At 34.5% G+C, this 71,483-nt stretch overlaps 6 protein-coding genes and 1 long non-coding RNA gene across 11 annotated transcripts; 5 read left to right on the top strand and 2 right to left on the bottom strand.

Moving 5' to 3' along the window:
• Positions 1-204: 204 nt before the first annotated feature.
• LOC110227370 lies at positions 205-2,521 on the bottom strand. The gene is made up of 6 exons (XM_021021456.1): positions 2,281-2,521; positions 2,066-2,134; positions 1,241-1,828; positions 927-1,054; positions 611-840; positions 205-523 (listed from the first exon to the last, which is right to left on the bottom strand). Exons 1-6 carry the CDS (start codon positions 2,519-2,521, stop codon positions 205-207), a joined length of 1,575 nt encoding a protein of 524 aa, XP_020877115.1.
• A 17,319-nt stretch (positions 2,522-19,840) lies between these two features.
• On the top strand, positions 19,841-22,827 carry LOC9308375 (probable serine/threonine-protein kinase WNK9). Of its 4 annotated transcripts, none has more exons than XM_021021252.1 (7): positions 19,841-20,267; positions 20,364-20,401; positions 20,814-21,041; positions 21,123-21,343; positions 21,431-21,579; positions 21,656-22,130; positions 22,207-22,827. In XM_021021252.1, the coding sequence occupies exons 1-7, from the start codon at positions 20,190-20,192 to the stop codon at positions 22,554-22,556; spliced, it is 1,539 nt and encodes a 512-aa protein (XP_020876911.1). In that variant the 5' UTR covers positions 19,841-20,189; the 3' UTR covers positions 22,557-22,827. The 4 variants fall into 4 exon arrangements, with proteins under 4 accessions (XP_020876911.1, XP_020876910.1, XP_020876912.1 ...); XM_021021251.1 differs by having other exon boundaries at positions 19,845-20,267; positions 21,422-21,579; XM_021021255.1 differs by having other exon boundaries at positions 20,211-20,267; positions 20,887-21,041; positions 21,422-21,579.
• A 20,148-nt stretch (positions 22,828-42,975) lies between these two features.
• Positions 42,976-44,415, top strand: LOC9310484 (40S ribosomal protein S24-2). Its single transcript, XM_002874371.2, has 5 exons — positions 42,976-43,155; positions 43,405-43,446; positions 43,571-43,741; positions 43,957-44,043; positions 44,140-44,415. Exons 1-5 carry the CDS (start codon positions 43,084-43,086, stop codon positions 44,167-44,169), a joined length of 402 nt encoding a protein of 133 aa, XP_002874417.1. The 5' UTR covers positions 42,976-43,083; the 3' UTR covers positions 44,170-44,415.
• A 345-nt stretch (positions 44,416-44,760) lies between these two features.
• LOC110227354 lies at positions 44,761-45,444 on the bottom strand. Its single transcript, XR_002331129.1, has 3 exons — positions 45,388-45,444; positions 45,213-45,266; positions 44,761-44,924 (listed from the first exon to the last, which is right to left on the bottom strand). It is a non-coding gene; the product is annotated as an uncharacterized LOC110227354 (long non-coding RNA).
• A 3,463-nt stretch (positions 45,445-48,907) lies between these two features.
• LOC9310483 (guanine deaminase) lies at positions 48,908-50,924 on the top strand. The gene is made up of 5 exons (XM_021021313.1): positions 48,908-49,182; positions 49,695-49,751; positions 49,945-50,135; positions 50,244-50,348; positions 50,439-50,924. Exons 1-5 carry the CDS (start codon positions 49,167-49,169, stop codon positions 50,625-50,627), a joined length of 558 nt encoding a protein of 185 aa, XP_020876972.1. The 5' UTR covers positions 48,908-49,166; the 3' UTR covers positions 50,628-50,924.
• A 1,451-nt stretch (positions 50,925-52,375) lies between these two features.
• LOC9310482 (probable transcription factor At5g28040) lies at positions 52,376-54,164 on the top strand. Its single transcript, XM_021021270.1, has one exon. The coding sequence runs from the start codon at positions 52,541-52,543 to the stop codon at positions 53,819-53,821; it is 1,281 nt and encodes a 426-aa protein (XP_020876929.1). The 5' UTR covers positions 52,376-52,540; the 3' UTR covers positions 53,822-54,164.
• A 14,373-nt stretch (positions 54,165-68,537) lies between these two features.
• Positions 68,538-70,698, top strand: LOC9310481 (bifunctional cystathionine gamma-lyase/cysteine synthase). 2 transcript variants are annotated; one of them, XM_002874368.2, is made up of 10 exons: positions 68,538-68,595; positions 68,743-68,821; positions 68,931-69,098; positions 69,312-69,575; positions 69,654-69,791; positions 69,879-69,930; positions 70,005-70,084; positions 70,156-70,215; positions 70,300-70,380; positions 70,481-70,698. In XM_002874368.2, the coding sequence occupies exons 2-10, from the start codon at positions 68,753-68,755 to the stop codon at positions 70,568-70,570; spliced, it is 1,002 nt and encodes a 333-aa protein (XP_002874414.2). In that variant the 5' UTR covers positions 68,538-68,595; positions 68,743-68,752; the 3' UTR covers positions 70,571-70,698. The 2 variants fall into 2 exon arrangements, with proteins under 2 accessions (XP_002874414.2, XP_020876949.1); XM_021021290.1 differs by lacking the exon at positions 68,538-68,595 and adding an exon at positions 68,634-68,652.
• Positions 70,699-71,483: the final 785 nt, after the last annotated feature.

Genomic DNA, 71,483 nt, shown 5'->3' with positions numbered 1-71,483 from the left:
TGCAAACTTAGAATCGTATCCAAACGTTTTACCTTTTAAAAAAAATATATATATATACATAATGGTGTTCAATCACACTAATCAAAAACAAAACATTTCTGTCAAACGGATTAGTCCTTATGGATGCAGCAAAACAATTCTTTAAGAGCGTTCCCCTGCCTCAGGAGAACCCTCGTGTGGCCGAGAACCTTCACCTACCTCGAATTAAGAGGGAGAATCTCCAAATACCAAAGAAAATTGTTTCAGATCGAGAGTAGGACGGTAAGCCGAGGATAACTCGGATTCAACCACAGCGAGTTCGGCAGCAACTTCGCTCCTCTCGCTCTCGATCGAAACTCTTCCAGCCTCTAGTTCCTTAATCACGTCTAGATTGCTCTTCAGTTCGGCTCGATCTGTTAGAAGTTTAGACAAGATCTCTTTGTCCTTGATGAACTTCGTAACAGATTGAATAAGTTGCCTACCGAATCCCCTCATCTCTTCTCGAGCATTATGTTCGGCTTCAGCGATATCGCGAGCCCTGTTCCTAGTTAAAAGCTCGATCTCTTGATTCACTTATTCGAACAAAGCCGTATTCTCCTCTAGCTCAGCCTCCAAGCGAAGAGCATTAGACCTCGCAGAATCTCTTTTAGCATTCGCAATTCTGATGCGTTGCTCGTTAGCTGCTAGAGTTTTCTTCATATTTTCAAAAGACGACTCGAGTGCTTTTTCCCTCTCAAGTCGCTCAGATTGGTTGGCTAATCTAAGTTCATCAACCTCCTTCTTAGCCTTTGCGGTCTCTCTCTTCGCTTGATGAAGAAGGTTCTCATAATGGAAGATCATTCCATTAGTCTCCATAAACGCCTTCAGAGTAAAAAAAAAAACGTGTCGTTTAGACAAAAAGCTTTTACCTAAGGAAGGGAGGTTGTCATAATCTAAAAGATCCGAACTTGGGATAGGTAGCAAGCTCGATTGGCGAACATCTGACGGATTTCCGGCCTCCAAACCGAAAAAGGAGGAAGGGACGCCCCTTCCCTGGTTTGGAATCTTTGGAAGATGTCTCCAATCTCTTCTCCACCTGCGAAGCAGAGGAGAATAGCAGATTAATAAAATAGATGCAATCTGTAACAAGTTTTGCTAATGCTCGCTTTCTAAGTAAAAACTTACCTTAAATCGAAGCGGGTAAAGGATTTTGAGTCCTAACACTCAGTCCTTGAGATATGGGAGCCTCCGGTCTCGGCTCATCTATTTCCTCTGAAATTACTCTGTCTCCCGGAAGAGGGTTCTGAAGAGGGAGAAACAGAACGTAGAGGGCTAGAGACTCGTGGCGGAGAACTTAATCTCACGGTTTTAAGTCTCTCGTTTGATAGATTATCGGAATCTGGAGCCTTCCTCTTTATACAAGGAGAGGAGGTTATTTCTCCCTCACGCCCTGGTTCGGAAGGGCAAATTGCGGTGGCAACTGGAGGGTCGTTAAGTATCTCGGCTCCATGAGTATCCACCATGGTTGACAAGGCCGCTTCTAATGAACCGTCATCAACCAAGAGGGTCTTCCTGTGGAAGTTACCAACCCTGGAGATTGCAGCTATCCCTTTCTTTCTCCCGATTTCGGATAGCTGATCCTTAAGAGCCTTGATTTCAGCCTGCATCTTTCTTTTATCTCGAGCATTCAGGCTCGAGACGTCTTTCTCCTCGGGAGGAGGATCGAGGGGGTGAGTCTGACCGTCTTTAATGGCGAGCCCCGCTTTATGAATGCGTTGAAGGGTGAAGGAATTCCAATTTGTTTCACCCTCGGAAACGATTCGAAAGAAGGACAAGAAGTCAACAGTTGGGCGGGGGATCGTCTGGTTCCCTGAAACAAAGTGTTGGGTTAAGAATTCTATCTCTTTTACATAATACAGTGGAAAGTAATAAAGGTTGGATTTTTAACCAAATTTAGCCGACCAATTGGCGAGAAGAAGACCGGAAAGACCTTGAACGGAATGGGGATTGACTCGGAAAAAGAACCAGTATTTCCTCCAAGGCCCATCATTCGAGGGCATTCCGTCAATCAGGTTATGGTCAAGGGTAGGGTTTATAGAAAAAATACTTTCTGCTGCGGATTCACGGGCTCGAAATAGCCCTAAGAGTTCGCTGGTGTAGAGGGAAAACCCTGCTTCTGCCGAAACAGTCAGGGTGCTCAGAACGTATCGAAGAAAGTTGGGAACCATTTGGGGAAAGACAATCCCTAGGTGGAGGAGGTATAAAAGAAGAACTTCCGGTACGGGAAAAAACAAACCACAACCTTTGAAATAGACTTCGTACGCACAACAGTAACCCTCTCGCACCACTTCCGGAGACTCGTTGGGTCTAGGAAGAGAGAATTCAATTTCATGGGGATGTTACAAAGGCGGCGAAGAGCGCCAAGGGAAGCAGAGGTCGACTGAGACCTGAAATGCGGACCAAATTTGTTTCCCCTTTGGGTGAAGACTTCGTCCTCTCTGGGAACAGGGATTCCTTGACTGTCATCTTCGTTGTCCGAAACATAGACGGCTGGGGAAGACATCTTTTACTAAGAGGTTTCTCTTTTTCTGGTTTGGTAAAAGCTTTTAGAAGTAAATGTACGCTGTTGTAAAACCCGTCGTTCCATTTAACCTTATTTAGTAGAAAACCGCCTCGAGAATATTGGGAAGTGGGACGGTTTTTCCCGCAGTATTAATATAAAATTAGAAAATTAATGATGACGGTTGTCAGAGATATCAAATCATTTGATTATCCGAGATCGGCGTAATAGAGTTAAACATGGAATAATTCCGGAATGTTAAAGATCTCGAGTAATTAATTATTGTTTACTTAAGTCTTCCAAGCCGAACACTCAGCTCGCAAGACTTGGGGGGCTAAATGTTGGGGTCAGATCCCACACATTTTCGGTAGGATCCACTTGGATCTGTCCACGTCATTATTACATAATAATCCTCTTGGAGTTAAAGATATTTTATTATGGGAATCAAGCTTAACCAGTCGGGAATTCAATCCGGTTTACTAAAAGAGTTCGATCTTTACCAGTACGGAGTTCGTTCTTATTCAACATACAGTTCGCATAGAGAAAGGCCGAAGCGAGGAGAATATTGTTCGAGGTTCGCGGCAGCGTCAAGACGCGGGAGTTCGGAGTCAACAAGAAAGAGTTCGGAAGATCTGCGCGAAGCCCAAGATAGTTCAAATTCAAGCCGTTTCGGTCAAAATGTAACTTACATGATTAATGCGGATCAATGCAATTATGAGCAGTAAATGACCGCATTGATCATGTTTTCTCTATAAAAACAACCTCAAACGCATGTGTTTGGGGGGGGGGATCAGATTATTCATTACTTCTGAGCAATACAATACATTTTTCTCTCTTTACTATCTTTCGCAAGGCATTTTGTACTTCGTCCTTATCAATTTTTTCCTCATTTCTTTTCTTGGTTGATTTCTTTTTCAAATTCTCATATTCATTTCCTGATTTTACAAGAGGTTTTCTCCACAAAAATACTTAAAGATAATCGAATGTGAGTCCTACATCCACAGTCAACAATATCATCCAAAACCAGATTCCCAAGAAACTTCCAGACCCCGGAAGCTTTGTCATTAACTGCAGTATCAAGAAGGTGCCCTTTGAACGAACCTTTTGTGATCTTGGCTCCAGCGTTAATCTAATGCCGCGATCAGTTGCAGCCCGTCTTGGTCTCACAAATCTTGAGCCTACTAAGATCACTCTCATCCTTGCCGACCGTTCAGTTCGGGTACCCGATGGCGTTTTATTCGATGTTATCGTGAGTGTTGGTGATTGTATAGTCCCTACGGATTTTGTGATACTACCATATGAGAAGGAACCTAAGGATCCTCTAATCCTTGGACGTTCCTTCTTAGCTACTGCAGGCGCCATCATCGATGTCAAAAATGTTAAGATAGGTTTACATGTCGGCGATCTTGCGATGCAGTTCGACATGAATAGACTGGTCAAGAAGCCTACTATCGACGGACGTACCTATCTAGTCGAGAGCCTATCCACGTTGGCAACTGGTATTTACAGAGACTTGATACCTTCCGAACCTCTAGAGAGAGCACTAATCACTTCTGCAAAAGATATTAGTCATTTGGATGATGAAGCTGTTGAGTATACCAAGTTACTAGATATAACAGAGCATGTTATGCAGTTGGTTGTTCAAGAGGAATTGCTAACTACATCAACAAAAGCTGCTACACTTGGGGATTGGAGCATTGAGAAAGCTCCAAAGATCGACCTGAAGCCACTCCCTGCAGGACTAAGGTACGCATTCTTAGGCAAGAACTCTTCTTATTCTGTCATTGTTAATGCTTCTTTAAACAACACAGAGCTCACTTTTTTGCTAAGCAAGCTGCGCAAGTATCGCAAAGCTCTTGGCTTTTCTCTTGATGATATTTCAGGTATTTCTCCGGATTTGTGCATGCATCGGATCCATCTTGAAGATGAGTCTAAGTCGTCAATTGAGCATCAAAGGAGACTGAATCCGTACATGAAAGACGTTGTTAAGAAGGAGATCATGAAATTGTAAGAAGCTGGGATCATCTATACTATTTCAGACAGCGATTGGGTTAGTCCAGTACATGTGGTTCCTAAGAAAGGAGGCGTTATAGTGGTTAAGAATGACAAAGATGAATTAATTCCTACACGGACTGTCCCCGAGCATAGGATGTGTATCGACTACTAGAAGTTGAATGCTGCGACCAGGAAAGATCATTTTCCTTTGCCGTTTATCGATCAAATGTTGGAGAGGTTAGCCAATCACAAGTACTACTGCTTTCTTGATGGATACTTGGGATTCTTCCAGATACCAATTCATCCGGATGACCAAGAGAAGACCACTTTCACGTGTCCGTATGGTACATTCGCTTATCACAGGATGTCGTTTGGTCTTTGCAATGCTCCTGCGACGTTTCAGAGATGCATCATGTCTATTTTCACAAACATGATTGAGAATTTCATGGAGGTATTTATGGATGATTTTTCTGTCTATGGATCCTCATTCGATGATTGTTTGGAAAATCTCTGCAAGGTGTTGGCAAGATGTGAGGAAAAACATCTAGTACTTATCTGGGAGAAGTATCACTTCATGGTGCAAGATGGTATAGTCCTCGTTCACAGGGTTTCAGGTGATGCTGTTGAGGTAGACCGAGCTAAGATTGATGTCATGACAAGCCTACAACCACCCGATAGTGTCAAATCAGTTAGAAGCTTTCTTGGACATGCAGGTTTCTACTGGAGATTCATCAAGGATTTTAGCAAAATTGCTAGACCTCTAACAACTCTACTTTGCAAGGATGTGAAATTTGACTTCAATGCTGATTGCCTCACCACCTTTAATCAGATCAAGCAAGCTCTAGTTAGCTCTCCTATAGTCCAACCTCCCAGCTGGCATTTGCCTTTTGAGATTATTTGCGACGCCAGTGATTTTGAAGTGGGAGCTGTTCTAGGACAAAGGAAAGACAAGAAGCTTCATGCCATCTACTATGCAAGCAGGACGCTTGACGAAGTACAGTGAAACTATGCCACGACAGAGAAAGAATTAATGCTAGCTTTCGTCTTTGCCTTTGAGAAGTTTCGACCATACTTAGTCGGATCGAAGGTGATAGTCCATACAGACCACACAACACTTATGTACTTGATGCATAAGAAAGATGCTAAACTGAGACTGTTGAGATGGGTTCTTCTTCTTCAAAAATTTGATATCGAGATACGGGACAAGAAAGGAGTTGAAAACGGAGTTGCTGATCATTTGTCTAGGATAAAGGTTGAAGATGATGTTCCTATAAATGATTTTCTGCCAGAAGAAAACATTTACTTGGTCGAATCATGTTCGCAGGAAATTCAGTAAATTTTTTCAGCGATTCTCGATCATAAATGGCAGTTTCGACCGACACCAGCTGGGTGTCGCTCGACACCACCTACATTCCAATGGACACTTGTCGATCGCCACACGAACTTGTTGATCTGTCGCTCGAGATGTCAACGAGACACGTTGAGGTGTCGATCGACACACCTGGTGTCGCTCGACACCCTCTAATATCAGACACTTCCACGTTTCTGAATGAGACTTGTATGGCTGTCGCAGCCACATCCGATCCTCCATGGTATGCTGATATCGCGAACTACCATGCTGCCGATGTTGAACCCGACGATTTCACGGATTACAACAAGAAAAAATTTCTTTGGGAAATCCGCAGATACCACTGGGATGAGCCTTACCTTTACAAGCACTGTTTTGACGGGATGTACAGGAGATGTATTGCTGAGTCCGAAGTTCCAGATGTGTTATTTCACTGCCATAGTTCAGATTATGCTGGTCACTTCGCTACTTTCAAAACAGTGTCTAAGGTTCTTCAAGCTGGATTTTGGTGGCCTACGATGTTTCGCGATGCTAACAAGTTTATCTCTCAATGTGATACTTGTCAAAGGTGTGGAAAGATCAGCAAGCGTAATGAGATGCCACAGAAGTTTATTCTTGAGGTTGAAGTCTTTGATTGCTGGGGCATTGATTTTAATGGGACCGTTTCCTGCGTCCAATAAGAACAAGTATATTCTGGTTGCTGTGGTTTATGTCTCTAAGTGGGTAGAAGCGATTGCTATTTTAAGCTGTTTATGCAATGGTTCTTAAGCTGTTTAAGACCATTATATTCCCATGTTTTGGATTGCCTCGTATTGTCATCAGTGATGATGGCAACCACTTCATCAACAAGGTTTTGGAAAAGTTACTTCTAAAGTACGGAGTTCATCATCGCGTTGCTACTCCCTACCATCCACAAACGACCGGACAAGTTGAAGTTTCTAACCGGCAAATCAAGGAGATTTTAGAGAAAACTGTTGGTAAGTCAAAGAGGGATTGGTCCTACAAGCTTGATGAGGCACTTTGGGCGTACATGACTGCGTTCAAGACACCACTAGGGACAACATCGTTCCATTTGCTTTATTGGAAAGCATGTCACCTACCTGTAGAACATGAACACAAGGCAGCCTGGACTGTTAAGATGCTGAATTTCGACATTAAGTCTGCTGCAGAGAGAAGGTTGATTCAGCTGAATGAATTGGATGAAATAAGGATTCACGCCTATGACAACTCAAAGCTTTACAAGGCGTATCATGACAAGAGAATCATCTCCAGGACATTCGAACCCAATGATCATGTACTTCTGTATAACTCTCATTTGTATTTGTTTCCTGGTAAATTGTCTTCTTGTTGGACAGGTCCCTATACAGTTCAATCAGTTCGACCATATGGAACTCTTGTCTTGAAGAATGCTAAAGGTGGGGAATTCACTGTTAATGGGCAAAGAGTGAAATATTATTGGGCGAGAGCCGAGATTCCAAAGAGAGATGAGGTGCCTCTGCAAGAAGTCACCTAAGCCTAATGACCTGATGAGTCAAGCTAACGACTTTAAATAAGCGCTTCGTGGGAGGCAACCCATCGGTAGGCTGTATATATATCATTTTCTTTTCTTTCTTTTCTTTATTTTTCTTTAATTTTTTTAATTTTAGTTTTTGATTTTCTTTTTTTTTACTAATTATTTAACATTTTAATTGTTGTTTATATTTGTGTTTTGATTTTCTTAAAAAAAAAACAAAAAGAGACGCGATATCTGGAACACGGAGTGGTGTTGGTGTCAGCGACACCACCGGGATCTAGGTAAGTCGACAAAAGCCCTCAGCCGCTTCTTCTTCTTCATTTTTTCTCAAAACTTCTGAATTCACTATTTTCTCTCTAGAATCTTCGATTCTTCACCGGTTTTTTGCGATTTTAGTGTCTAAATTCATTAGATTTTCACCCTCTATCCAACCCAAGTGTCCAATCTTCCGATCTGCAACATGGCTGGGCAGAAAAAGTGAAAAACGCAATCCGGCGGAAGTGGCTCTTCCTCCTCTCGCCGCCGTGAGCTTTCGACCACAGACCCAACGCCGGCGTCGCCTTCTTCCGCCTCTCCAGAGGCTCCTCCAGCTCTCAATTCTAGTCACCCATGGCCACGTTTGGAAGGAAGAAGGATTTGGTGTTCTCGGGTATGAGATGATGACGTTTGGAAAGAATTTGATATAAGAGTGAGTACATAAATCGTCCTTTTTCTCAAGATTGGGATGATTATGATACTTTGTTTTACAATGCTTGGTTGGGAGTAGTGCTTAAGCCTACTAGGATAGCGGATTTGGATTTGATGCGAAGAATGGGAATTGAGAATTCGGTATTGGAAATATTAGGAGCTATCGGCTTAGGAACGATATGCACTAAGCAGTACGACATGTTTCTGGAATTGGTTAGGCAATTTATAGCTACTATTAGGGTCGGGTATGAGAAAGAGCGAGAGAAAAATGCTAAAGATGGTTTTCTAAGTTTCTTTATTAGAGGAGTGCGCTACAGTTTGCCTTTCCGTGAGATAGGCTAGATTTACGGCTTTGATGGTGAGGCTCCGCATGACGCCCTTCCCGACCGCTTTGATGGTATTCAGAATTTTTGGTCTTATATCGGGAATGGCGTTTATGACTCCAAGGACTCGGCACAGACGGATATCAGGCACCCAGCTTTGAGATATGTTGCTAGGCTTCTTGGCAACACTCTGTTGTGCAAGATGGAGCCTGGTAAGATGAGACATACTGAGGTGACACTCCTCAATTATGTTGTTGGTGACTCTTGTATTTCAGGTCCAGATGAGGATGAGTGCGACCGGAATGTAAATTTCAGAGCTGTTTTTGCACATCAGTTGGAAAAGCTTAAGTACAGGCCTTTCAATGGTACTGGAACCAAGGCCGAGAGTGTTGGTAGTCTTCTCACTCCTATCTTCCAGCACCTGGGTATTAGCACTGACGGGGTAGCAATTTCGACCGCGCGTTCTACTATGGATGAGGTTTATCTGAAGCATGCGCAATGCTCAAGGCTCGTCCAATCACAAAGATGAAACCAATCTCAGGCTCATCAAATCGCCAGGCACGAAACCAATCTCAGGTTCAGCCAATTACCAGGTACGAAACCAATCTCAGGTTTGCCCATCACGAGACACAAAACCAATCCCAGGTTCGTGACCCCATCACATCAACCCATATCATATCATCACACATCATCATGTTATATATAAAGTCTACATATCATTCATCAAATCATCCTACCTAGTTTCTAAGCCTATACAAGCAATTCTTGAAGAATATGTTTAGAAACTAATCATTGTGTTTCCACGATTACCACCCTCACCTTAGTCTTAACTTGTCGGAGACACTACGGTTTCAACGTGGATTTAAAGCTTGGTTTTCCATCAACTGAGACATATATCTATGCCTCATAAATGCTCCTGCAGAGCTTCAGCACATTTTACCAACCAAACAATAAATCTCATCACAATTTGCTCTATACCAGACCATCTCGGAAACGTACGAATAAATCAGAAACTAACCATTAAAAACTCAACCCCACTGTTTAATCCGTAGTCTGTAGTAAAATGAAGAACTCCACAGAGTTTCGGCCAGATCAGACAACGTTTTGGCCTCCAAACGTTTCCTCAAAGAAGCCATCTCAGATTTGTCTTTTAGGGTTTCTGGGTTTGAACAATTTCTGCAATTACTTGGCCAGAAAGCAACAAGCATAACTTCTTGAATATAACTCCGATTCAAGATCCTCAAGTTGCTATGTAATCATGGGTTTCTAATAATCGTATCCATGCTTTTACTTTGCCAAATTGACGTCAGATTCTACACCAATGAGCCTCCAAAGTTGCCTCCTCCACATTACTTTTATTTCCTTCTTCCTCTTTCTTATTCTTCTCTCCTTGATAACAATAAACTTCAATCAATCGATCAACACAAATTCGAATTCAATATAATTGGACTTACGTTCAAGACAAACGCAAACCAAATTCCAAAGTGACAAAGATCTTACAAGAGGAGAGATCTCGATCAACAATGGTGATTCTCCAGAAATTCAGAGCTAAGAGAAAGAGATTACAAAAGGCAAAATTATTTTGTGTAAACTCAAAATTGAAATTGTGTTCTTATTTGTTTGCCGTTAGTCAACAGTCAACATCTTCTCAATTCGAAGTTGGCCAATCAACGCTCTCCGTGTCATCATTAATCTTTCCACCAATCACACTTCAGTATCCCTCCACGTCAGCCATCACTCTTCTTCTTTACTGTAACAAATCTTCCCCTCCGAGAGAAACCTTGTCCTCAAGGTTCAAATGATGGAAAGCGCCTACGCAGGTCAAATAAGTATTCCCACGTTGCCTCTTCGATTGCTGAATTAGTCCATTTCACTAGAACCATCGTTGCAGCCCTTCCCTGCCTGTTCACCAATTTTCTTTCCAACACACGTTCTGGTTCCTTAATCAATGCATCATATTGAACTGAAGGTAACTCAGTAGCAACAGAGACAGCACCCACTAATTCCTTCAATTGAGAAACGTGAAAAACAGGATGAATCTTAGAAGTAGGAGGTAGATCCAACCTGTAAGCCACAGCACCACATTTATCCAAAATCTTATAAGGACCATAATACTTTGGAGATAACTTCTGATTAGAACGCAGCACCACCGATTGTTTTCTGTAAGGCTGCAATTTCACATACACCACATCTCCTATGTCAAAACTCCTTTCAGATCGATGAAGATTCGCATTCTGAGTCATTCTGTGCTGAGCACGGAGAAGATGAAACCTGAGAAGCAATAACATATTTTCACGATCCTGAAGACATTGAGCCACCACTGCGACCTTCGATTCACCCGGTAAATAAGGTAAGTGGACTGGAGGCGGCTGACCATAGACAGCTTCATAAGGAGACATTTGAATAGCCGTATGATAGTTGGTATTATACCAAAACTCTGCTAATGGAAGCCACTTACTCCACAGGTGAGGCCGATCACTACACATACAACTTAAGTAAGTTTCCAAACATCTGTTGACCACTTCAGTCTGGCCATCACATTGAGGATGATATGCACTGCTGTAGTTTAAGGAAACCCCCTACAGAGAAAACAATTCTGTCCAAAAGTCACTGAGAAACATTGTATCTCTGTCACTAACAATTGTCTTGGGAAACCCATGTAGTTTAAAGACATGATCCATAAAAACTTGTGCCACAGACACCGTAGTATATGGATGAGTGAGAGCCATAAAATGAGCAGCTTTGCTCAACCGATCTACCACCACAAAGATAACAGTTTTACCAAAAGAAGGAGGCAAACCATCAATAAAATCCATGGAGATATCAGTCCATATTGTTTCTGGTATTGGAAGAGGTTGTAATAGCCCTGGAGAAGCCACTGCTTCATACTTACAACGCTGACATACCGAACAACTGTGAATGTATGTATGAATGTCTTTAGCCATACCCTTCCAATAAAACAATCCCTTAACACGCTGACAAGTTACATCACGTCCAGAATGACCACCACTCCCTGAACTATGCAACCACTGAAGAATATCATCTTTAAGCTTTTTATCATCAGGAATCACAATTTTACTCTTTCTTCTTAACACTCCTTGTACCCAAGAAAAATGTTTTTTAGCCAATGGATCTCCCTGCAACGACTCCACTATGCCCTTGAGTACAGAATCAGTAGCATAACTAGCTTTAATCCTCTGCATAAGATCACAATCAAGAACAGACATTGCCATATGCAAAACTTCAGCCCCTTCAACTCTAGATAAAGCATCCGCAGCAATGTTATCTTTGCCCTGTTTATATTGAATCTCATAGTCAAACTCCAACAATTTAGGCAACCACTGTTGTTGAATAGGTGTATTTAACCTTTGCTCCAAAAAATACTTCAAGCTTCTTTGGTCTGTTTTGATAATGAAATGGGAAGACAACAAATAGTGTCTCCACTTTTGCACTGCAAACACGACGGCAAGCAACTCTTTCTCATAAATAGAAAGATGTAGTTGTTTTCCCTTTAAGTGCCGGCTAATATAAGACAGTTAATTACCCTCCTGCATCAACACTGCACCAATGCCATCCCCACAAGCATCGGTCTCGACAACAAATAGTTTATCAAATTGAGGTAAAGCCAAAACAGGCGCCTCACACAAAACCTGTTTCAACCTCTCAAACGACTCAATTGCAGCCTCATTCCAAGCAAATGAGTCTTTCTTAGTTAAATCATGAAGAGGACGAGCAATCACCACAAACCCTTTGACAAATTTCCTGTAGTAACCAGCCAAACCCAAAAACCCTCTCAACTGTTTCACTGTTTTAGGGACAGGCCAGTTTTTAACCGCTAAAACTTTATGTGGATCAGTTGATATCCCCTGAGCTTCAATAAAATGCCCCAAATACTCAACCTTTGTCTCTGCAAATGCACATTTACTCCTCTTTGCATACAAAGCATTAAGCCGCATCACTTGAAACACTTCTCTTAAATGTAACAAATGCACCTCCAAATCAGGACTATAAATGAGGATATCATCGGAAAAAATCAGAACAAATTTCCTCAAGAAGTCTTGAAAAACTGTATTCATTAAACTCTGAAAAGTGGCTGGAGCATTAGTTAAGCCAAAAGGCATTACTAAATACTCATAATGTCCACTATGAGTCTTGAATGCAGTTTTATGTGTGTCACTAGGGTCCATACGCACCTGATGATAAACCCGCACGCAAGTCAATCTTAGAATAGATAGCAGACCCGCCAAGTTCATCCATCAAATCGTCAATTAAAGGTATAGGAAACCTATCCTTGACAGTCATTCCATTCAAACCCCTGTAATCAACACATAACCTCCAACTGCCATCTTTTTTCTTTACCAATACCACTGGTGAAGCATAGGGACTGCTACTAGGCTGTATAGTACCCTTACTCAACAATTCTTGCACCATCTTATCAATCTCATTCTTCTGGTGCAAAGCATAACGATAAGGCCGCTGACTGATAGGATTAGAGCCTTCCAAAAGAGGAATTTTATGATTATGGTTAGCTCTAAATGGCGGTAAAGCAGTAGGTTCCTCGAAAATATCTGCAAACTCCTGCACCAAATGCGAGATTTTTGGATTCATCGCCTCTTGATGACTAGGAATCTCCAAAGAACAGATGCTTGGCTCAGTTGAATCTGTACATCATTCTCCCTTATTTTTTTGAGTTTTGTTGCTTTAACTTCCCTGACAGACCCCTGCTTTAAACCATGTAACATAACAGTCTTCAGTCCCCACTTAAATCGCATTTCCAGTTTCTTGAAATCCCAATTAATGGACCCTAGGGTAGCCAACCATTGAACCCCTAAGACCATGTCACAACCTGCCAAAGGAATCACCATAACATCTCCTTCAAAAGTGGTTCCCTGGAGCTGCCATTGGAAATTCTTAGCCTTACCAGACACTCCCAACTGACGACCATCAGCTACTTTAACACGTGTTAGTCCTGAGTGTTGCAACTGAAGATTAAAACGACTTGCTGTTTTTGGATCGATGAAGTTGTGTGTAGAACCTGAATCCAACAGAAAAATCAGTGCTTGTTTTCCAGCATAACCCCTAACCTTCATGGTCCGATAGTCTGAAACCCCTGAAACTGCACTAACAGAGACTTGTGCATGTTCCTGGTTAACTTCAGAATCACCTTCATATGCACTATGATAATCCATTGTTTCTTTTGACTCACATTCATCCACATCCATCATATATAACTGCTTCTTCTTATGAGTGAGATAATGTTCAGGTGAATACTTTTCATCACAAAAGTAACAAAGACCTTGTGACCTTCTTCTATTCAACTCTTCCGTGGATAAGAACTTTCTTGGTTGTGTTCCTAACTCTCTTGGTTTGGATGCTACATCCTGTTTTGGTTTTGGTTGTCAACAAACAAAATTAATCGGTGTCCTAAAAAAGTTGGTAACAACTAAAAGATTTTGGATAATAGTTGATTTAATATTACTTACAAAATTAAAATATGTATAATTCAAAAATAATTTGTTGCATTTTAATTAATGTATGGGGAATTGTTAAAAATACCCTTTTTGGTGTGCCCCTTTTCAAAAATGACCCTTTTAGATGTCCATTTTCAAAAATGCCCCTTTTTAAATCTGAAATTTTTATAAAGTTTTATTAGGTTTATAAGGCACTTATGGATTGTAACTACTACTTGAAGACTTGATCCAAGTATTTATAAGGTTTTATAAGGTGTTTTTAAAGGTTTTACAAGTTATTTTAAAGGATTTTTAAGGTTTTTCAAAGGTTTTACAAGATATTTTAAAGGTTTTTAAAGGTATTTAAAATGCATTTATAAGGTATTTATAAAGTATTTATAAGATTTTAGATACATAGAAATGTAGTTTGTGTATGTTTTAATAATATTACATACATATTTGGGTAAATCTTATATTTTTAAGAGCATTTTTTATAAGGTTTTAAAAAATGGGTATTTTTGAAAAGTGGCATTGAAAAAGTGGCATTTTTGCAAAAGCCCCTTAATTTATTCAACAATTTCGAAAAGTATATATATTTAAATACAGTATATTTCTTTCATACTAATTACAAATATAATTGTATAACTTAAATTTAACTGTTTTAAATTAAATTATTATTTTAAAATTATAACAAAAAATAATTATCTCATCTTTTAAAAAATCAGCAGTTCAAAAAAATCGACAATGTAAAACATTAACTAACCAAAATATAAGTCGATTGTTTTAATATTAGTTGATAGAGAAAAAAAGTTAAGTCGATTAAAATAAAATATAAATCGATAGTTCAAAAAGTCTACTATATTAATAAATGACCGTAAAATAAAATAAGTCTACCAAGTATAAATAAGTCGGGGAAAAAAAAAATTATAAAATCAACAATAAAAAAAAAGTCAACAGTTTAAAAAAGTCTTCTATGTAAAATAATCAATCAACCAAAATATAAGTCGAATGTTTTAAAATAAGTCGATAGAAAATAAATTTATTATACGAAAATGAAATATAAGTCGTCAGTTCAAAAATCGACCTTATTAATAAGTCAACGTAAAATAAAGTAAATCTACCATGAATAAACAAGTCAACCGAAATAAACTATAAATCAATGAACAAAAAAATTAAGTCAGCAGTTAGAAAAATCGACTATGTTATAAATCAACGAGCCAAAACATAAGTCGACGGTTTTAAAATAACTCGCTGGTACAAAAAATTAAGTCAACGTAAGTTAAACATAAGTGGATAGTTAAAAATTGACTTTATTAATAAATCAACATAAAATGAAATAAATCTATTGAAAACCATGGAGAAAAATATATAAAAAATTATTATTTAATTTATTATAAATTATATAATTTTAAATTACTTAATTTTGAATAAATTAAAAATATAATAATATTATCAAAAATAATTTTAATTTATTCCAAATTTTAGATTAAGATTAATCAAAACATAGTAAATAATATTCTTATAGTTTTTCATTATTAAAAACTTAATTACGAAATTTTTTTAAACTTTTGAAATATAATCATTAAAGAAATAGTTAGAAATTTAAAATTTAATTTTTATTAATAAAATTAATTTATTTAAATCATCTTAAATTAATACAAATGGTATTATGGTCAATTTTCAATAAGAAAAGAGTAGCTTTCAAATTACTATAAAATTGAGTGTAGTTTTCAAATTTCTTATAAAATTTAGTATATTTGTAAAAATCTCCCATTTTTATGTGTTCAAAAATTCTTGTATTCCATTCAATCAATCCTTAGAAAGGAAAAGTTTACAAATTCTTTCAACCATAAGGTTGGGTACAATAATTTCAAAGGAATAAAAGCTTACAACCTAGATATAAAGACAGATTTGATAGATCATAGAGAATCAGAGACAAAAACAATCAAGCAGCATGCCACAAACGAATTCATGATGTGTCCAAGACACTTCCGCGATCAATTCAGAGAATTTAGTAATAGTCACCGTCGAGAGATCTTGTGACGATGAGAAAGAGTTATTTGTCATTTGGATCGTCGGCACAAAGCACAAAGACAGGTTTGAGCAAATGGAAAGATTAATATTTCTTCAAAACCAAGCGGATATGACTTTATGCATAGGGTTCGAGATAGTTGAACATACTAGTAGACTAGTTTTATCGAATCAAGGCTAGATCGGTGTCCTAAATCGAACAGCTCGAAAAAGCGAAAGTAGCGCGTAATGAATCAAATGATCTCTGAAAAATCAGTTGAGTTTTGGTTGCAGTTTACATTAAACAAGTTTGATATAATAATTAAAAGGCTCAGCTGAATATGTGATTCTAAGTGAAAATATATTTATCTACTAAAAATATAGAATATAGTGCTATATTTTTAAATATTGATTTATCATTCTCTTTTATGCATTTTATAAAACAACGTGTTATTCTATCATAACATATAATATAATGTTTACCATCTTTCTGAATGTTATAATAGAGACAAGCTATAACATTTTATTTAATGTTTAATTAATAGACTATTCTATTTTCACTTACATAATTGTTTTTCGAATAATTTGTGTTTTTTTTAGAAATTCAAAATATGAAATAAAAAGGAAACAATATATATATATATATATATATATATATTTTTTTTCTGTTTTTTTTTCTCAAAACGATGGTTCGGGTAAAACCCGTTCGGGTTAAATGGGTAATGAATTTACGACCCATTCGGGTATTTCTAAACATTCGGTTCCGGTCCGGTTCGGGTATCGTCGGGTTCGGGTCGGTTTGGGTAAAACATTTTAGACCCTATAAATACCCGAAAAATATGGGTACCCGTTCGGTTTGGGTATTTTATATGTAAAATGTCGGGTTTTATACGTAAAATATCGGGTACCCGAAAAAAACCTTAAAAATTGGTTAAATTTTAATAAATTTAGTTATATTTGAATAAATTTTGCTAAATTTTGACAAACATAACAAATAATTTTTGATAGTTTGGTTGTTTTGGGTATTTAAGTCTAAATTTAATTGACATATTTAGATTTATAATTGTAATTCTAGATAATTAAATATTTTTTTTTTTCGCCGATAATTAAATTATATAAAAATTATATATAATTAATATTTTTGATATTTAATTATATGTTCGGGTATTCAGGTACTCTGTTTAGGTAACGGGTATTATCCGGACCGACTCGATACCCACGGGTTTTCAAAAACTGTACCCAATAAGGTAATTTTCTCTTACCCGTACCCGCTCCGAACCGGTTTTTTCGGTCCGGGTATCGGTCCGGGTTTCGGGTCCGGTTTTTTTCCCAAGCCTAGCATAGAGAAAGAAAGGTTGATGTAGATTAATTCTTACAAATTTTTTTTTTTTTTTTATTATACATGGTCAAATAGTCATTAACTTAATTGTAGAGGTCATATGATCAGTGAAAATAATTATTGGTGATTTGATGATCATGTAATCTAATTTTTATATAAATTAATTTTTTAATTATCATTACCTGTAAAGTGACTCTTTCTCTTTTTCCATCTTGATGCTTATCTTAATCATATCATATTTGTCATCTAGGAAAAAGTTTAGTTTTGAAAAGAATGAAACTAATATAAACAATCTACAAAAATATCCGGTAGTAGTTGGACAGCGTGTTAATCGACGTATTCCACCATCGCATTTCATTAGTTATAAATGAACTAATAACTTTATAAGCTCACCGATGTTTATTTTAATCTTTTGGAGGAGATAATGGATTTTAGTTTTTAGATTGCATTCTATTATTAAAAATAATAAAATAAATAGATGAGACATATATTTCTCATATATTTTAAGAAAGTTTGTTTTGGTATGAAAATAAAATTTTAAAAAGATTTTCAAATAAACATGAATTTAAAAAGAGTTCTATTAATAAATTAAACGGGATATTAGAAATTTCATTTCATACTCTCAATGAGCATAACCGCTAAGAGAAGGCAAGTTGTTGGAGGCTAGATTTCAGTTTACCAAAATCAGTAAATCAAGTGGTAAAACATAATTAAGCAATAGAACTCTTTGACCTGATGCTTTCCAAAACCCTTTGCTTTGGTTCATACACCCTAAGACCATCTCCAATGTAAAGCTCTATATTTTTGCTCTAAAATAGAGTAACTCTATAATAGAGTAGAATTCTCTCCAATGTGTTACTCTATTCCTTGCTCTAAAATAGAAGTAGTGTAAAAAATAGAGGAAAATTATAGAGTTGCTCTATATATAGAGCAATCTTCACTTTTACTCTATTTTAGAGTAGAATATAGAGTAGGATTGGAGAGAATTTTGCTTTATATTAGAATTTAGAGGAAAAAATAGAGTGGGGTTGGAGATGCTCTAATGCAATAATTCTTGGAGTTCTCGCCTATAGCTCAATGCAATACTTCTTGGAGTTCTCGCCTATAGCTCAAATCAAAATGGAATCTCGATCATGGCATCTACGAGAAGAACATAGTTGTAGAAGCGAAAATGTGGCTAGCCAACTTATGTCTTTAAGGCCACACCAATCGTTTGCGATACAACTAGTACATCCAACTCTAGCCTTAATTGCCGAAACCTTTTCTGGGTCGCATATCATATAAATGGTCGTTAATTCTAGCCACATTTGGCCAAATGTTTGAGCTAGATTCTTCTCATATGGTTTTACCTGATTAATTTTTGCGTAGTTGTTATTTCATAGGTGTGTGTGGTTTTTTGGTTTTTTCTTGCAAATTTTGTATTTACCCATTTTATACTTTTTTTTATGTCCGAAATGATTATGATTTAATTCGTTTGATTCAAAGAGATAAAATTAATTTCTGTAGCACATGAAAGAGATAAAATTGATTCAAAATATATAAGGTTTATAGTGGAAGCACCTCGTCTTCTTAAGAATATCCTAAAGCTTTAAAGAGTGAGAATGATTTACTTGATATTTGTATCAGATTTCAGACAAATGGTTAGGAGTCAACTGTTTGATCAATCACTCAGTCGTAATCGTTCTTTGTAGCGGGTAGTGGTATATTCTCTTTTTTTTCGGCAAAACGGGTAGTGTAGTCATGTTATATACACAAAGGAGTGACATGTCGTTTAATTCTTATTTTTGTAAAATCAGGATTTAGTGAGGCTCAAAAGATTTTAGAAAGAAAAAAACAAAACTAAGCAATAATATTTAGTGATTTTCCTAGACTAAAATTTATATGGCACAACAAAATTGGATAAATTTGTTTACAAAAATTATGAGCAATACTTGGGTTCACCTGTTGAATCTTTTTATTCAATCCTTTTATTTTAACCAATTAGAATTCGTCACAAAATCACTAAATATTAAATCATTTAATTATTAAATCTAACCGATATATAATCTCGTTTATTTACAAAATCTAAATCCTAATTCTCCTTTATAAACCCAAACTGACATTTAAACTCGTTTAATCGTAAAAAATCTAAACCCTAATCGTACTTTCTAAACCCAAACCGATATTTAACCTCATTTGATTGTAAAATCTAAACCCGTTTATAAACCCAAACCGATATTTAACCTTGTTAATCATAAAATCTAAACCCTAACCTTTTCTAATAAACTCAAACCGATACATAATTTCGTTTTAGGGCAAATTAGATTTTATAATTAAATATATTTTTTATTATTATTAAGTGGCAAATTTTGATTGGCTGAAATAAAATGGATGAATAAAAGAGTTTATCCAAGTATTTTTCTGAAATTATTACTATTATACAGTGTGTAATTCTTCTAAACATGAATAATATTGAATACGAAACTATCTTTGAAAAGCACCACGCGTCTAGTTAGAAACTAATACGATAACGAATAATCTCCTATATCTTTGATTTGATATACAGATAATAACTAAGGAAAATGTATTTTAATCAAACACTTGTTTGTAGCCAAAAAAAAAAAACAAACAATTGTTTACTCGTTTGGACCACGCTCATTGCGTCTTGCACCCGCCCTTATTTACATCTATCTATTCATGAGATAGTCATGTTTTAATGTAAGAACAACTAAAGAAAATTATATAAACAAAAGAAAAAACAGAGAGAAAAAAAGGAATCTGGTTTCTTTGTCTCCTCATTTACACTGAGTTGAATGTTAATTTGTTTAACTTATTATGTCAGAAGTACAAAGATGATTATGATGAAAAGGCTATAAGAAACCCAAAAGATAGAAAATTAAAAAGGAGATAATTTTATTATTTAAAAATATTACCATATATTGCTCTTTTCATTTTTTTGGGATTTCTTGGTTTTCTTTATATTTTCCATCTATTGTCTTGCTCTTTTTATCTTTCTTGGGATTGTGTATGATGAACAATATCAGCCATCTTGAATCAGATTACTCTGAGTATGTTGAAGTTGATCCTACTGGAAGATATGGAAGGGTATATTTCTTCCTTCTCTCAACTATTTGTTTGTTTATGTTCATCTCTTTTGTTTTGTTGAGTTTTTGTTGTTGTTGTGTGTTCTTGTTGTTATAGTACAATGAAGTTCTGGGTAAAGGATCTTCAAAGACTGTGTAAGAATCCAATTTCTCTCTTAAGATTTCTTACTTTTTTTTTTCAATCATCAACTCCTCTGGAACTTTGGTGTTGGAGTTTCATGCTTACCAAGACATGTTCTTATTTTTTGTTTTTAAATTTTCTTACTAAAGTTTGATTATTTTTCATTTCATAATCTATGAAATTCTTTTATTTTTTGTTTTTTTCATTTTTTTTTTTATTTTTAGATATTTAATTTTTGTGGGGGTCGATTTATCATTGATTCTTAAACAGATTTATCATTTTACCTGTACTATAGTTTTTGTGACTCCACACTTGGTAGATTAATTTACACAATTGGAAATATTGATCATTAATCAAAACCTGTGTTTAGTGATCATTCTGAATCAGACAAAACTATGTTTGTGGTTCCTTAATTTGGATTTGCAGTTACAGAGGATTTGATGAGTATCAAGGTATAGAAGTAGCATGGAACCAAGTAAAGCTCTACGATTTCTTGCAGAGTCCTCAAGAACTGGAGAGGCTTTACTGTGAGATTCATCTCCTCAAGACTCTAAAACACAAAAGCATCATGAAGTTCTACGCTTCTTGGGTCGATACCGATAATCGAAACATCAACTTTGTCACTGAAATGTTCACTTCTGGCACCTTGAGACAGTAAGCTTTTCTGGCTATCTCATATCCTAAGTATATGTTCTCTTGATTACTTAATCATAACCATGCTATCGGTTCATGCAGGTATAGGCTAAAACATAAGAGAGTGAACATAAGAGCGGTAAAGAATTGGTGTAGACAGATTTTAAGAGGCTTAAACTATCTTCATACACATGACCCTCCTGTGATTCATAGAGATCTCAAATGTGACAACATTTTTATTAATGGGAACCAAGGAGAAGTCAAGATTGGTGATCTTGGTCTTGCCGCTTGTTTACAACACTCTCACGCTGCTCATTGTGTCGGTATGAAATCTAGTCACTGCTTTTCTTTCGCTGAATACATAATAAGATTATGATGCTGAAAGTTTTTGATATCTTTAGGGACACCAGAGTTCATGGCTCCAGAAGTTTATAAAGAAGAATATAACCAATTAGTCGATATTTACTCGTTCGGGATGTGTGTTTTGGAAATGGTAACATTTGATTACCCGTATAGCGAGTGTTCTCACCCTGCTCAAATTTACAAGAGAGTTATATCGGTAAGGATCCATTCGCTTTTACCGGGATTCGAAGCTTTTACATTGAGTTATAAGATTGTTAAATGATCTTTCTCAGGGAAAGAAACCAGATGGACTAGACAAAGTGAAAGATCCAGATGTTAGAGGCTTTATAGAGAAGTGTTTGGCCACTGTGTCACTTAGGCTCTCTGCTTGTGAACTACTAGACGACCATTTTCTTTGTATCGATGAAGGTGAATCGGATATGAAACGCGTAGGGAGCCAAAGGGATCTGATAGATGAAGCAGGGACTCTTCTTAGACATTCTTATCATATAGCTGACTCTTTCTACATTGACCAAACCAACATCAACTCATTTGATCATCCTCACTACTTAAACGGTTACTACAACGGAGATGAGACAGTGGAGTCACACGGAATCGATCTCTTGGAGTTTCAAAACGATGATGGTGATGATGAAGAAGAAGAAGAAGATGATAAGAGCTTTGGTAATGTAGATATAAGCATTAAAGGGGACAGAAGAGAAACTGGTGATGGACTATTTCTGCGACTAAGAATCGTCGACAAGGAAGGTTTGTAACACTCTATTCTTTACAGTAACTATTCTTTATAGTTTGAATGTTCCTTGAAATTTGTCCATTGTTGCAGGGCGTGTGAGAAACATATACTTCCCGTTTGACATCGAGACCGACACAGCAATTAGCGTTGCGAGAGAGATGGTAGAAGAGTTGGAGATGGATGACTGCGATGTCACAAAGATAGCCAATATGATCGATGCAGAGATTGCTTCTTTGGTTCCCAATTGGAGCATCTTCTGCAGCTCCGCATCGAACCGTTCCTCTGTGGGTTCAATCATGGATTACAATGAGATGCAGTGTGGACAAAACGGGTGCGAAGAGAAGCATGGACGGTTTGAGGAGGTCACATTTGAGATAACAGTAAACCACTCAGACGAAGAAGAGGAGTTTTCTAGTGAAGCAAGTAACGTGATACTCTAACTATATGATCCCAGAGCCTTTCTCTTTGACACATTCCATAGACTGTGATGATCTATCAGATGAAACTGAGGAAGATTGAAGGATCAGCAGTACAAAACTCTAGTGGAAGAAGACGTCGAACAAGAGGAATTATCGAGCTTTGAGGAAGATTTGCTCTAAAGATATGTCTTACAAAGACAATTTCACTTCTTCTATATTGATGCATTTGATTCTTTCTCTTCATATGTATAGAAAACATTTACACATATGAACTCTATTAAACACATCACATGAAAAGCTGACTATTAATGAAACAAAAGAGTTCTTTTTTTTTTTGTCATCCAAAATTAATTAGTGCTCAAAAGAGCCAGAAACAAAAGAGTTCAGTCATAGTAAATTGAGACAAAATTTCATTTTATATAATAATTCCAAGATATACAATTAACATCGTTACATATTTAAAATATATGGTAATAATGCCTAAGGATTAGTACACGTTAAAATTTTAAGGAAAATATCAATGAATATGCTGAGAAGATCATATAATTAAGTATCTATGAATGCTTTTCTTTTAATTAAGTGGACAAGAGAGAGATTGATCTTTTGACATTTTTACCCTTTTATTCTACACACCTAATTATTTATCCGGTTATTATTTTTGTTAGCGTTTACATAAAATATACATTTTTCTTCTACACACCTAATTATTTATCTGATTATTATTTTTGTTAGCATTTACACAAAATAAAGTGAAAATGGAGAGGACGAAAAAGACAGAGTGAAAATGGAGAGGACAAAGAGGTGGCAAAGAATTTGGGGATGAAAATTATTGTTTAGTAGTTTAAAGTAAAAATGGAGAGGACGAAGAGGTGGGGAAAGAAGAAGAAGAAGAGAGAAAGTGATAAGGTGAATTTGGGATGGAGTTGCAGGTGATAATGGAAGAAGAAAAAAATCTGGGAAGAAGAAGATTTTTTTTAACATCCATGATACCGTGATAAACAAATTATCTTTTTTTTTTTTTTTTTTGTTAACTCAGGGTAAATCCCTAGGCCTATGGAGGGGCCCAGGACTAATCCCTGGGGAGAGGGTATTCCAAGGGTAGAGTCCCCCCCAGGTTTTCAAATGGGCCGTAAACAATGGGCCCATACCCATGTGGCCAAAGGGATAAAGCTGAGCAGTTCTGCGTCTGGGGAGAATCGATCCCTGGCCTAGACCAACAGGGCGACTCTTCCACCAGACTAGAACCACTAATAAACAAATTATCATGATAAATAAATATGCTAATGCATAAGTTAACGAGAATGAATAAATTATCGAAATAAATAAACATATTATTATATAAGTTTGTTGATAACAATCATATAATAAATATATTAGCACGATAAATATAATCTTACCATACAACTTGTAAATTTTATCATGATATAATATAATTTATATTACTAATTACATAATTAATCACCAAAATCACTATTTTTTATTACATCTCGTGATGAATAAAGTTTTCGATATTTGGCTGAACAGTGTTTTTACTTTTTAGTTATCGCGATACAATTTGATTTACATTGTTAATCAAAAAGATAACCACACAAATCATTATTTCTTTATTTCTTCCAATGACGAATAGTATTTTCGACGACAATAACAATGTTATTTTTACTGTTAGAACTAAACTACTTATCTGGTTATTATTTTGTTAGCGCTTTTACAAAATAAAGGGTAGTTTTGGTATTAATTGAGTCAGAAAAAAAGAGAACTAATAAAAAGATGAGCATGCATAGATTTTTAATTTTTCAATCTTCTATGCATATCAATTAATATAGCCAAAATTTTAAAGATTAGAAATTCAATCAGTGAACTGACTAAAGTCGAGATATTCCAATTCTTCTTCATTGAATTCTCCCAAGTCGATCATGTCATTGGTGGTGTTGAGACATAAGTCGCTGTTTAGACCAAACCCATTATCATCTTTGAAGAGACTATCCCAAAAACTCTCACCATACAAATTGACCATGGCCTCTGTTTGTATTTCTTGTAGTAGATTAATTTGGTTATTCTCTTCCTCTGTTTCACATCGAAGACCACCGATCTCGGAGCTAGGGTTTAGATCAAAAGAAGCAACTTGTGAAGATGATTCTCCATAGGTTTGATCTCGAGCTGAGTAAGAATTCTGATCAAAAGAAACAATCTGTGAGGAAGACTGAGGCGAGGAGCTAGGGTTTTGATCGCCATGGAAAGAAGCTAGGGTTTTGATCGCCATGTGATATGTCTATATTTCACTAGTTTTTACCATGTATTTACATCTCATTTAGTCTAGTTTCATCCTTGTTTCATGTCTTTAACACTTAGTTTGCATCACTTTGAGCATTTAGGATCATTCTACATCTCTGTTGCATACATTCTTGCATTTTGGAGTTGTATCAGGTGTTTTTAGGTACTAAAGGGCTGTGGAGGAGTATGTACTCGAGTACCCACTCGAGTACCTACTCGAGTTCACCTGATAGCATCACCAGAGCAGACTGTATGAAGAATAGAACAACCTACTCGAGTACCCACTCGAGTACCTACTCGAGTTCACTTGATAGCATCACCAGAGCAGACTGTATGAAGAATAGAACAACCTACTCGAGTACCCACTCGAGTATCTACTCGAACAGGACCTGAGAGACTTACCCGAGCAAGATGCAACCTTTGAAAAATAGACTACTCGACCAAGCCACTCGAGTACCAACTCGAGTAGACCTTAAACCGACTTTCTATTTTGTCGTTTTGTGTACTAGGGTTTTCTACTTTTGCTATAAATAGACCTCTTAGGGCTTTGCCCAAAGGATCTCGTTTTAGCCTCTAAGCAATATTTTCTGCAAACTTTTGTAATCCAAATTACTTTTGATCCTTTGAGTTTTTGCAATTACTTTCTTCTTCAGAGTGTTTATCTCATCTTGATCTATAACATATGAAGTTTTTAGCGATTTCTGGGTTTGTGCAATTTTCTGGGTTTGTGTTCTTGAGCATGTCTGAGTAGTGGATTAGGGTTCTTGAGGATGGGATAGATTAGGTGTGGAATCCTTAGTTTATTTAGGTGGTTAAGTGTAGAATTGCTTGAATCCCTTCTGGATTAGTAGTACTTAGTGCTTATTCCTTTATGATCAACTGGGATTTGAACCCAGACATTTCCACACCCACCAGGTGTTCGATGAAATGTTTGAACCAACTACTCCAGAGATTTACATACTCTAGCCCAAGAGATTGGATGTTTAGAATGTTTATTGACTATATTAGATTGAATCTTATTGCCTGCTTTGCTAGATTTTGCTAATGATGATTAGGTCTGGAACTGGTATTGCTTGAGGATCTCTGTCACGAGAGTGGATTGATCTGTAGTTAGGGATGTCAATCGGGCCGTATGTCCGCGGGCCTGGTCCGTTTAGTGACATAGCGGGGCGGGTACGGGCCTATGTAGTGAAGCCCAAAAATTAGCGGGCCTAGCGGACCTGGTCCGTTTAGATTGCGGATTAAACAAGACATGCCCATTAAGAGCCGCGGGTTTGCGGGCGACCCGTAAAATGTTAGAGAGATACTTTTTTTTTCTCTGTTTTGTAATGTTTTAGACTTCCAGTTTAAGTACTTTAGGCTTAACTTAAATGTTTTTGTTTAGTTAACGACATAATGAGAAAATAAAAACCAAACCTTCTGTACCATCTAGAACCTTTGAAGTTAGTATTTAAACACTAACCCTAGACGAGTTTAGCATTATTTGCTTGACAAAGAAACTGATCACGTCGACGACTCAAAGTCTCAAACCCTCAAAATCTGAAGACTCAAACCATTCGTAATGGTAAGTTGATTCATTGATTATTTTCTTTACATTCAATTATTCAATTTTGTACTTATTTGTATTTACACTTAAAGAGTCTATTGAAAAATAAATTGTCAACTTCGATTCATTGTTTCGTATTTGTTTTTTATAGGATTCACATGATTCTGATTATGTGAGATCAGTAGACTTGGATACTCAAAGAGTCATTGACGCTGCAAATGCTGAATACGAGCGTAGTAAGTTTGATGGAGGTGACACATCTAAATCTCGTAAAAGACCAACAGTTGATATTGATGATGATGATGATGATGTCGAAGACGACATCAACAAAGGAAAGACATCAGCACCAGAACCGAAAAAGAGGAAGCAATATGCAGATTGTTGGGAACATTTTATAGTGATCATGAAGACTGATAAGACGGGAAAAAGTGAAGAGAGAGCGCAATGCAATCACTGCAAGGCAGATTATGCGTATAATCCACACAAAAACGGTACAAAATCTTACAATCGTCATATGGAAAAATGTAAGGTTATGCTTAGGAATGCTGATATTGGTAAAATGATGGTCAATTCCGAGGCAAAATTACAAGCTAGGAAGATTGATCATATGGTTTTCCGTGAGATGGTAGCTAAGTGTATCATTCAGCATGATCTCCCGTTTGCGTATGTCGAATATGAGAGAGTTAGATCAGTGTGGAAGTATTTGAACGCGGATGTGAAGTTTATAAGCCGGAACACAGCCGCAGCAGACGTTTACAAGTTCTATGAGAATGAGACGGAAAATTTAAAGAGAGAATTAGCTCATCTTCCTGGCAGGATTAGCTTCACTTCTGATTTGTGGACTGCAATTACTCAAGAAGGCTATATGTGTCTGACAGCTCACTACGTTGACAGAAAGTGGAAATTAAACAACAAGATTATTGCATTTTTTGCTTTCCCGCCTCCACATACAGGGATGCACATAGCCATGGAGATTCTACAGAAGTGGAAGGACTGGGGAATTGAGAAAAAAGTGTTCTCCATCACGTTAGACAATGCTACTAACAATGACACAACGCAAGATATTATGAAATCTCAGCTTATGTTGCGGAGTGATTTGTTATGTGGAGGAGAGTATTTTCATGTGAGATGCGCAGCACATATTCTCAATATCATTGTTCAAATCGGGCTGAAAGACATAGGGCCTACGTTGCATAAGATTAGAGAGAGTATCAAATATCTTCAAGCTTCTGAAAAGCGTGAGATATTGTTTGCAAAATGTGTGGAAGCTGTTGGTATAAAGAAAAAGGCGGGTTTGATTTTGGATGTGTTAACTAGGTGGAATTCAACATACAAGATGCTTGATAGAGCTATCAAGTATCGAGCTGCTTTTGGTAATCTCAAAGTCATTGATGCGAAAAACTATGCTTTTCACCCTATAGAAGAAGAATGGCACCGATTGAAGCAGGTTTGTGAATTCTTGGAGCCTTTTGATGAGATCACTAATCTGAATTCAGGTTCTGGATATCCAACTTCAAACTTGTATTTCATGCAAGTTTGGAGGATCAATGAATGGTTGTTATCAAATACGACTAATCCAGATGAAATCATCAGAAAAATGATTGTCCCGATGAGAGAGAGATTTGATAAGTACTGGGAAGAAGTTAGTGATGTCTTTGCAATGACTACAGTGTTTGATCCAAGGTTCAAGCTAACACTTGTGGATTTTTGTTTTGGAAAACTTGGTAAGAATGCTGCTAAGAGAAAGATTGAAGATTTGCGCAGTAAACTAACAACTCTTTTTGAATCATATGAGAACAAGTCCATTTTCATGTCATCTTCTACAGAGACACGTGAAACCAATCAGGAAAGTGAGGAGAATGAAGGACAGAAAACGTGTTTTGGCAATTATCAAGTAAGTAAATCAAAATTTTCTATCTATTATTGGTGTGGTTTTAGTAATTCTTTTTTGTTGTTTTTTTTGCTGAAATTGTTTGAGAAATCTGCAGATTTTTTTTTAAATGTTCATGTCTAATTTTAAATGTTCATGTCTAATTGTTTTTTCTGTTTTTAAACCGAAATTGTTGGATAATCTCGCAGGATTTTTTTTGCTTTCCGCAAAGAAACTGTTGTTAGTAGTGGAAAGTCTTCTTTGGATATGTATCTAGATGAGCCGCCACTAGACACGAAGAATTTTGAGAGTTTGGAGATTTTGATGTATTGGAAAGATAACACTCAACGCTATGGAGCATTGGCGTCTATGGCTTGCGACCTCCTTAGTATTCCAATCACAACAGTAGCCTCTGAATCCTCTTTTAGTATTGGAGCTCGTGTTTTGAACAAGTATAGAAGCCGTCTTCTACCGAAAAATGTTCAAGCACTAATATGTAGCCGCAATTGGTTAAAAGGTTTTGAAAGGTTTTGAAGCATATGAAAATGGTAAGCAAATAGTTTTCATAATTTTTACACTTACACAATCATAAATCATGTATTGATTTTGTTATTTTTATGGGACATATGTAGAGGAGTACGAAAAATTTGTTGAAGATGAGACATTGCCTACTTTCCAGTCAATTGTTGACGATGAGCTTGATATTGATGAAGAGACATCTTGAGAGGAAATTCATGTTTTCGGTTTTCAGTTTCAGTTTATGACTTTAATTTAATGTTTCAGTTTTAAGTACTTTAGTTAAATGTTTCAGTTTAGTTACTTTGGTACTTCTTGGATTTTAAGATCACTTTGAGGTTTATGTTTCAGTTCAAGTATTACGTTTCAGTTTCATTTTCAGTTTGAGTTTATGTTTCAGTTTCAGTTTAGTTTTTGTTTATGTTTCAGTTTTAGTTTTACTTGCATTGGCAAAGACGATGTACACTCATATCACCTTTCAGACTTTTAGTTTAAGTACTTTCAGTTTTCTAATTCTCTTTAAATACTTTCTCTGTTTTGTAATGTTTCTGTACCATCTTTTAAGTACTTAAACTAAGCTTTGTTCGTTAATTCTCAAAACTAAGCTTTGTTTGTTAAACTAAATACTTAAACTACTTATGCCATTCTAGACAACAACATGGGACGGAAGGAATAAATGTCTCAGACAACATCATGTGACGGATCATGAATTACAAATCAAAAAGAACAGAACAAATCTGAGGAGAAAGAGCCTACGACACGTGAAGAAGAAGGTCTTGTCAGCAGACCCGCGGGCCGGTCCGTCTAACCGCTGGGCTTTGCGGGGTGGGTTAGGACTGCGATCTGGGACCCGCGGTCATCGGCGGGCCTGTCCGTCGCGGATTAGAAGATAAGCGGGCACAACGCGGGCGGTCCGTTTGGTCGCGGGCAGACCCGTCTGCCATCCCTATCTGTAGTTGAATCTATTGTCTAGGGATAGTCTGTTTGGATTGTTAACCACCTAAGTAGATTAAGGAGACTGCTATAATCGATTACCCTATCCTCAGGACCTTTTATCTCATTTGATTTACTTGTCTCTTTACCTGTTGCTTACCTGTTGCTTATTGCTGCTTAGTATTGATAGTTCTTTCTCTTTATGCATGATCGTTCCTGTTCTGTAGTTTTATTGTTTTTATGCATGATCGCTTAGGATTGCTAGATAACAAAACAATATCCAGTCTGGCTTGACTTAGTTGTTTCTGAGCATATCTTGATTGATAGTGAGAACACCTGATTGGATTGATAACCTCTTATACTACAATGACATGAAAGTATATTAGGGTAATTGATAGTAAAAACCTAGTATCAATTTGGCGCCGTTGCCATTTGGGTGTCTGCTTGTTACATTCAAGATTTTAGAATTGCTAAGATCAAGTTCTTTCTTTACTTTGGTTACTAACTACTCTCTTCAGCTGCTTGTTTTTGTGCTCCAGGTACCAACTCGACCTCAAGTCGAGTCTACACGTCGAGACTAGCCACTTTGCATGCAAACTCGTTCTCAAGGCTCCAGCAACCTCATCAGCTACAAAGACAACATCAACCAGTTAGCCCGTGAGTTGAAAGAACGTAGAGCCAGAGACGGTTGTGAACTGCACAATCCAGTAGCCATGGAACCACAAGAACAAGACAATCAAGGAGTTGGGATACCAAGGAACATTGGTGCTGGGGATGCACCAAGAAACCATCTACCGAGACAGGGCATAGTTCCACCTCCTGTCCTGAACAACAATTTCGAGATCAAGAGTGGATTGATCTCAATGATACAAGGAAACAAGTTTCATGGGTTGCCTATGGAGGATCCCTTAGACCACTTGGATAACTTTGACAGGCTCTGCAGCCTAACCAAGATAAATGGTGTTAGTGAAGACGGTTTCAAGCTGCGTCTGTTTCCCTTCTCGCTGGGAGACAAAGCACACCAATGGGAGAAGACACTACCTCATGACTCCATAACATCTTGGGACGATTGTAAGACGGTCTTCTTGACAAAGTTCTTCTCAAATTCAAGAACTGCAAGGCTAAGGAATGAAATCTCCAGTTTCACCCAGAAACAGTCTGAATCCTTTTGTGAGGCCTGGGAGAGATTCAAAGGCTACACTACACAATGTCCACATCACGGTTTCAAGAAAGCTTCTTTGCTCAGTACACTCTACAGAGGAGCTCTGCCCAAGTTCAGAATGGTCCTAGACACTGCTTCAAATGGGAATTTCTTGAATAAGGATGTTGAAGAAGGTTGGGAATTGGTTGAGAACTTAGCTCAGTCCGACGGTAATTATAATGAAGATTTTGATCGCTCCAACAGAGGTATTGGAGATTCGGATGGAAAGCATATTAAGGAGATTAAGGCTCTCAATGATAAGCTGGATAAATTTCTGCTTACTCAACAGAAACAAGTCCACTATCTCACTGAAGAAGAGCACTATCAACTCCAAGAAGGGGAGACTACTCACGCTGCAGAGGTCAGCTACATACAGAACCAAGCTGGTTACAACAAGGGCTACAACCCCTACCAGCATGCTCATCCAAATCTATCTTACCGGAACACGAATGTTGCCAACCCTCAGGATCAGGTTTACCCTCAACAACAACAGAATCAGTCCAAGCCTTTCATACCATATAATCAAGGGTTTGCACCAAAGCAACTGTTCAGTGGAGGTTTTCACCAACAGAATCCACCACCCGGTTATACACAGCAAACACAGCACGCTCCACCTGCACAAGATCAAGAGATGAAACAAATGCTTCAGCAGATTCTACAAGGTCAAGCAGCTGGTGCTATAGCTCTTGATAAGAAATTGGCTGAGATTCACAACAAAGTAGACTGCTCCTTCAATGATCTCAATATCAAGTTTGAGGCTCTAAACTCCAGGTTGAAGTACGTGGAGAGCCAAATTGCTTCTACTTCTGCGCCTACGAATCCAGGGCAACTGCCAGGGAAAGCTATTCAGAATCAAAAAGGTCATGTTAATGCTATTCACCTTCACAGTGGTCGAGAGCTGCAAGCTCGACCTAGCCCCGCACCTATCACTGAGGACAGTGAGATTCAAGAGGGGGAGGATTTCATTCAGCATGAAACTCAAGTCGATGACACCACTAAGCTCGACCAAGAGGCTGCACCTATGATCAAGCTAAGAGCCCCCAGATCAAAGAACCAGTTGTTGATAAGAGTAAGAAGAAAGCTTTTATCCCACCACCGTACAAACCTGAACTGCCATTTCCTGGAAGGTTCAAGCAGGATATAATTGAGAAGTACAGAGCAATGTTTGCTAGGCACATCAAAGAAATAGAAGTTAAGATGCCTCTCATTGATGCTTATAATCTGATACCAGACTCTCACAAGTATCTAAAGGACATGATAATGGAGAGAATTCAGGAAGGGATGGCTATGGAGAGTCATGAGTGCAGTGAAATCATCCAAACGAAGATTATTCCCAAGAAATTGGGAGATCCTGGTTCGTTTACTTTACCTTTCTCTCTAGGCACTTTGGCCTTCAGTAACTGCCTCTGCGATCTAGGTGCTTTTAAAAGTCTCATGCCTCTCTCCGTGGCCAAGAGACTGGGTTTCAGCAAGTATAAACCTTGCAACATCTCCTTGATCATGGCTGATGAGTCCATCAGATTTCCTCATGGGTTATTAGAAGATTTGCCTATTAAGATTGGAAATGCTGAAATCCCTACAGACTTCATAGTGCTAGAAATGGATGAACCAAAAGATCCTTTAATCTTAGGAAGGCCCTTCTTAGCCACTGTTGGAGCTGTCATTGATGTTAAGAATGGGAAGATTGATCTTAATCTAGGAAATGATTTCAAAATGAAGTTTGACATCAATGATGCCACGAGGAAGCCAACAATTGAAGGACAGACCTTCGTAGTTAAGGTAATGGATTGCCTAGCTGATGAACAGCTAGAGGAGGTTGTTGAGGAAGATCACCAACAAACTTCTTTGACTAAGAGTGGTGAAGCAGGATATCTTCTCACTGAAACCTTGAGCTGTGGTAAGTCACTAGATTCACACAAGGAAGTAGTAGGGTCAGAGGTCTTTAAAGGCTTGATTGGGTCAAAAACAAAGGTTAAGGTGGCATATGAAGCAAGCTCAATACATGCTCAACCAACTGACTCGAGTATACATTTGAGCAAGCCTACAACTCGTCTAGAGAACTCTAGCTCGACCAAACATCGTGATAAGCTGCTAGAGTCTAGCAATTCTGCTCCAGATGGCTGGTTAGAATTCAAGGAGAGGTCCAAATGGCAGGATAAAGCCATAAGGGAGCTAACAGGAACTGTGAGAGAGCTGAAGGATCAAATCAAGAAGCTCCATGAGATAGCCAACCAAGTACCACTCCCAATCAAGGACGTCCCAACTGATGAAGCATCCACTCTGGTCAGAAAAAAAGGGAGTGAATTCACTTCAGCATGGTCTATAAAAGAAGACTATCCAGTTGCTCAACAAGAAGCTTACTATGAGAAAAGGGCCATTGAGTACTCAACTGCAGATTTATCAAGAGAGCCTGCTAAGCCAGATGATTCATCCACCTGCAGGACAGAGGAGACCTCATTTGCTCTCTACAATCCACCCTAAGCTCATTCAGTGTGAGAAGTCAAGCTAAAGACTTTAAACAAGCTCACTTGGGAGGAAGTCCCATGTCTATCCTTGTAAATATTAGTTATTTCCTTGTTATTTTTGATGTTTTTGCTTAAGTGTCTCAGGATAAAGCGTTTTAAGGAAGCCAAGGCGTAAAACAGAACTGATGGCTTTGACTCGACTCTCTAACTCGACATGATGTCGAGCTCAACCAAAATTGCCAAAGAAGGAGTCCAGCTCGACCTCTCTACTCGACGTGAAGTCGAGCTAGCCCACGAACTGAATCCAAGCCACCAAAGAAGCTTACCTCGATGCCAAGTCGAGCCTACTCATCGTACCCACCAGTAGCAGGTCAATTACCTCCTTTACCCATCCAAAAGGTAACAACTCCAATTCACCATTGTATAAACTATATTTTATTTTGTTTCTCTGTTGGTTTGCCCTGAGTACTCTCTTCCAAATTCTTGTTACACAGAGGACTGTGTAATTTAAGTTTGGGGGAGGGCTCAGGGAGTATTTGACATTGTGTTTTGTTTTCTTATTTCAAATTTTGCATCATTGCATCTAAGGCATAGAAAAACCATAAAAAAATTTGAAATTTTTCGAAAATGATTTCACAAAAACAGAGTGTTCATATAGCTTGCATTGTCATTTTAGGATTGTTTTAGTATGCTTTCACTTAGGGCTGTTGCATCATGCATTTGCATTGGAGATTATGATGATTATAACCTTGTAAATATGCTTATTCACTAAGTAGAACTCAGTGCCCAGGTTGTTAGTTCTCTAATGCATAATCGATTGAACTTGAAGTAAGACCGCACCATCTTTTGAATTCGAAGCTTGATTTTCTTGTTCTTAGTTGAAACTCGCTTTGATCTGATGCCTTTCCCTATCAATTTGAACATGAATTTTGACTTGCAATTATCATATTGTGCATTGTGTTATGAACTCATGGATACCTTAAAATACTTGGACTTTCTTTTACCTTTTGATCACTCTTGCTAGTCCAAGTAGCTGACTCCCATCTTTGGAGCAGTTATACCCCACCCTTAGCCTTAACCTTCTTTCAAGCCATTTATCATTTGTGTGTGAATGTGAGGCCTTATTCCGATTGAACTTGGTAGAAAGTGTTAGGTCTGTAACGACAAGGATAGTATCTCATGCATGTAGTTCTAGTTCACGTTATCTGGACTAGATAGGATTAGGTGGGTGCTTAATTCTGGGTTTGGGTTGTGTTTAAAAGAAAGAAAAGGTTGTGTTCATCAAAGGAAAGAAAAAGAAAAGGGAAAAGAGTTCCTAGGAGAAGTAGCTAAAGTAAGAAAAGTCTAGTAAAGGATTTGGGAATGTTATAAAGTAAAGAAAAAGGGTTATGTAATAGCTTAAAGAGAAAGGGGTAAAAAAACCTTATGTTATAAGAAGAAAGAAAAGGGAACCCTAGTTGTTAAAGTATCCTAATCCGCTAGACAGAGCAAAGTAAGAAAGCTTCTCCTAGGATAGAAAAGCAAAGAAAAGAAAGGAATGGTGTGAGTAAAAGTCTGTAAATGCTTTGAATGCAAAAGGGTAGAGTTAAGTTCATGTTCTGGGATTAGAAATAGGACCTCCATTTGGGTTGATATTGGTTGCATTCTGGGTAGATGGGGTCTTATCCTTGTATGCATAACTTGATACTCACCTTTAGCATTCTACTAAAGCTCAATCATTCTTGAGAGATCCCCTGTTGCGATTTAAACCAGATCTTTAAGGGACCATTTTTGTCTCTAGACCTTTACCTTTTAGCCAAATGTGTTCATATCCATTGCATAGTATGATTCACGGTTCCTACTTAATAAACGTTAAAGGGAATGTGCTGATTTGAATGCTTGATTTGATTAAGGCAGATGTTAGGTTGAGATGTGAAGGAGATGGCTAATGTTTTTAAGTAGAGATCAGTCAACCTTGCACTCTAGAATTAGCAACCTGGACATTGAATTCACTTACTTTATATGCATGTTTTGGTTCTGAGTCTCCACTTTCAAACCTCTCCCCCAGCTTGATCTTTACTGTTTGCTTGAGGGCAAGCAAAGAATAAGTTTGGGGGAGTTGATATGTCTATATTTCACTAGTTTTTACCATGTATTTACATCTCATTTAGTCTAGTTTCATCCTTGTTTCATGTCTTTAACACTTAGTTTGCATCACTTTGAGCATTTAGGATCATTCTACATCTCTGTTGCATACATTCTTGCATTTTGGAGTTGTATCAGGTGTTTTTAGGTACTAAAGGGCTGTGGAGGAGTATGTACTCGAGTACCCACTCGAGTACCTACTCGAGTTCACCTGATAGCATCACCAGAGCAGACTGTATGAAGAATAGAACAACCTACTCGAGTACCCACTCGAGTACCTACTCGAGTTCACTTGATAGCATCACCAGAGCAGACTGTATGAAGAATAGAACAACCTACTCGAGTACCCACTCGAGTATCTACTCGAACAGGACCTGAGAGACTTACCCGAGCAAGATGCAACCTTTGAAAAATAGACTACTCGACCAAGCCACTCGAGTACCAACTCGAGTAGACCTTAAACCGACTTTCTATTTTGTCGTTTTGTGTACTAGGGTTTTCTACTTTTGCTATAAATAGACCTCTTAGGGCTTTGCCCAAAGGATCTCGTTTTAGCCTCTAAGCAATATTTTCTGCAAACTTTTGTAATCCAAATTACTTTTGATCCTTTGAGTTTTTGCAATTACTTTCTTCTTCAGAGTGTTTATCTCATCTTGATCTATAACATATGAAGTTTTTAGCGATTTCTGGGTTTGTGCAATTTTCTGGGTTTGTGTTCTTGAGCATGTCTGAGTAGTGGATTAGGGTTCTTGAGGATGGGATAGATTAGGTGTGGAATCCTTAGTTTATTTAGGTGGTTAAGTGTAGAATTGCTTGAATCCCTTCTGGATTAGTAGTACTTAGTGCTTATTCCTTTATGATCAACTGGGATTTGAACCCAGACATTTCCACACCCACCAGGTGTTCGATGAAATGTTTGAACCAACTACTCCAGAGATTTACATACTCTAGCCCAAGAGATTGGATGTTTAGAATGTTTATTGACTATATTAGATTGAATCTTATTGCCTGCTTTGCTAGATTTCGCTAATGATGATTAGGTCTGGAACTGGTATTGCTTGAGGATCTCTGTCACGAGAGTGGATTGATCTGTAGTTGAATCTATTGTCTAGGGATAGCCTGTTTGGATTGTTAACCACCTAAGTAGTTTGAGGAGACTGCTATAATCGATTACCCTATCCTCAGGACCTTTTATCTCATTTGATTTACTTGTCTCTTTACCTGTTGCTTACATGTTGCTTATTGCTGCTTAGTATTGATAGTTCTTTCTCTTTATGCATGATCATTCCATGTTCTGTAGTTTTATTGTTTTTATGCATGATCGCTTAGGATTGCTAGATAACAAAACAATATCCAGTCTGGCTTGACTTAGTTGTTTCTGAGCATATCTTGATTGATAGTGAGAGCACCTGATTGGATTGATAACCTCTTATACTACAATGACATGAAAGTATATTAGGGTAATTTATAGTAAAATCCTAGTATCACCATGGAAAGAAGCTAGGGTTTTACCACCACAGCACTCGTGGACAGAGGAGCTAGGGTTTGGACAAAAATATGAAGACGATCCACCGCAATCCTCGTCGAGAGAACAAGCACTGCTAGGGTTTTGTTTGGAATTAGAAACAAGTTGAGATCTTTCTTTCTTCTCAAGGCAAGCCATCACATGCTTCTTCATTCTCTGTATACGATCTTCGATAATGTTTAATTTAGAGAGATCATCACAAGAATGGTCGAGATTGGGATCTTCCCACTAAAACCCTAGCTTTGATTGGGGGTGAACAATCTTCGAAGCAACATAATACGTTTGAAAACCCCGAGGTTACATAAAACCATGCTCTGATGCCAACTGTAACGCTCCGAAAATCTAAAAGAATTTTCAAAGCATTACTAAAAATAATATTATAGAAATACTTAAATTTCCATAATGTATAAAGTTTGAAATCTCGTAAAACTCCAAATCTCACAAACAAAATAAATTAAACGTTTGAAAATCTAACAAGTCTCGCTCTGCCACAAAAATACAAACTCTAAACCTCAACTGCATGCTGCTCCACTTCAATACATTTTGCACGTAATCAGAACTTATGTGAGCGAAAATCACCCAATGAGACTACAAACCCGACAAACAAGTACCAACACGGTCTGATCCCGCACAGAATAATATTCACGAAAAGTTATTCTGACAAACCCTATCATTATGTTGAGTGAGATAAATTTGACAAAATTTGATAAATTTGACAAATAAATTATAGGGTTTTTGGTGATGTTGGTGTTCGTTAATCAGTTAGAAGATCAAATTTTTTTTTTGTATAATATGAACAATCAAAATATTCATGAAGTCAATAATCTATATATATAATGGGAGAGTTTTCTCTCTATCTAGGGTGTCCACATCAACATCCATGTCATCATAATTTATTCTTTTGTGGGCTCCACATATTTTATTTATTAAAACTAAAACTAATTCACACATTAAATAAAAATAATAATTGACAAAAATTAATGAAATATTATGAAAAAATGAAAAAAAATAAATATACAACTTAAAATATACAAATTTTGAATAGAGATTGAATAAATATAAATTAGATCATTATATTTTAACATATAATTAGTAAAAAAAATTTAAATACTTTGAGATACGAAAAAAAAAACTTATCATATATTTTAATGGTACAAAATTTATTTTTTAAGAGTTACAATTATTTAGTAGAGTAAAGAAAATAAATATTAAAAAATACCAAATTTAAAGGTTCTTACTTAAACTAGAAAGCAATTGATTTCTGAAAAATAGACATTTAAAATTTGAGTACCGATTAAAATTATTTATAATTATTTATAATTATAATATAATATAAGTAGTTAAATTAATATATTTTCTATATTATTAATGTTTTCTAAATTAAAAAGTGAAAACCTAAAAAAGAAAAACTAAATATTAATCAATGTTTAGAAAATCTATATATATAATGGGAGAGTTTTCTCTCTATCTAGGGTGTCCACATCAACATCCATGTCATCATAATTTATTCTTTTGTGGGCTCCACATATTTTATTTATTAAAACTAAAACTAATTCACACATTAAATAAAAATAATAATTGACAAAAATTAATGAAATATTATGAAAAAACGAAAAAAAATAAATATACAACTTAAAATATACAAATTTTGAATAGAGATTGAATAAATATAAATTAGATCATTATATTTTAACATATAATTAGTAAAAAAAATTTAAATACTTTGAGATACGAAAAAAAAAACTTATCATATATTTTAATGGTACAAAATTTATTTTTTAAGAGTTACAATTATTTAGTAGAGTAAAGAAAATAAATATTAAAAAATACCAAATTTAAAGGTTCTTACTTAAACTAGAAAGCAATTGATTTCTGAAAAATAGACATTTAAAATTTGAGTACCGATTAAAATTATTTATAATTATTTATAATTATAATATAATATAAGTAGTTAAATTAATATATTTTCTATATTATTAATGTTTTCTAAATTAAAAAGTGAAAACCTAAAAAAGAAAAACTAAATATTAATCAATGTTTAGAAAATTAACATAGATTGAAAAAACTAAGGTGATTTGCAATAAAACAAAAAACTATCCTAAAAATCACAAATAAAAATAAAATAATCTTATCGAATAATAATAATCTATATATAATAGCAATCTAATAAATACCATTTGCACATCTGAACGGTTGCGTCTTTTTATCGCAACCTTTCGTTTAAATCGGTTATTTTTTTACGGTTATTTTGGTTGCGTCTTTTTATCGCAATTTTCGTTTTAATCGGTCATTTTTTTACGGTTATGTCGTTTCCAATAAATACCATTTGCACATCTGAACGGTTGCGTCTTTTTATTGCAACCTTTCGTTTAAATATTTATGCTTTTTTTTTTTTACACTTCTAAACGGTTGTGTCTTTTTATCACAACTTTCCGTTAAAATATTGACGGTTACTTTTTCGGTTGTGTTTTTCTCACAGCTCTACGTTAAAATATTGATGGTTACTTTTTTGTTAACGGTTATTTTTCGGTTATGTTATTGTAATTTTCCGTTAAAATATTGGCGGTGACTTTTTTCGTTTGACTTTTTTATCACAATTTTCCGTTAAAATATTGACGATTATTTTTCTCGGTTGTGTCTTTTTATCGCAACTTTCCGTTAAAATATTAAAGGTTATTTTTCTCGGTTGTGTCTTTTTATCAAAACTTTCCGTTAAAATATTGACGGTTATTTTTCTCGGTTGTGTCTTTTATCGCAATTCTTCGCTAAAATATTGACGTTTACTTTTTTCGTTGGCAGTTAGTTTTTCGGTTGTGTATTTTTTATCGTAACTTTCCGTTAAAATATTGACGGTTAGTTTTTACGTTTTTGTCTTTTTATCGCAACTTTTCGTTAAAATATTGATGGTTATTTTTTCTCGTTTGTGTCTTCTTGATCACAAGTCTTTGTTAAAATAATTACGGTTATTTTTTCCGTTAACGGTTATTTTTTTTGTTGTGTCTATTTATCGTAACTTTTCGTTAAAATATCGAAGGTTATTTTTTTTCGGTTGTGTCTTCTTGATCGCAACTCTTTGTTAAAATAATTACGGTTACTCTTTCCGTTGACGGTTATTTTTTTGTTGTATCTTTTTATCGTAACTTTTCATTAAAATATTGACGGCTATTTTTTTTTGTGTCTTTCTACCGTAAATTTGCGTTAAAATATTGACAGTTACTTTTTACGTTTGTGTATCTTTATCGCAACTTTTCGTTAAAATATTGATGGTTATTCTTTTTCGGGTGTCTCTTTTTGATCGCAACTCTTCGTTAAAATGATTACGGTTATTTTTTCGTTGATAGTTATTTTTTTCGGTTGTGTCTTTTTATCTTAATTTTCCGTTTAAATATTCACGGTTATTTTTTTCGGTTGTATCTTTTAATCGTAGCTTTTCGTTAAAATATTGACGATTATTTTTTCTCTGTTGTATCTTTTTATTGCAACTTTCCGTTAAAAATATTGACGGTTATTTTTTCTTGGTTGTATCTTTTTATCGCAACTCTTCTTTAAAATATTGACAGTTACTTTTTTTCGTTGACGGCTATTTTTTGGTTGTGTCTTTTTATCGCAACTTTCCGTTAAAATATTGACGGTAACTTTTTTCGTTTGTGTCTTTTTATCGCAACTTTCCGGTAAAATATTGACAATTATTTTTTCTAAGTTGTGTCTTTTTATCGCATATTTTCGTTAAATATTGACGGAAATATTTTTGGGACAGTTCTATTTGTTAAATTATAGTCATATTTTTTTAGTTTACGGTTGTATCTTTATAGTTGCATTGCATCTATTCATATAAAGTTACGTCTCTTCACTATATTTCATTGTATTTTTTCGTCACAACTTTTTGTATGAATAATTGTCTATTTAAATATTTGTGACATTTGAACTCTATGTATTTGTCCTTCTTCCTAAGTAGTTCCCAAACTTTTGTTCTTTAACATAGATTATTTGTTTCATGATAAATCCAAAAAAAAAATCTGTAAAATGCCTCCAACTTATTTATTCTCTAAACTATTTCTAAACATACATAATCTTAATATTAAAAAAATTCTTCTCATTTAACTAAAGTTTTTTGGAGTGATTATAAAAATGGGGAAGTTTTAATCAACTTTAAATATAAAATTCTAATGAAAATACCAAAAAAAATTTTCTTAGAATTTGACGGATTATACAGTAACTTTTTTTTTGTTTAACTATTTTAAATGGTAACAATGATGTTTTCTATCTTAAAGCAATATATATGGGTTGTATACAACGAAATATTGATGTTGAGTTAGCACTATTACAAAGTCGGAATATGAGAAGACATCCTCATGTGACGCTTGTGATTGGGCGCTTTGAATGTCGTAATCATTAAATAAACTGTTTCAAATAGTATAGTAATCCAGAAATTATCTCCATTATTAGGAAAAAAGCAATGGTTCCAATTCGTCACATGAATATTCAAGAGAAAAGTTTTATTACTCAGTTAATTTAAATATAAATAAATGAGATCTTGTAAATGTTTATTTGTTTGTTATAGATGTAATTTAAATCATCAAATTTTATATACTTTCGAATATATATAATAAAATAAATATTAATTTTATATTTAAAAGAACAATGGACAAACAAAAAACACCAATTCTCGAGCAAAGTTCTTAGTCACCTACAAGTCATGCTGAGTACAAACTCCTTCTGAATTTTTGGGTTTTGACCGGCTAGAATTTTTCATCTCTATATTATAATTCTTTGTTATGTATTTTGTCACCATTTTTTTTTTCGTCGAAAGTGAGATATATTTTGTCACTTATAAATAATTTTACATTCGTAAAAATTGTTTCAAAAGTATTTTTAATCATAATTATTATTTTTTTTCATTTTTATTCATAAATTTGTTTAACATCTTTGGAAAATATTTACGTTAAAACATAGTTAATTTTATGTAATAATTCAAATTTTTGAATATATTATCATAATAATTTAATACATATACACAATCAAATATATTTGTTGAAAATGAGTTCCTCCGCGATATCGCGGGGGTTCATAACCTAGTGTGTAATAATAATATTTGAGAATACTATTTGGAAATTAGAATAATAATGGTAGATTGAAGAGTTTTTCATTAGAAATAAAAAGGATTTTGTTTTTTTTTTAAATAAATATATTTTAAAATTAGAATAATTTTTATGAGTTCGTAAGTGTCATATTTTAGAAAAATCAACATTAAGAATACTTTATAGAATCATAATATACATTAAATTATATATGTAGAAAACGATTTTTGTATTTTTCAAATGGTCAAGATAAAATGCAAAATTTCACGTTGAAATCATATGTTTATGAATAGGAATGAGTTATGAGATCTTTTTCTATAAAGCAATTTTAGATGCACCAAAACATTTAAAAAAAAAAGCTTTATGATAAACATCTCCTCAGATTTCTGTTTTGATGTTCACTTTAATAAAAAGATAATGAAACTTTAAAAAAAAAATTGAGTATTGAATGATATGAAGGAGAAAATAAAAACGATCTGAGGAGAAAAGAGAGTAGATGTTGGGAGACGACGAGTGAATCATAGAAGATAACGAGAAAAATTGTAATGAAAAATATGAGAAACTTTTTATTATTTTGGAAAGATAATTCATATGAGTAAAGTAAAATCTTTTAAAATTCAATTGATTATATTTATACTCAAAGTATAAAAGTTTAAAATTAAATCCCGCGCAACGCGCAGATACACCGTCTAGTTATAAAAATTAGAAAAGTACACTTGGAAAAACAAAACTGAACTACGAAGACCCATGGGGCTTATTGTCTGTTTTGTCGTTACTCTTTATATATCAAACCCGAAACATACTAATTCTCTTGGTATAGATATTTTAAGGCCCAATTTATATTTGGCCCATCAAACGAATAGAAAAAGCAAACAAACCCTAATAATCTGAAAGTGAGAGCTATATATAAATAATCTAGGGTTTTGTCTGCTCCTTCTTCTAAAGCCGCTGCGAGAGAAAGAAACTCGTCGATTTTCACAACCAGAGCTCAGAGAGTGATCTCGGAGTAAATCGCAGCTATGGCAGAAAAAGCTGTCACAATCAGGACCAGAAACTTCATGACCAACAGGCTTCTCGCCAGAAAGCAATTCGTGAGTTCCCATCTCTATGTTTCATTTTCAATCTCACAGTGTTGCGTCTTCACTATAGTTTAGGTAGAAAGAATCTTAGAAGAACAGATTTATAGAGCATTTTGATGTTTTGCCATAGGAAAATTTTGAATTTGGTGACTTTTAGGTTTGATGTTTAGTATTTTGATTATATTGTATGATTCATTTTTATATTGCACTGATTTTGTTTCTTTTATATGATTGATTTAGTTTGTGTATCAATTAATGTAGGTTATTGATGTTCTTCATCCTGGAAGAGCCAATGTTTCAAAGGTATGTTTTTTACTTACGTTTACTTGTGTCTATTACAATCCAAGTTTGTGGATTTGTGTATTGTTTCTTAGTTGTTTGAGTAGATTCTGATGTTGTGTTTTGATTGGAATTTTACTTTTTAAAGGCTGAGCTCAAGGAGAAGTTGGCGAGGATGTACGAGGTTAAGGACCCGAATGCTATCTTCTGTTTCAAATTCAGAACCCACTTTGGAGGTGGTAAATCTTCTGGATATGGTTTGATCTATGATTCAGTTGAGAACGCTAAGAAGTTCGAGCCTAAGTACAGACTGATCAGGGTAATTGCTCTTTACATTTTTTAGAGTAAAGTAAAACGTTTGGTCTACTGTTTAGTCTAGCTTACTCTTGGTGCTTTGATTTTTGCTGCTTTTCTCTGAAACAATGGTGTTTATGTGAGGGATGTAATCATTTGAGTCATAGATTTTGGATTCTTTTTTCATAGAAGTTTGGATTCCTTGCAATCTCGTAATAAGATGATTGTTGTGATTGACAGAACGGACTTGACACCAAGATTGAGAAATCAAGGAAACAGATTAAGGAGAGGAAGAACAGGGCGAAGAAAATCCGTGGTGTTAAGAAGGTAAGAGAGCACAACACTAGCCAGAAAACTACATTTGCTATTGTTTCGTTTCGTGCCTGTTTTTCTTAACGATATTTTCATTGTTTCTGTTTGTAGACCAAGGCTGGTGACCCCAAGAAGAAGTAAGATGTTTGAAGAGGACAGCTGCAGCAATATGGTTTTTGTCCTGCATCATTCCTTCTTTATGGCCATGTTTGCTATTAGACATCTTCTAATTACTTCTCGATTTTGTGCTTCTCATTGTCACACTCGTTCTATCTTGGTTTGGATCTTGTTTTAAGTGTTAGAGAACATGTCAAGATTTTGTTTGAATACATTTATTTTAAACTTCAACCTCTTGCGTTTGGGACATTGAGACAATCTTCTTGAACTTTCAATTTTGTTTAGAAGTCAACATGACTGCATTACAAATATAGACTAAATGTTGCTAAATTTAATCTACTGATTTGAATTTTTTGGATTCTACTGAAAATTTGTTAGTTGCTATGAGAACAGAGGAAAAATTTGTTATGTTTTCTCGGGATCTAAACCATAATGCAAAATTTAAAATTTAGAGACTTTCACGGCATTTTTAGTTTTAACATAATCCAATGGTGATGGTGGATCCTATATTGAAGTTTTAAAATTTTAAATTTTTGAAAAAATGTGTAAAAGTGTTTTACAAAACTTGACACAAAAACTACACTTGCCATTCACACATGCTACACAAACTATACAAACTATACTTGCCATTTGTACACACTCGACGACCATGTGGCCTATACACTGAACAACACTTGCATGTACTTGCCATTTATGCCCAACATTTGCTTCTCACAGCTTCATCCTTTGAAACTCTGAAACCGATATATGCTAGCCATGTTCTCACCAATATATGCAGCCTAAACATGAAACAAGAACCACAATATATGCAGTGATAAAAAAAAAACATTCCAATATATGCAATGATCAAAAGCTAACCAATATAAGCAGTGATTTTCTACTTGACAACACACTAAAGAAGCATTAGCAGAACAGAACACATAGAAGTTAAAGAAGCATTAGCAGAACAGAACACATAGAAGTTAAGATTCATTTCGAACAGAACACAAACAACTTACGATTCATTTAGAAGAAAACACAAACAACTTAAGATTCATTTAGCAAAGAGTAAAAGGAAGAAGAATTACCTTGCTGCATTGGTGATCATTGTGTCACCATCTCTCGCAGTTTCTCCAATTCACCTAAACAAAACAGAGATCCATATCAAATTCAAGCTAAAAATAATCAAATCCAACAAAACATAATTAACAAAAGTTAACCTCAAGATCATTTGAGATTTATATCAACTTAACATCAAGTTACCTTGCTTCATTGTTGACAAGTAATCATGAAAATGGTGGGATGACACTATGATGGAGGAATTAACCAAGTTGAGGTTCAAGATGCACGATACTCCAATATTACATAAAATGAGTTATCGAACTGTCACTTCATCGATACACGGAAGGGCTGTACTGCGGGTGATTTTTGAGATTGTGGTTTCACCTGCATTTATTTGACATTGATGTTTGTCTTGCAAAAAAAAATACGAGTGTAAATGGTAACATGAAAAAAATATTAAGCCAGATTAAGCCAGATTCAGCCAGATTCAGCAATTCCGCAGTTACCATTTGCATAAAACTAAATTCAGCTGAATTCAGCCAGATTCAACAGTTTTTCCAACATCAACAGATACATAGTATGTTCATTTCAGATAAAATTTGGATTATAGCGATTCACAACTCGAATTAAAATATTTTTGGCTATTAAAAATTACACATCAAATTTATATTTTAAAATAAGTTAGATCATACAAATACGATATATGAATAATTCATACACATAAAATCATTACTAGAATAGACAAAAGACATATTTATGTTCAGATATCTATAGATAATTTTAATAAATTTTAGATACTTAAATATAATTTTCCAAATTTTTGCAAAAATAACTCAGACTTATGCTAAAATAATATTTAAAATATCAAATTAAAAAAAAATTGTTAATCATCCTAATCATATTAAGGATTTAAACTACTAGAGAACAATGAAAAATCAATAAGATAATCTATACTATATTATCATGTTTATTTTTAAATTAATTTTTCAATAAAACTTTGACAAAGCTTTCTATTAATTAATTATATCTTTTTAATAGTTCAAAAATTAGATTTGGAAGAACAACTCAATTTTGCTAAAAATATATTAATTCTAGTATTTATTTATTGGTATAAGAGTTAATTAGACTATTAGATAATTTTATCTATTTTATTTTGATATTTTTCCTTAGTTATTCTATTAATATTCGTAATTATTTGACGATATTTCAGTTAAAGTCTTAATTATTTCGACAGATTCTGCTGAAAAACACAAAAAAATTCAGCTAGATTCAGCGGTTACTATTTGAAAATGTAAAAATTCAGCCAGATTCAGCTAAAAATCACTAAAAATTCAGCCAAATTCAGCAATTCAGCCGGATTCAGCCAGATTCCTTGGTTACCATTTAGACCCGACATATCTACAATTATTAAAATCAAAGAGAGGTTAATTTTCTTGGAACTGGGATCTAGTTCTTGGTAAAACAAAGAGCATTCATATATATATATATATATATATATATATATATATATATTATCGGCTGAAATCTTAGGGTAAAATCAAGACTAATTTAATCAAGACATGTAGAAAGTCAAAGATTTTTGTTATTTTAAACGTTTATAATAAATTAAATAAAACCAGAACGATTTTTGTAAATGGCTATCTCGTGGTTGCTTTTGCATACACTCTTGATTATTCATGCTTTCTTTATAGGTCCAATATTTCTTATTATCTTTTAAAAGAAAGGAGGCAAGAAGGAAGAATCGGGTAAGAGTGGGAGCCGCACACGCGAACATTTGTGGTGAATTGTGTGATTTGCATTTCAATTGTGTAAATACAATTCTGATATTTGAAGAACTAAAACAACTTTGCTCTTTTATTTTTTTGACGAAACTTCTTGTAAATGTCTACTAATGTTGACTAATTTAAGGGTTATACGCATAAGGTCTCGAATAAAGATTTTGACAACACTAAAAGATTTATAATCGTGTATATGTTTTTTAGAACACGATTCATTCCATGTGGAAAGAGAAATGACAGGAGATATGGCGAACAACTTTCATGGATAGAAAAAATTGTCAAGATAATAGATAAGAACATTCGAAACTGGTTGAACACACTAAAGCGAAAAGGTGAAAGGAGATATGCCGGTGAGATTTAAATGTGGTTTGCATCGATACAACGTCACAAATAGAAAGTTTTTTTTAGACAAAAATTTGCATTTTTGTGTATACACATTTATTTTTTCTTTTAATATAATTTAATATTAGATTATAAAATAGTCTCGAAAATATTTGCCATCGTTCATTGTAACGTTTTTTAAAAATACCAACAACTGTAACGTATAACAATTTCTAAATTCCAAATATTGTATTATTACTTTTAATTGTTAAAGAAAGACGATTGATGCGTCAACAATAATGGGCCATTCGATTCAATTGTTTTTTCGTTTATTCATTTAACCAACTCACACCGGTAACGTGCGTCTCTCTCGTTCAATAATTGTTTCGAATAAATAAAATAGTTATATTATTGTTTACATCGCATGTAACTCACACATACATTTATTCGTCTATAAAATATTTTGTCCTTTTCTTTACCAAATTTGTATTTTATGGTTGTCAATTTACAATTTTTGTGAGAGGTACTACTCTTATCAGATTAGATTATTAACATAGTCTTCTTTTTAAAATGTATATTTTTCTTTTTTTATGTAATGTTAAATGTATATTTTCTTAGCACAAGTGGTCTTCTGGCCAACCAAAGAATAAATGAAAAGAAAAACAAATAGTTATTTGCTTATATGGTTTTATTTTTTTCTTCTATGTCCTCACCCTAATTTTTTTTAAGAATATAATAAAATTCAAAATAAAATTTCATAAACAAATTAAACGATGAAACTAACTCCAATTTTTACTAAGAAGTCGACCAAAAAAGAGAAAGATGATTATAATTTTGGGTCCATATTCCCATTTACCGTAATATGGCTTTTTACTGCGCATTCTTTTGCACAGTTTTATGGAAGATGAGTCTTATCTTCCGAATGCTAACGTGCTCCTGATCCCATTTGAGTCATTTGACTTATCCGATTCTATTATTGTGCAATTTCTTCATATACTTTTTGTTCCTTTTTTATATAATAAATCTACAATCATATCAGCCATCTAAAATCAGTTTAGTGTATTAGAGAGAATATTCGATATTTCTTTTTTTACCGTAGAATATATATTTAACTAGATGAGCACGAGCTAAGAGCAATAACCGGATAACAATGTTATCATAACATTGTACCTGCAAGCAATGGTAAATGTTGGGAGTTGTTGCCTTATGAGAACGTCAGCTCTATAATAGCAGGCAATTGATACTGTTTCCACCAAATATTGAGTTCCATAGGCTATAAGTTTTTATTTCTTCGATCGCGAATTGGGAAAAAAATATTTTTGGAATGTTTATAATTATTTAAGATAAATTTTAATAGATTTGTTTAACTCTATGTCTCTATGTCGTCGCAAACACTTGCAGATAAGAGTTTTTGATACTTTAACAATTTTCGTGATTCTTGTTAAACGCCAACAAACACAATCGTCTGCAAATATCGCATTTATGATAACTATAAAACCGAATCAAACAAATAAAATTAAATTTTGATAATTCACAATCCTCAACATACAGATTTCTCAAAAAAATTGTGATTATTCAGAAAAATTGAGTTAAAAAAAAAAAAATGTTGTAAGTGAGTTTTTAAAGTAATCACACCTTTTTAAGTATTAAACCCAATTTTCTTGGTTCCTTCCTCACAAATTCACTTTCCACAATTTATCTCTCTCACACCTCAGCTTCTGGTGTTCGTCTCTATCTCTCAAATCTCAAATTTTGGACTTCTCTGATTTTGTTTATAAAACACTTCTCGTCTTCTTCAATCTCCTTCACACACCACACAACCACCTTCTTCAATTTCTCCAGAAATCCCCAGAATCATCATCATCCTTTAAGTTCTCAGTCATGGAAGAAGCTAAAGGTAAAATCAATTACGAATCCTCATCACATTTTGTGTTGTTTCTCGACCACGATCGGAGTACTAATTTTCCTTCGATTTTGTAAATTTCTACTCGAGATTCGTTGTTTTTGGATTATACAACGAAATCGATCTTCGCGATTTTTGATTTGATCTCGAATCAGACTCTTTATCTCAAGCTGATTCAATTGTTGAACTTCCAGATCGGGAATCCAGAAATTTCCTTCGATTTTGGACTATTTCTTCAGATTTTCTTGAATTCTTTTCACATGCAGATGGTAAAATTCTAGATTAGAAACAATCGGTTCTAGTTTTGTGTAATCAGATTCATGTTTACTTGTATCTGTTTCTTGTGTCTACTAAGTTGTGATGTGAGTAACTATGAGCTCTTGTTGATCAATGGCTCTTATTTGTTGCCTAGAACATGAATTGTGCCGATTTGGTTTTCTTTTACTATTGTTCTTTGATGGTTTGTGTTTGGAAGATCTGATTTACTTTGTTATTGAACTGTGTAGTGGAAGCAAAAGACGGTACCATCTCCGTGGCTTCTGCATTTTCCGGTCACCAACAAGGTAATAGACCTTAACATTTGGATGCAATCACTTATAGTGATGACTTATGATCAGTTGTGATGCTTATAGGAACCTTTGGCTTTGTAGTTTTGCCATTGCCATTTTTGATTTCTGTTTCCATCATCCTTAGTTGAAGATTGTGTGTGTTTGCAGAAGTTGTTGTGGTTTATGTTTATACTTTGTCTTTGATCAGCTGTTCACGACAGCGACCACAAATTCCTAACGCAAGCTGTCGAAGAAGCTTACAAGGGAGTTGACTGTGGTGATGGTGGCCCATTTGGTGCGGTGATTGTGCATAAGGATGAGGTTGTCGCTAGCTGCCACAATATGGTTTTGAAATATACAGACCCAACTGCACATGCTGAAGTCACCGCCATTAGAGAGGTAAAAAAAATAGTATGCGATTTGCTGCAGTCACTTTGCTCTGAGAATTTTGAAACGTTGCAAAGGCCGATTTCCTAAAGATGATTTGAATCTATTGTGAACTCGTAGGCATGCAAGAAACTTAACAAAATCGAGTTATCAGAGTGCGAGATTTATGCTTCTTGTGAGCCGTGTCCCATGTGCTTTGGAGCCATTCATCTCTCGAGACTCAAGGTAAAATGTCGAAACATGTCTGCACACAAACCCATTTTTTAAATTCTCTTCATTATGACAATGAGTACTCATCTCTCTAATTGTGAACAGAGGTTGGTTTATGGAGCCAAAGCCGAAGCAGCTATAGCCATCGGGTTTGATGACTTCATCGCTGATGCTTTGAGAGGCACAGGGGTTTACCAGAAATCTAGTCTGGAGATCAAGAAAGCAGACGGGAATGGCGCCGCTATTGCGGAGCAAGTTTTCCAGAACACAAAGGAGAAGTTCCGTTTATACTAAAGCTCTTCTCCATTACCATATTCTTCTTCTTCTTCTTCTCCTTCATGATGGTAATTAGAAGTAGTAGAAGAAGAAATGCACTTGCTTTAACTAAAATAAATCTTTGTTTCAAATTGTTCATTTTAAAAACAGAAGCAAAAGAAAAAAAGAAAAACTCAATTTCGGTTCTTGTTGACATGCTTTGTAATTTCTTTTCTTCATTTGAATTGAACTGGTAAATACTTTCTTTTCTGTCAAAATCTTTATTTTCTGTACAAGAACAAGTTCTGCACTAATAAATCGAATTGGTTTCTTCTATTAAACATTTGTTGAATCAAAAGTTGGCTTTCATTGGTAGCCTAATTTAAGGTGGTTGAAAGTTTAACTCCTTATTAAGTTACCAATCAGACGGAATAAAACGAAATGTTGAAATGGAAGATTAAAATAGGTAGTTAAAAAGAGAAGGTTAAAATATGAAGCGGTTCACAAGTAGGCATGACTAAAAGCTAACCGTAACCGGACCGTTTCTCAACCGTAACCTTAAAAAACGGTTAAAAACCGTTACCGTTAACCGTAAAAATAGATTAGTTACGGTTAAAAAATATACTAACCGTAACCGTTAATTAACCATAAACGTATCAAAACCGTTAGTTAACCGTACGGTTAACCGCATAGTTAAAACTTTTAAAATATAATTGTAATTGCGTATAGTGCAAAACAAATATCGAATGTTCAGATAAAGTTTTTCAAAAAAGTAAATGACACCGCATATGGAAAAATCTAGGTTAGAAAAAATGATCTTTTTCTCAAACAAATATATTGTAATGCTATATTGCTCGAAATGAACAAAATTTGGTTTATAAAATAATTTTCATCTTATTAAAACTAGTACAAAATATCACGTAACTCGTAAGATTTCATTTTTGATATTAAATGTATCGTAATCATCAAATAACCGTAACCGTATTTAACTGTAACCACTGTAACCGTAACCGTATTTAACTGTAATCGTTTTAATCGTAACCGTTTTAACTGTACATATAATGATTAAAATTACTGTTAAAGAAAATTTATAACAATAACCGGTGGTTAATCAACCGTAATCGTGGTCATGCCTATTCACAAGCATGTGATTTTATTTTTTACCAATCGCCTTGTTAACCAAACGAACTATTCGATTTTTCTTAACCTTTTTGTTTTGTTGGATATATATTATTTGTATTGTTATATTAAAAGATTATTAAACTTAAAGAAAAAGAAAAATATGCACTAAAAAGTAAAAACTAGCTGATTTGATCGAATAAAGGATTTTGATAATTTTAGTGTTTAGAGGTTCATGAGCATCTAGACAGATGCCTAGTCGCCACCCAAACCGATTTTTGATTTTTTTTTTTGAACTATATAATTTGTTACTAATAATAATTATTGTATCATCGTCTATTTAAATCTAACCGCTTTTTTTTTATTTAATTTTATCGCATTCTCTTCAATAGTTTTTTTTTATAATCATTGAACAAATTCTTAACAGCCGTAAACACTGGTCACCAATCAGACCCGTTAAAATGGACGTTAAAGAAACGTTTACATCCCTGAAAACGCACTTTTCGCCAACACTCACGTTTATCAAACGCTTTTCTGTTTCGCTGTGCTTGCGGTAGAGACCATTGACTTTGAAGACATGATCACGCTTCAACTAAAACCGCAACAACCCAAGCACGGGTAAAGAAACAAACACTGGACCACTTGCCTGCAATTCGCAACGCCTTAGTCATAATTATAACTATTAAAATCCCGAAACTACCCCTACTCGTCACCAATATTCTCAAACCCTACCACCCAAAAACAAAGCCGTATCAATCCTCGTGAACCCAATTCCTTCTTTGTGGATCTGATTCGATCAATTCGAAAAAATATCTCTCTCGCTGCGTTTCTTCATGGCATCTGATCAACGTGACACTGATTTCTCCGTTGAATCACTGGATCTAGAAGAAGACGGCGGCGGTGGCGGTGGCCGAGGAGGAGGAGAAACTGAATCCGACGAAGATGTTGTTATACCTGAACCAAACGAAGCCGAAGACGACGATCACGATCACGATCCTGATCCAGAATACGAAGATCTGAATTCTCCGTCAATGATTTCCGCAATTTCCACAGCTCCGGTGGCGAAATCAACCTCCGGAACCGTAACCGTCGCTCTTCCCGCCGGATCCGCCGTACCTGTATCTTCAATTCCATCAGATTCCGATCAGAAATGGCACCGTATGACCGAAATCGTTCATCAGAAACCACCGATTGATGATTCTCGACGTTTATTCCAGAGACTATGGACTGATGAAGACGAGATCGAGCTTCTCCGTGGATTTCTCGATTACATCACGAGCCACCGTGGTAACAGCTCGCATCCGCCGGATACGGCGCCGTTTTACGAGCAGATCAAATCGAAACTTCAATTGGATTTTAATAAGAATCAGCTTGTGGAGAAGCTAAGGAGGTTGAAGAAGAAGTATAGGAATGTTATGAGTAAGTTTAGTTCTGGTAAAGAGGTATTCTTTAAAAGTCCTCATGATCAAGCTACTTTTGATATCTCTAGGAAGATTTGGAATCAAACTGGGAAAATTATTGGGTTTGAGGATAATAATGTGATGGATTTCGAAGAAACCAATCATGTAAATAACACGAATGGTAGCTCGAGTTTCAATGTCTCGATTGTGAATGTGGATGTTGATTCTGAAAACGGTTTGGAGAAGAAAGTGACAATTAGTAGAAAACGATCACGATCGAGGATCGGGAAGATTGATGAAGATAAGCCTGTTATTGCTCCGAGTGAAGGGCTAATGCCGAATGCTGTTAATCTTAATGAGAATGTGGCTGTTGCTGGTGATTTTGGTGATGGGAGGAATTTAGGAGGGATGATAGAAGAGACGGTGAAGAATTGTGTATCGCCTATGATTAAGGAGATGATGAATGGTACGACGGGAATGATGATGGCTGCAATGGGTGGGTTTCCTGGCGGTGGTGCTCATGCTCTTGGTGTGTTGAGTCCGATGTTAATGCTGTCGATGAATTTAGGGTTTGGTGGTAAGGGAGTAGGGGACGAACGGTGGAGGAGACAGCAGATTCTTGAGTTGGAAGTGTATTCGAGGAGATTAGAATTGGTTCAGGAGCAGATTAGAGCCACAGTGAATGAGTTAAAGACAATGCCTAATGGAGGATGATGCATAAGTAAGACTACAATGGGTTCTTATGAGATCTTAAGTTATGAGAAAAAAACGAAGAAGAAGGAAGAAGAAGACCATGATGGTGAGGTATAGTATTAGCAAAAGTTATAAACTAATATAATCTGAGTACTTCTGATGGTGATGAAATCTTTCTAGGTTCTTAGTATTTTTCTTGATTGAATCTTTTTAATTTTGTCGATTAGGGGTGAATGATAGGTGATGGGGTTGTGCATAACCTTTGTATTAGTCTATTAAATTATAGTTTTTGGTAGAGTTCAATAAAAAAACAAAAACTATCTTGAGCTATTTATGTAAAAAAGCAGCAAATAATGTTTTTTTTTGTGTGTGATGCATATAATATGATAATATATCTAATGTATGTATTCATATAATATGATAATATATCTAATTTGATCTATGTATGTATTCCGAATACGTATGTAGTACTGAGAATCTTTGGTGTGATGTATTCTCTTCGTTACATGTTGTAGTTATGAGACAAAACCACTTTTCCAAAATTTTCTTAAGCAAAAGGGCCCAATTTATTTTATAAGGACCCAAAAATATCATATTTGAGAGTCCATTTTTCGTTTTTCTTATTAAAAATTAACGAAAAATGGCCAATTTTATTAAAATAAATATTGAGAAGGCCCAAAATATTTTGTGTTACAATGAAGTAGGCCTGGGATTTCGGTTAACCGTTCGGTTATCGGTTGGGTCCATTCGGTTTCCGTTCTTTCGGTTTTAAAATTTAGTATCCATTCGGATATTTTGAAATTTTGGTTCGGTTTCGGTTCGGTTCCGATTCTTTCGGTTTTAAAATTTAGTATCCATTCGGTTATTTTGTTTAGGATATTTTCGGATATTTCGGTTATTTTTGAGTATTTTTGGATATTTTTGGATATATTTCGGTTTTTCGAATATTTTTACTATTTTTATATATTTTTCAAGTATTTTTGATTATTTGGTCTATAAATAACTAATTATTTTGAAAATATAATTGTATTTCGGGTATTTCGGTTATCCGAAATATTTCGGTTCGGTATCGATTCGGTTACGGTTATTTTGGTTATAGAATTTAGTATTCATTCGGTTATTTTTAAATGTTCGGTTCGGTTCGGTTCGGTTTTTTTTTCTTCGATTTCGGTTCGGTACATTCGGTTCGGTTTATTTGCACAGGCCTACAATGAAGGGTAAAAACAACACTGCTTTTGGGCATTTAAAACTTTTGGGCCGGGGCTGCGAACTAGCACCTAAACTTTCGTTTTGGCAATTTTATTTTACCTAAAAGAAACAACCCTTATTAGTTTTATTAGATTATTAACCCTCACTACGCGGGGGTTTGTTGTTAACAATTGTTTAAATATATTCTAAGCATTAGTAATCATTTAAGTAGCTATAGATTGACATTAGTAATGCAAACATAATATAATGGTATATTTTTATTTTTATTTTTATTTTTTTTAACACAGATGTTTTATTTTTATTTTTTTAGTATCATTTATGCTATTTAAAATTTTGTTTTAATAAAAAAACGTTTATAGAATAAAATTTGGTGTAAACATATTGCAAATATGATGTGTGATTTTCTCTTATTTGTTTTATATTGTTAAAGATTTTTCTATTAATAAAGCAATTATATAAATTATTATAAATTAAACTACCAAAATATGTACACATTTAGGCATACATGTATTTCTCTTATCTATTAGTAAAGTGTTTTTGCTATTAATCAAGCAATTATATAGTGATATATTTTTGACTAAAAATCCGGATTGACACTTCTCCATTTTTACCCTTAAACGCAAGAATTTATTTGATTTTAGTGATAATTCAAGAGATTTTTGGGTTTAGGAAAACCATGACGTCCCAAAAACCCCATGTGCCAGCTGTTGCAAAAAAGCAAATGATGGCAAGTAAAATCTAATTAAAGACATAAAATTCGAAAAAGACATATATTATCTTACCGAGGAATTTTGAGTTGGCTGAAAACATGGTGGCCATGTAAAACACAAAAAAAAAAAAAAATAGAGACGTATATAGAGAGAAACGTGGCTGCTCATGAGAAGCACGATTCTTTATCGTTCTTTCAGCTCGAATCCGTTAATTTCAGACTCGTATTGCCACACTATTTCCGAAATCTCAAGCATCTCGCAATCTCCTATTCCAAATCTTCATTTGCAAATTCCCCGATCGAATCTTTGTGTATGTTCCCCTTTTCTCGCAATTTCATGTTCCATTATCAGTTTTAAATGGCTATTTATACTAAAACGCAACTTTATAATTAAAAAACTTTTCTATTTTCCTTTTTTTACTAATTAAGTGGAATTTTTCCTTTTGTTTTAAACTATAATTTATTTGACCATCGTTAACTTATTTCTCGGTTGTGTTGTTAATTGAATATATTCCATTTTGTTGTTTAGTCGTATTGTTCCTCATCTTTTAGTAGTAGTTTTCTTTTTTAGTATAAACTAAAACGCAGAAATTCTTTTTCTAACATTAACATATTTTTCTGGTTTTGAAAAGTTTGAAAATTTTCGTTTACAATATCTTCGAACGATTTAACATATATGATTTTTTTTATATATTTAGTTGTATTTAGCATTTAACATATAATCTCAGAACCATATTAACATAGAATCACGTGCATGAGATAATTTCGTATTTAAAATTTAACAAATTGTCATATTATTAACCATATGTTACCACGATTTTGGAATTGTAATATTTTAGTTATTGATAATTATGTATAGTTGGGAATAAAATCACTACCTTATAAGTTACAATTAACAAATTTTTAATATAATATTAAGTTAATATTTTTTTCTTATATAAATTATGTCATAATTTTTTAATTTTCTAAAGTTTCTCATGTTAATTAACTATATTATTTTTGAATTAGGAAAGTTTCCTAATTTATTTGGAAGCTAACGTTATGAGACTAATAATTATATTTTATTTTATATTATATTACAATAATTAAATTTTATATGTTTTAATTTATATATGTCGTGTTTTAAAAGTTTACATTTCTATTATTTAAGTCTAAACAATAATCGAGTATGATCAATATAGTTATGATTTTTGAATGAGAGTCCAATACTATAAATTTAATCGAGAGCATATATAGAACCATAGAAAATAATTTACATTAAAATAAACTATGATCTTGCAAAAATCCTTTATACAAAATTTAGTAACCTTTTTGGTCCCCCTCACCCTTCATATTTAACGTGGCAACTCGAAACGACACAATCGATAAACATGACTTCTCACAAACCACTCTATAACACATCCCTCGTCAAACTCGTGTCCACATGGTAAAGTCATGATACTTGTTCGGTTGTTCCATCGTCAAACTCTTCTAAACAAGTAGTGCACATGTCATTCTCACTGACGACATCACTATTTTATGATCAATTTCAAAGCTAATATCGTGCTTAACCAATAAGCGCGACAATTCATAGAATGGAACAACTTCTCCAAGCTTTTGTTTCAAACAAAATAAAACTTCTCCAAGCTAAGATGGAGCTTCTTCGTCATAGATAAATTTAAGCTCGTGTGTATCCTTAAAGTCAAAACCCTGATCCTCTTCTTCAAAGGTCTTATTGAGCGAGAATCGAAAGACTTCTACAAACTGAGGTCGAGCTGCTTCTTCAGTTTGATGATCAGATTCAAAAATAACATCTCGCTCATCCCCTAAACCTAGATCCTCTTCTCTAAGCTTTTTTTATTTTGCAAAAATATAAAGTATGATATTTTTGTGTTTCACTCTAAGTTATAGAACGCTATTTATACATAAAACTAATACTTTAGTTTTTAGAAACTTTCATGCTCTTTTTTTTTTTTGAATACCGAGAGGTTCCAGACCAAAGCCCGTAATCCCCATAGGCCTAAAACCACAGCATGTAATATTAGTTTCGTCCCAAGCATCACTCGAACCGGGGACCTCTAAGCTTTGCCTAGGATCTTTACCAGTTGAGCTAACGACACTTGGTCTTGCTTTTTTTTTTTGTTAAGTAGAATTTTTCCTTTTCATTATTAACCTTTTCCTTTTCATTTAAACCAAAAAATTTCCATATGTTGTTTTTCAACATTTGACATTTTTCTCTTCTTTACATATGTATTGTTGTATTTCCTTTTCATAAATATTTTAATATAGAAAATATTAGAATGTAAAAATGTTAACTAATATGATGACTAAAAAAGTTAATTAATGAGATGTCCAACCGCGATTGGTCGTTTAAAATCCCACCTGGACGTCTTCAAGAGCTTATAGCCTCGACTTTTATATAGTATAGTGCTTAAAATGATAGAATCTGTTATAAATCATAACATAATAAATATATGTATATGTGTTTTGATATATATATATATTAGAGAGAGAATGAGAGTGGGGGAGAAAGTTAGAACAAACGAAACACTTCTCATCTTTTTTAACTTCTCTCTACATCTTATCTCTCGGACAATGTGGTAAATGAGCATATATATAGTGAAAGCTTGGGAATGGATAAGTGTCAATTGCTTGGCAACAAAGCAACTTGGGGACTAAGTAACTCTCAAGAGATAAGATCAAGTGATGGATAATCATCACATTTATAATACTCCCCTTGAGTATCCATCACTATTAGAGTATTGCGTACTGCCTCGTTAAAAACTTTATCATGGAAAAACCGTATATGATAAAAACCATGATTAAAGAAAAGAGTACAGTGACGCAATCTCCCCCTGGAACAGACGGAACTTGTTCTCTTCATAGCTTTCGTAGATGATACATCTTGAATATTCTCTTCGCTTCTTCTGATCTCGTCAATCTATGACAAAGATTTTTGAAGAGAGATAGACCTTCACTTTGATGTCTATCTTTTGCGTGTTATTTGATGTCTCGTTAAAAACCTTGTCATGGAAAAACTCAGTGGGATAAAAACCATGATAAGGAAAAAAGAGTGCAGCCACGCTCATCATCATATGTCTCCCCCTGGAAACATCATCTTCAAAAGAGACCTTTTGATCTACGAAGATGCTTTAGAATGTCGTGGTAGGAGCGCCTTTGAACTGAAACTGCTACATTGTTACTTGCCCGGATATACTGGACATCAACTTCTTGCTTCTTCTCAGATTTTTTAGTGCAAGAGAAGAATCTTGGAGAAATATGTCTTGTCATCTCGCTCTTGACATAGCTTCCTTTGAATTGGAAAACATTTGCAACAGTGTCTTGTTGTTGGCTCTTCATTGGTGCCTATATTTCTTGCTACTTGTATATGTTGAAGGCATCAATCTTGTAGATAGTGGATGACACATTTGAACTCATTCAAGGTCTAGTCAGAGGAAATGAATCAATCCTGCAAGTAGATCAATAGCAAATGCTAGGTACAATATATTCACTAGATATATAAATGCTCCTCAGCATTTATATATGCTAGCTACAATTCACAAAATATATAAATACTCGTCAGCATTTATATATAGTGCTTCATGATCAAACTATATAGAGTCGACTTCCTTTAGAAGTGACTGATATAACATCTCTTTATTTAGATGTGTAATTGAAATATCTAGAGACACTTTTGTCTTTCCAAGATCTTTTATTCCAAATAACTCTTAAAGAGTTTCGATGATGTTCAAAATCATCATACTTATAACTTCCTGGGATTATAACTATGATATCATATATCTTTCAGGGATTAGTCCTACAGACATCCTATGAGGCGCAGCTCAAGTCATTTATTCATCAACTCAATATCGAGTGATTTTGACAAAAACCCGGTGCGACACACCGTCTTGTCTTAAGTATCACAATACTCTTTTGATGCTTGGACCATGTGTCCAGAGATTACTCGTTTCTTATACGAGATTAATATAGACTTGGCTGCCTCTTTATTTATTGGCCAATATATATCTCTTTACGCTCACAGAGCGGAGATTCATGATCCTCATTAATTACAGTTGCGCGCTAGATCATTTTTATTGTTGACATCATGTTGTCTTTAGTTCCATATTTGCCGTAATGACATGGTTATTCGAGATCTCTTAATCATTATAAATGATTTTATCCAGGTACCTGATTTCGTTATTAACCATGCCAATCGGTCTCTTTACTCCTCTTTAGGAGTCTCTTTGCTCCTTTTTAGGAGTCTATATGTTCCTCTTTTTAAGAGTTCAATCCTCTTTTTAGTAATAATATGCTCATTTTTTTTATATTCGAGGATTTTCTTTATATTTGGAACCAAAGTTGTCTATCACGTTTTTTTACGTGTTATAGACAATAATATGTCATCCGCCAGAGACATATTTTTTTTAGAGCATTTTAAGCTGGGACAAGAGATTTCCTATGAACTTTAAGTTCATACGGATTTATACGAGGCTCAATAATTTCATGAAATCTCATCCATCAGCTTTTTGCATTTGATTTGCAATATATTCTGAATATAGTGATCTTGTTGAACTTTTGAACTCTAAAGTTCATATTTATTATAGTCATTTGTTCAAAGATCCAGACTATTCAATGATTCTCCCATAATGATGGAGAACTTTATCATCAACATGATGCTTTGCAAATCTTGCAATAGGCTCATCTCTCATAAGATGGCTCAGTATTTGTAGAGCAGAGACTCATCTCCTGCATCTATATATTTCATCCTTTTTGGATGATATTTTGATGCGGTGTAGAAGAGCAGTTATAACATATATCTCACACCCATAAAATTCAAAATGAAAAATATTTGATCTCCAATCATGTATATATAACATTGGAGAAATATTTTTTATAACTCATTCAAAACATAAAATTATTAATACATGCAAAACTGCATGTTCCATGTAAAAACATGGAGATTAAATCACCATGAATCGTTTTGCAATCTCTTAGATTTGCGCTATGAACGATTCGCTAAAGCTCATTTTTAGAGTGAACATCATTTTTAATTGTTCCACTTTATCAAAAAGTGATAAATTTTAGGATATGACTTCATGAGAGTTATTTCGCTTTGGGTGTCAAATTCACCAACATTTATCGACTTATTGTCGATGTGGGATTCCTTTAATTCTCTCCCTCGAGATTATAACTCTTTGAATTCATTCATCAAGAAATGAATCCCACTTTAGGATCAATAACATATCCAATCTGGATCATGTATTTAATCTTAGATCCTTATAAATTTTTTGGGACTTGTAATACCCCTTCTCAAGATGATGGCTTTTTAATCCTATTCATCTTGGACCGAATCCTTTTTTTTTAGACCGGTTATACACGGGGTTTAATTGGGAGAAGTATTACGGAAATCGACCATTATATAATGAGCTTATCAAAGAAAAATGGTGATTTGGCCAAAGACCATATAATTCTGGAGGCAGAGCCTACTACAGAATTAAGGAGAAGGTATATAACCTTCGACTCCATATATAATATAAATATTTAAATAAATTTAAATAAATTAAACATAAATAAAATGTTACCTCAGAAATATGGACGGAAGCATGCAGTGCTTGAATAAGCTTTTCTTTCTTTACATAAATTTTAAGTGATATTTAATCACTCTTTTTGAGTTCTAATTTAGGTCATCAACATATACAGCAATGATCACAAATCTCGATAGAGATTTTTTTTAAATAAAGACGCAAGGGCATATTTTGTTACTAACATACCCTTTCTTAAATAAATAATCGCTTCAGCGATTATACGACATGCGTCTGGATTGTTTTAATCCGTAAAGTGATCGCTGTAATTTGACCGTACATATTTCATTAGACTTTGAGTCTAATGCCTCTGGAACTTTAAATCCTTTTAGGATTTTTATGTAGATATTAAATCCAACGATCCATATAAACATGTTGTCACTACATTCATAAGGTACATTTCTAAAATATAAGAGACCCTTAGGCTCGTTAAGTACCTGAATGTAATTGCATCTATAACCGGAGAATATGGTTTTTTTCATAATTAACTCCAGGTCTTTGAGAAAAACTTTGTGCAACAAGTCGGACTTTATATCGTGTGATTTCAACTTTTACGCACGAAGACCCACTTGCACATAACAGGTTTTACATCTTTAGATGTAGTGACAAGAGGTCCAAAGACATCTCTTTTATTAAGGAAGAGAAATTCAATATATTGCACTTTTGTTTTTTCAATCAGGCCCTTGCTGGCACTGATACGGATCCTGGATCTGGATCATTATTTTTAATTGCATTTTTCTACCGGGATGGCTTAATCGGTTATGCTATGCTTAAAGCATTAGTAAACTTCATGTTTACTATTATAAATAATTTTGCCATCTTTATTTATAATCATACATTTGCGTGTCTCCATTGTAGTCGGACATTCAATACCACATTTATTTATAGTCTCAATACAATAATATAAAGAAAAATGTCTTTGAAACTCCACGAGTTTCTTTGAGACTTTGGAGAACACGAAGCATCGATTATTATGAATCTGATGCATTTGGAAGTCGAGAGACTAGCTCATTTAGGCCTTCCAATTATTTTGCACTGTCTAAAAATATATTGACACGTGCTTTATATATTCTCATAAGAGAAATATATTTTTGATTTAAAAGACATATTTCAAAGTCTTTAAATCTCATATAACACATATATTTATTCTTTACGAATAAAATAAATAAAAATAACTAAACATATAAATTCACAAAAATAATTATTTATGGACTATACCCTTTTCATACAAGAATTCAGGAGGCATCGCCTTCCATATAATTAAGAATTCAATAGGAATAGCTTTCGTTTGATCGTAGAGAAGGAGGCAGAGCCTACCATATATATCGATCAATCCGGAAAAATATAAATTTTCATTTGATCGTTAGGAAGGTAAAATCTACCATATATGACGATCGTTCCGGAAAAAGCATAGCTATTTATTTGATCGTAAAGGAGGCATAGCCTACCATATATAACGATCTATCCGGAAAAGACGTAACTTTTTATTTGATCGTAAAGAAGGCAAAGTCTACCATTTATAACGATCAAACCGGAAAAAGGCATAGTCTCATGGTGTCTAAAATAATTATGTTCTATAAACATAAATAAATTCAAATAACAGAAATTATAACTTACCTCGTAAACGCTCTAGCGGTAAAGACATCGTGCTGATAACGTGTTATAAAATCATAACGCACACAAAAATATTATTATTATATAACGAGAGAAATAGAAACGTAAGGTAATAACTAAAGCTTTTATTTATTCTCTCTCGCTTCTCCTTTTTTTATTAACTTCTCTCTACATCTTATCTCTCATACAATGTGGTAAATGAGCATATATATAGTGAAAGCTTGGGAATGGATAAGTGTCAATTGTTTGGCAACAAAGCAACTTGGGGACTAAGTAACTCTCAAGAGATAAGATCAAGTGATGGATAATCATCACATTTATAATAGAATCAACATTAATTTCAGTTATTATCGTTAAAAGGCAAAAAGTTAATCAATTTGAAACGACATATATTATATTTCTTATTTCTATATGTTAATTTAAAATTTTTACATTTATTTTATTTCCATATATCTTGTTTTTTTTTTTTTTTTTTTTTTTTAATAAATATCTTGATATAGAAAATTATTAAAATTTAGAAAAATGTTAATTAGTGAGATATCTAAAATGTTAGTTATTGAGGTGGCTAATCGCGATTGGATGTTTTAAATCCTAGGTGGACGTTCTCAAAAACTTATAGCCTCGACTTTTATATAGTATAGACTATACTATTAAAGCAAATTATATATGATTGATGATAATTTTTAAATTACTATTAAAGCAAAATTTTCAGTTCAAATGCACAATTATAAAAATCAATAGTGTTTAAGAATAAAATCTTATCAAAAGAATCATGAATCAATCTTATTTTCTCATATTCAATTGGCCGCCAACACCTATGTCTTCGTTTTCTCTTCACATTCATCGTTTCTTACTCTTCATATTCATTCTCGTCATCTACATTGTCAATTTTTCATGGTCGTCGTCACCGTTACTTTCCGCTTCTTCGTTATACTCTTCCTCTTCCTCTTCCTCACTTTCTTCCTCATCCTCTCTATCTTCTTCTATGTAAAACATTTATTATTATGTGGTAAAAAATAAAGCAAGAAATATAAACTTACTAACATTAACCAAACATAGCTCCATAAGCCTATGAATTAACTACCCGAAACAACGTCGTTCATTTGACCTTCTGAACTCGAAATTTGACGCCTATCTACCAAAAGTTCGTTCCACGTCTCCAGAATACTCTTACCAAATTTCAGATTATATCGAGTACGTTTGGATATTCATGTCTCCACTTTGCTTGTTAGATCTGAAACATTAGAAGAAAACTTCTCGAACAAGTTGAAGAAGCTTTCTTCTAAAAATCCGTTTAAATCTATATCCTACTATTAAACCTCAAGACAGTAATACCAGAAACCTCACCATCAAGTTTTAGCTACATACGAACTAAACGTTACAATAAAAAGGTCATGTTATAACTGTTTTCTCACTTTTCTTTTCCATGAATGATAATCCAAGTTTATCTTATGGTATCACAATCGAACATCTTCTCACGACAATGGTTTTCTCTCTATCTATCTCTCTCTCTCTCTCTCTCTCGCTGGTCGCCAATCTATCCGCGTTTCTCTCTTTCTCCTTCATTTTTTACATGGAAAACAACCCTCTTTGCTACCTAGATTATGACGTCAATTATTTATAATGCAAGAAAACTCTTATCAATTAAATGTATTACCTTTCTTACGTCTCTTCAATTCCCTTTTTTGATTGAAATTGGTACTCCAATAATAACAACTTTTTCTACAATTTCAACACAAGTCTTTATACCTTTTTGCTTGGTTAGATATCATCCAACTGAAGTATATAAAACCTAAGTTAAAAAAAAAAAAACAGAATCACATAAGAAGTTACCTTATTAGCCATAGTTGTATCCACATTTTAACGTAAAACAATTTTTCCTATATTGGCCTAGACATCTTTTCCAAGAGAGATTTCTTGCATGGCCTTACATGTATGTTCCTCAACTTCCACCACCACCACCACTTCCTTAGATTTATTAGCATGTGGCACTTTTTTGGCACAAGCAATTGATGCTGAATTCGTTAGAACCACTAAATAAGCTTTCAAAAGAATTTGTCTTAGAGTAACACAACTTGTTTCCCAGCGAACCTCCTGTAACCTCCAAGACCAGAATAATTGCCTATTTTCTCATAACATTTGTGTTATTCAAGACCAGCATAGCCACCACATGTACTAAATTATTGATACTTTCACACATATATATACTCGATTTAAGATCCACACGTTTTGAAACTTTTCAAACCAAAATCCTTAATGCTATAAAATTGTAAATTACTTGCGGAGGAAGCAACATGAACATGATCCCATATATAACTAATAAAACATATGTGCTTGTTGTTGATCCTTCTTCTGTAAAAGCAAAAAATTAACTCAAATAATCAAATCAAGGTCTTACGATTCATAACCAATATGAAAGAGTACAAACATCGACCAATGATGCTTGTCATCGATCCTTCTTGTTCTTGAAACCCAAAACTTTTACGCAAACAACATCAAATCATATATAACATCATACACAAACACATGTTTTAGGGTTTATCGGAAATATAAAACAGAAACAGCCCGACAAAGAGAGAGAAGTGCCAGTAGTGGCAAAAGCGATGAAAAATATAAAAAGAAGCGCCATTAAAAGTAGTAATCAACCCTAATTGTTACTAACAGCTTGAAATTTATAGCTTAAAAATTATAATCAAATCAGATGCCTCCGGTTATTATTTATATTGAAAAGATCTAGAGTTAATCGAATATGTTTTTTGTTTGTTAATATTCTATTTTTTGTTGGAAAATTAGAAGATTAACAAAATAAGAATATAAGTTTAACGTATTTCATATATTGTTTTTCAAAAATTTACGTTTGTTTTCTTGTATATATTGCTTTTCTTATTTCCATATGTTGTTTTTCAAAAGTTTACATTTCTATTCTTTACATATATATCTTTATAAATTTAATTATCTTTAAAAATTTAAACTTGACATTTTGATTATAATTAGAAATATTTCTATAAAAATTTAAACTTTACATTTTGATTATAATTAGAAATATTTCTATATTTTCAAATAACACAAGATTAATATAATTAGAAATATTTCTATATTTTCAAATATTTCTCTTACTGTTTTTCTTTTTTTTTTAGACAAAACTTTAATATAGAAAATTATCATAATCAAAATATGTTAATCAGCGAGATGTCTAACCGCGATTGGTCGTTTAAAATCCTATGTGGACGCCTTTAGGAGCTTATAGCCTCGACTTTTATATAGTATAGATTAGATGCTAGTTAAGTAAACCACCCATATATGATCAAGTAAAAGGTATATATATGTGTAAGATTTTTGTTCTTAGCTTATTGCTGGCCCAATGCAAATTAAAAGCACACCTTGCACATACATAGATATGGCCATGTACTTTAAATGACCGTATATGTTTGTGCAAATGACACGATTTGGGCAACCAGAAAAACGATTTACGTTTGTATTTAGTAGCATATCTCCTAAAGCATGAAAAAGGATATGCGCACCTTGGGTTAAGCTTTTAAAAGGATAGTGTTTGATGTTATTATCTTCAAAATGTTTGAAAACGCCTTTGGATATTTTTCTTGTCTTTTATTTTTATTTTATTTCTTAAAACGCCAAAATAAATAATTAAAAGCATGGATTGGAACATAAAGGCGGTTGGATGAAAGATTGTTAAAATCCGTCTAACACCTTTGTGACTTTGTCTCCATTGAAGCATAGCCTTAGAATTTAAGTTGTCCTTTTAAGCATCGCCTTTTAGATTTTGTCTCTATACAAGCCTATCCGTGGTTATTATTTTCAAACTAGCAAGGGCATAAACTTTTCTTTAATACTTCACAATTCCATAGCAGCCTAGCCTTAGCAGATGTTATATTCATATCACGCAAGGGGCACAATACTTTCTTCATACTTCACACAATTATACATCGTGTGTCTACCACAGGTCCACATGTCAATCCATCTTCAACCGACCTTCTTTTCCTCTATCAAACACCACTTTCGAGAAAATCCATTTTTCAACACTCATAGAGTCTAGATCAACCACTTTATGGTGGTCCAGTTCACCAGTTGATTGGTTCATCAGAGTTGAAACATGGACTATTGATTTTTCCAATGTGGATGCTTTAAATGATAAGAATACCCGGGTTTTAGAAAGTTATGGGGACGAGTTTAGATTTTGATATGAGATCCCCCAATTATATAATACCAAAGAATTGGAGTTTTGAATATTGTTACTCGAAATATTTTTTAACATACATATGACTCTTTAAATCTTATATTATCGGGTCCGATTGGTAACCAAAAGCTGTTAGCTGTTAGCTGGAGCGGTTAGCTTTTCCGGAATAGTGCAAAGCTGTACGAAAGAGCTGTACGAAAAAACTGTACAAAAAAGCTGAGAGTAAAACTTTTAGTAACGCTTTTGGTAAAACTTTTGTGATTGGTAACTGTCAAAACTGTATACTTTGTAAAGCTTTGTACCGCTTTGTAAAGTGGTTACCAATCAAAGCCATCATATTTTATATTTAACAAAACAAAAACAAAAAAACAACCCGTCAGAGCTATCAATAAAAAAAAATAATTCGTCTTCGAAATAATATTTTTAGAGTTAAGAATATAGTACTTGGTACAAAATTGAACTGCATTTTAGAGTTAATGTCTTCTGAAACTAAAGCTAAATGAATTCGAAAACCTTACCAAATACCAAGTGTTAGTACATTTTACTTTTATCAAACAAGTGCTAATACATTGTAGCCATACAAACAAACATAATTATACATTTAAAGTTCACGATAAGAAAAAAAATCATCGCCACAACCACATCCACGGTGGTCGCAACCATCGCCTTTGTCCCTACCACGGCTGCTATTGCCATCACAAACGCCTCCACTATACCATAGAAATCATGGCCTCTATTTTAAAAAAGGATTATTACAGATTTTGCCATCTTTTCGACTAACATTTATGGATTTTGCCACTTTTTCTAAAATTTTATGGATTTGTCATTTTTGAACATTTGAAAAGTTCAAATTGACGATTCTTTTTTGCTAAACTACGTTCCCTAAATTCAAATGAAACTGACTAAACCCAAACATAACGGATAAAGCGCATGTTAAATCGTATTTTTATAGTCTGAAAAAGGACAAATTCATAAGATTTTAGAGAAAATGCCAAAATGGCAAATCCACAAATACCACTCCAAAAAAATGGTAAACTCATAATTGATTCTTGAATGAAAAATCGAATAACGATACATCATGTAAACCCTAAACCTTAATTCTAAATTATAAACTACGACCAGAACTTGTTGTTTAGTGGTTTGTGTTAAACTCCATAATCTCATTGATTTTGTTTATTGTAACTTTTAGATACACATTACGTTTGTTTGTTTGTACTATATATTACTAGAAAATGTTTAACCACAATATGCAATGTTGTCGTCTTTGTTAGTGAGGTCAAAAGTTTTAATTAATGAATATCTTACAACAAGATTTGGTTTGTTTGAGAGTGTTTTGTTTTTTTTCATCCCAAAAAATATAACCATTTAGATAAATATTATTCAATTGTACAACCACTCAATACTAATCTATATACAATATCTATATGTCTATGTCTATATATATAGCATGGTAGGGTTTTAGATTTAGCGGTCTTTTGTCTCTTCTTCATTGATTAAAACTCTATAGGTACTACGTTTTTTTGGTTCTTTCTTGTTTCTCCATTCATCCATAAGAAAAGATAATGTAGTTCTGCCTTGTTCGTCCTACTTTTGATTTGTTTCTTACTACCATTTTCTGATTTTGGTATCAATTTTTGTTTTTTTCTTGTACCAGTATATTAAATATGAAGGAGCTTCAAAGACAGACAAACATGGAAGACAGAATTTCTTTGATCAAGAACGATGTCACTGAAGTAAAAATCTCTAATCTCTTCCATACTAATTTGCTCTCTTGGATTAAAAAACATGTTTGAAATCCTTTGCTTGGGTTGTTACTTATATATGGTTGTGCATTTTGCGCAGTTGATTGGTAACACACCAATGGTGTATCTAAATAAAATTGTTGATGGTTGCGTGGCCCGTATTGCTGCCAAGCTTGAGATGATGGAGCCTTGCTCTAGCATCAAAGACAGAATCGCGTATAGTATGATCAAAGATGCAGAAGACAAAGGATTGATTACTCCCGGAAAGGTTAATATACAACAGTTTCAAAATCACTGACCGAGGCTTGAAGCCTAGTGTTTTCTTTTTCTTTTATCGTTTACAACTTACACACGCACTCTTCGAGTTATGACACGGTGGCAATCACTAGGTTGCACACCCTGGTCAAAAACCTATATAATCTCTCCATAGTCCATTAGAATCCTTATATGGAATAAATTTTTTGTTTTTTTTTTGTTTTAGAGTACATTGATTGAGGCAACGGGTGGTAACACCGGGATTGGTTTAGCCAGCATCGGGGCTTCAAGAGGTTATAAAGTGATCCTTTTGATGCCTGCAACGATGAGCTTAGAGAGGAGAATCATTCTGAGAGCATTAGGTGCAGAGGTTCATCTCACAGACATGAGCATAGGCATTAAAGGACAGTTGGAGAAAGCTAAAGAGATATTAAGCAAAACTCCTGGTGGTTACATACCACACCAGTTTATAAATCCTGAAAACCCCGAGGTTATATAGTATCATGCTTCCATCACAATTCTATATTCTTTGAGTTTCTCTCTCACTCTTGTGATTTGTTTCTTGCAGATTCATTACAGAACCACGGGTCCGGAGATTTGGAGAGATTCAGCAGGGAAAGTAGATATCTTGGTCGCCGGTGTTGGAACTGGTGGAACGGTTACTGGAACAGGGAAGTTCCTTAAAGAAAAGAACAAAGACATTAAGGTTCAGAAACTTAACTAATTCTTGAAAACAAACATAAGAAATCGGATATTTTTTTTAACATAATTTCTTTACAATCTTCATCAATAGGTTTGTGTGGTGGAACCTGCCGAAAGTGCGGTACTCAGCGGAGGAGAACCAGGTGAGGAAATAAACATAATTATTTTAGAGTACTAGATTATTTCTAATTTATAATTGATGATTCCATATTTGTAGGTCCACATTTGATCCAAGGAATTGGCTCTGGTGAAATTCCAACCAATTTGGACTTAAGCATTGTTGATGAAATCATTCAAGTAAGTAGTTAAGATCATCGACATCGCAATCGTGAAACAATATTCTGAGATATGCAATATTTTGATTTTAGGTGACAGGTGAGGAAGCTATTGAAACAGCCAAGCTTCTTGCTCTCAAAGAAGGATTATTGGTACAAATGGTTCTAACATTCTTTAAAGCTCTCAAAGAATTTAAAAACCGGAGTTTTTGATAAATGGGATGATTCATCTGGCAGGTTGGAATATCCTCTGGAGCCTCAGCAGCGGCTGCGTTAAAGGTTGCAAAGCGGCCAGAAAACGCAGGGAAACTCATTGTGGTAAGCTTTGTCTCTAACTTAGAATGAACATATATAAGCTTTTACTTAACCGAAATTGAAACCGGATTATCGAATATACCGATTATCGTATGGTTTGTAGGTTATTTTTCCCAGTGGAGGAGAACGTTATTTATCGACTGAATTGTTCGAGTCAGTCAGATATGAAGCTGAGAATTTGCCAGTCGAATAATAGTAACGTAGGATACAATAAGAGATGTTGGTACCAATATTACAGTTTGATTATTGTAGGTCATTGTAAAATCAATAAGAGTTACATATTTTCCATGATGATCAATTATAAGTTGTTCATTAACTATTTTCACGATACAATCCTCGGTCTATATTTAGTAGAGAAGATCCCGATCATATTGTTGCGATTTGGAGCCGATAATCCGAACACTAGACCTTCACAATCAACCGTCAAATCTTACACCTCTTATGGCTACTATTTGTAAATGAATTGAAAATGAGATACGAACACGTTTATGAGTTCCATATGATCAAATCGATCTAAGTTACGTTTCAGCAAGGCTTGGCCTTACCAATTCACTATCATTGTGTTTTCGGAGAGTTACAAAAGAGAGAGAAGTAGAGAGCTTATAGCTCTGTTTTGATGCAGAGCTTCTAACTAACTCTAGGAACTCACTAACGGTCTTATAAACAGGAAGCTTTATTTGTGATTTTATGATCTTTGATTCTTATATACTTTCTCCGTTTCACAAAGAATTTTCGTTTTAAGCTTTTTTTTTGTTTTACAAAAAATATCGTTTTGTGTTTTCAATGCAGTTTTTAATACTAAATTTTTTTTTATTCATATTATTTCAGTTTATTAATTAAAGAGAGAAACTGTTATAGTGTATTATCAAAGAGCATAAAAGAAAAAGCAATTGAATTAACCCCTGAAAAAGATGTTTTTCCAAAATTAGCACAAATTTAAATGGTTAAAATATATACCCTAAATTGGAGCTAATGAATCCAAACATAATAACACAAATTTAATATTAAAATGAATCAATATCTCTTTTAAATGGTGGAAATATAAGCCCTAAATTGGAAATAAATAACACAAATATAATATTTTAAATTTATTTTTGTTGAATAGT

This window comes from Arabidopsis lyrata, assembly GCF_000004255.2.
Source record: "Arabidopsis lyrata subsp. lyrata unplaced genomic scaffold ARALYscaffold_6, whole genome shotgun sequence".
NCBI lineage: Eukaryota > Viridiplantae > Streptophyta > Magnoliopsida > Brassicales > Brassicaceae > Arabidopsis > Arabidopsis lyrata.
The sequence above is the reverse complement of the archived record's forward strand: the minus strand, read 5'-3'. Positions and strand labels throughout refer to the sequence as shown.

Excerpts from the sequence above, each read along its gene's own strand:
- LOC110227370 (XM_021021456.1), bottom strand. The coding sequence starts at position 2,521 with ATGTCTTCCCCAGCCGTCTATGTTTCGGACAACGAAGATGACAGTCAA. Across the intron at positions 1,829-2,065 it reads CCGTGAATCCGCAGCAGAAA|GGAACCAGACGATCCCCCGC; the intron begins GTATTTTTTCTA and ends ACTTTGTTTCAG. Across the intron at positions 841-926 it reads GAGCTTGCTACCTATCCCAA|GCGTTTATGGAGACTAATGG; the intron begins GTTCGGATCTTT and ends TTTACTCTGAAG.
- LOC9308375 (XM_021021251.1), top strand. The coding sequence starts at position 20,190 with ATGATGAACAATATCAGCCATCTTGAATCAGATTACTCTGAGTATGTT. Across the intron at positions 20,402-20,813 it reads AAAGGATCTTCAAAGACTGT|TTACAGAGGATTTGATGAGT; the intron begins GTAAGAATCCAA and ends TTGGATTTGCAG. Across the intron at positions 22,131-22,206 it reads AAGAATCGTCGACAAGGAAG|GGCGTGTGAGAAACATATAC; the intron begins GTTTGTAACACT and ends CCATTGTTGCAG.
- LOC9310484 (XM_002874371.2), top strand. The coding sequence starts at position 43,084 with ATGGCAGAAAAAGCTGTCACAATCAGGACCAGAAACTTCATGACCAAC. Across the intron at positions 43,742-43,956 it reads CTAAGTACAGACTGATCAGG|AACGGACTTGACACCAAGAT; the intron begins GTAATTGCTCTT and ends TGTGATTGACAG. Across the intron at positions 44,044-44,139 it reads AAATCCGTGGTGTTAAGAAG|ACCAAGGCTGGTGACCCCAA; the intron begins GTAAGAGAGCAC and ends TTCTGTTTGTAG.
- LOC9310483 (XM_021021313.1), top strand. Across the intron at positions 50,136-50,243 it reads AAGTCACCGCCATTAGAGAG|GCATGCAAGAAACTTAACAA; the intron begins GTAAAAAAAATA and ends GTGAACTCGTAG. Across the intron at positions 50,349-50,438 it reads TTCATCTCTCGAGACTCAAG|AGGTTGGTTTATGGAGCCAA; the intron begins GTAAAATGTCGA and ends AATTGTGAACAG.
- LOC9310482 (XM_021021270.1), top strand. The coding sequence starts at position 52,541 with ATGGCATCTGATCAACGTGACACTGATTTCTCCGTTGAATCACTGGAT.
- LOC9310481 (XM_002874368.2), top strand. The coding sequence starts at position 68,753 with ATGAAGGAGCTTCAAAGACAGACAAACATGGAAGACAGAATTTCTTTG. Across the intron at positions 69,931-70,004 it reads ACTCAGCGGAGGAGAACCAG|GTCCACATTTGATCCAAGGA; the intron begins GTGAGGAAATAA and ends CCATATTTGTAG. Across the intron at positions 70,085-70,155 it reads TTGTTGATGAAATCATTCAA|GTGACAGGTGAGGAAGCTAT; the intron begins GTAAGTAGTTAA and ends TTTTGATTTTAG.